At 36.3% G+C, this 67,470-nt stretch overlaps 2 protein-coding genes and 1 long non-coding RNA gene across 14 annotated transcripts; 1 reads left to right on the top strand and 2 right to left on the bottom strand.

Moving 5' to 3' along the window:
• Window positions 1-30,703: 30,703 nt before the first annotated feature.
• Window positions 30,704-34,680, bottom strand: LOC112289736 (zinc finger protein CONSTANS-LIKE 16). The gene is made up of 3 exons (XM_024535235.3): window positions 32,270-34,680; window positions 31,574-31,765; window positions 30,704-31,342 (listed from the first exon to the last, which is right to left on the bottom strand). The coding sequence occupies exons 1-3, from the start codon at window positions 33,527-33,529 to the stop codon at window positions 31,307-31,309; spliced, it is 1,488 nt and encodes a 495-aa protein (XP_024391003.1). The 5' UTR covers window positions 33,530-34,680; the 3' UTR covers window positions 30,704-31,306.
• A 4,848-nt stretch (window positions 34,681-39,528) lies between these two features.
• LOC112289670 (uncharacterized) lies at window positions 39,529-50,172 on the bottom strand. 12 transcript variants are annotated; one of them, XM_024535083.3, is made up of 11 exons: window positions 49,443-50,172; window positions 48,697-49,178; window positions 47,458-48,534; window positions 45,869-47,239; window positions 44,655-45,586; window positions 42,424-44,409; window positions 42,084-42,191; window positions 41,770-41,997; window positions 41,557-41,649; window positions 41,217-41,403; window positions 39,529-41,053 (listed from the first exon to the last, which is right to left on the bottom strand). In XM_024535083.3, exons 2-11 carry the CDS (start codon window positions 48,971-48,973, stop codon window positions 39,720-39,722), a joined length of 7,593 nt encoding a protein of 2,530 aa, XP_024390851.1. In that variant the 5' UTR covers window positions 48,974-49,178; window positions 49,443-50,172; the 3' UTR covers window positions 39,529-39,719. The 12 variants fall into 12 exon arrangements, with proteins under 12 accessions (XP_024390851.1, XP_024390852.1, XP_090111084.1 ...); XM_024535084.3 differs by having other exon boundaries at window positions 41,557-41,646; XM_090254958.1 differs by having other exon boundaries at window positions 41,557-41,646; window positions 41,770-41,964.
• A 73-nt stretch (window positions 50,173-50,245) lies between these two features.
• LOC141045987 (uncharacterized) lies at window positions 50,246-52,084 on the top strand. The gene is made up of 2 exons (XR_012218629.2): window positions 50,246-51,484; window positions 51,659-52,084. It is a non-coding gene; the product is annotated as an uncharacterized LOC141045987 (long non-coding RNA).
• The last annotated feature ends 15,386 nt before the right edge of the window (window positions 52,085-67,470 follow it).

The raw sequence follows: 67,470 nt of genomic DNA, 5'->3' as shown, positions 1-67,470 counted from the left end.
GCGGTCATCATATGTTGATGAAATCTATGATGCAACAAATTATATTTATCACATACTTTGATCTTTGTTCTGTTTGAAGATGATTGATTGGACCTCTTAACTATTGATAGTGCCCCATACCAAGGTAGGAACACCATCCAATTATTTGACCATTGTTGAGGCCTTCATAACTTCTTTCAAATAAAATATTTGGAACACCGTCAATAGTTGTTCCTACTTCTAGTAAAATCACCAAACATCGAAAGTCCCTTCCAAGGTCGTGATATCAAACGCGTTATATCTTGCCATCTATTGAAGAAAGAACATGTCGTTCTTGAAGATCTTCATCTTGATTGTATCATCTTAAAGGTTGCGACAATCATAATGTTTCATCCGACAAGTCAGCAAATGAAGGCTCTTGAGTCGAATTCACTGGTTGTTGATTCTTCATCTCTTCAACATCATAACTACAAAGAAGCTACAAACAAAAATTGAAAGTAGAATGTTATCTTGCTTAGATCTTATTTCTTTTATAAGAAAAGTTTTGATTTTGATTTTGATGGATGTCATCGATGAAAAGCCTCCACCGCCTTTACTGCATTTGTAAGATTCTTTACTGGCTCCCATGTGCATTCACTAATATCATATCTGTGCCAATGGATAAGATATTCTAATTTATTTTGGCGCGGCCTTGAATCTAAGACTTCTTCTACTTTAAATTCTTCATTATTGTCCACTTCTATAAGAGGAGGTGGAACTTGTCTTCTTCTTGGTATGTCCACTGTCTTCTATGATTTAAGAAGAGATATGTGGAATAATAGATGGATTTTTATTGACTCTAGTAGATATAAACGATGTGCAATTGGATTGATTTATATAAAAATAGAAAATGGTCTAAGCCTTTAATAGTCCAACTTATCACAAGGACGAGTGGTCTTGATATTGCGATGAAGTAAACATACCTTATCACCCATGTAGAATGGTGGTTGTTCCTTTCAATAGACATCCGCATTGATCCTTTATTATTCTTGAGCTTCTTTTAACTGCACCTTCATCGTTGCATGTAGCTTTGATAAATGAATTACCAAATCTTTTGCAATAAGATTATCAACTTTTTAAAAGTCAAAAGTATCAAGTCATGGATGATAACTATAATTGATAAAAAAAGGTATTTGTTTTATAGAAGAATGTACCTTGTTATTGTAAGCAAACTCTGCTAATGGCAAAAGAGTTGTCCAATCATCTTGTTGGTAGTTATTGGTACATCTTAAATACTGCTTCAAAACTTGATTAACACGCTCTGTTTGTCCATCAGTTTGTGGATGGAATGCCAAAGATAATTTTATATCCACTTTTAGAATCTTGAAAAGAGTTCGCCAAAATCTTGATATAAATTGAGTTCTCCTATTTGATATAATATCCTTGGATAATCCATGATAGTGATAGATATTGTCAAGAAAGAGCTTAGCTATTTCTTCACCTGTGATAGATTTTGTACATGGTACAAAAAGTACCATCTTGGTAAAACGATCTACTATCATAAATATAGAGTCATAAGAACCTGAGATTGGAAGATCCGAGATGAAATCTATAGAAACAGAAGACCATGGTTGTTTTGGAATAGGTAATGGCTGAAGAAGTCCATAAGATCAATGATGAAGAGTTTTTGATCTCGAGCAAACATCATGAGATTGTACAAAATCTTTGATTGCTTTCCAAATTTGAGGCCACCAAAAGTCCTTAGATATTAGTTCCAAAATTTTATTGTACCCAAAATGTGATGCTGCTGGAAAGTCATGAGGAGCTTGAAGGACACTTAATCAAGCTTCACCTTCTGGAACATATAGGCGTCCCTCAAAATATAGTAGATTCCTCTTGAATTCAAACTTCGAAGTATTATGAGACTTTGAAAGATTTTTCTTAATATCACGAATAAGAAGATCAGAAGACATACTTGACTGAACTTGCTTAATGAAAGTTGAATCAATAGTTAGTATTGATTTCATTATTTAAAGATGAAGATACTTTGGCTTCAAGAGAATTATCCGTTATTGATCAAAAGTAGCATCTCCTTCCTTTGTTACAAGATAAGTTTGTTTAGAAAGTGCATCTGACAAACCTTATTTTTTTGGTTGATAAATGATCTTAAATTTGAATCTTGATAAAGACATATTCCAACAGGCTTGGCGATGATTCAAAACACATACTGACATAAAATATTCAAGATCCTTGTGATCTGTATATATGATGACTGGACTAGAAGCATCTTTTAGATAATCACACCATTCTTGAAACGAATCCACAATTGTAAGAAGTTCTTTATCGTGGATCTCGTAGTTGATCTCGACTACTAAAAATTTTCTAAAATGAAAATTTATTGAATGAAGTTTATCATCTATTCCCATTTGTGACTATACATCATCCAAAGAAAATTTTGATGCGTCTGTTTCTATAAAAAATGGCTTAGAAAAATCAATGCAATACAAGATTGGTACAAAAATAGAGGCTATCTTCAAAGCTTCAAATGCAACTTCTGCTTCTTGATTCCATTGAAGTTTGTCTTTATAAGTCAAACATATAAGTGGAGTTGCAACTTGAGAGAAGTCTTTGATGAAGATTTGATAGTAGTTGGTAAATTCAAAAAAACATTGGATATCTCTTACGGTTTTTGGGATCTTCCAATCCATAATAGTTTGAATTTTCTTAAAATCCATCATAAGTCCATCATTTGAAATGATGTATCCTAAAAAGTCGACTTGAGTAGTGTGAAATATATACTTTTCTATCCTGGCATAGAGTCCTACATCTCTTAATTTTTGTAATACATGACAAACATGAAGTTCATATTCTTCTATGTTCTTAGAATAGATTAAGATGTCGTCTAGGTAACAAACAACCAAATCATCTAAAAACTCTAGAGAGACATCATTCATTAGATGTTGGAATGTTGTTGGTGCATTTGTAAGTCCAAAAGACATGACGTTGTATTTGAAATGTCCATACTTTGTTCGAAACGCAGTCTTTCATTGATCTCTTTTTTTGATGCGTACTAGATTGTATGCTCCTCGTAGATCTATTTTTGTATAGATCTTAGCTTGATTCAACTGATTAAGGAGTCTAGATATCAAAGATAGTGGATACCTATTTTTGATAGTGATTTTATTAAGTCCTCGATAATTGATACACATCTACAATGATCCATCTTTTTTCTTCACAAATAGCATTAGAACTCATGCTAGAGATTTGGAATGGCGTATGAAGTTCTTGGCAAAATTTTCTTCAATATATTCCTTGAGTTCAGTCAATTCATTTTGAGATAAATTATAGATTGGTCCAAATGGCAGTTGTGCTCTTTCTTGAAGGTTAATTGAGTAGTCATAGAAACGATATTCTGGAAGAGTATCTGCATTCTTTTTCTCAAATACATCTTGAAAAACTTGATATTGGCTTGGAATGCTACTTAAAGTCTTTTCACTAGTAGAAACATGTATGGCATAAATGACACAAGGTGATTCTTCTTTTGCACCATGCAAGAAAGCTCTTGTACCTACAAATATAGGTTTAATTATACTAGACTTATGACTTTCTATTTGATTAACTAAGCTCTTAGTTATACTTTGAGAAAAGTCCAATTTATTTTAAGATAATATTTTTTTAGCCATAATAAACCTAAAATAACTAGATTAAAAAGAGATCTAATGATATTAAATATTACAAAGCTACTATGACCATTAGTTGCTATTTCTATAGGAAAGGTTTCATGAGTAACATCTCCTTAAGACAACAGAGGACCATTTATGACTTCTACATGAACAAGTTTAGTTTTTTTCACTAAAAATATGCTATATCTTTTAGCAAATTCTTCATCTAAGAAACATGCTAAGGCTCCCAAATCTAGTAAGGTAGAGGCTTTATGATGTTTAGGTCGTAGAATAATTTTATCGTAAAATATGGAGACGATTTTGAGGAGAAGATAGGACCTTCACTAGGTATTGTACAAGGTTCCAATGACACGGTCCCTATTATAGCTAGACAAATACGTTTTCCGACATACTATCTTCTTTGATCGCCATATTCCTCATTTTATGGTTACGTCACTTCTTTGAATAATGTTGAGTAGTGTGCTTAGATTCTCCACAATATAAGCACTATCCTTCCTAACGACGATGAATCTTTTCTTGCTCACTAAGAGGTTTCAAACGTACCGTATCAATTTACATATCTTCTACTTTTGAATGTATGTATTGAAGAGATATTGGTGTTGCCATTGAATTATAATAATGTTGAGGACCACTTGTACGGTGTCGTGTTGTAGCACGAGTATACCGTGAAAATAAAAAAAAGGGGAATTTTATTAATGTTCAGTTACCTCGAATATTGGGAGCAACGACCAACTCCAGTGCAAATACTGAGTGGCCAGGTTTAGTCACCCCGTTACAGTTAGTCGGGGCATACTGAAATGCTCCATTCGATTCCAATAACGGAAGTCAGCAGGAAGGGAAAGGACCAATTCACGCGACGAGTGAGCCTGGTTTGAAGAGCCAATTGGATCTAATTTCGAGAATCCAATCCGGGTCCTCTTACCCAATATGAGACCTGTATTGGTCGGGCGACCCAATGCAGTCTAATTACGAGAAAATCCAGGTCTTACTCCGGGTCCTCTTATCCAATATGAGACCTGTATTGGTCGGGCAACCCAATGCAGTCTGATTACAGGAAAATCTGGGTCTTACTACTAGACTCTTATCTAATATGAGACCTGAATTGGTCGAGCGACTCAATGTGGTCCCGATTACGGGGTTCGATTCTGTTTCAGGCTGTCATATTCTCTGTTTCAGGGAACGTTGTTTTCGGTAAATGGATCTCTTAAAGGTAAAAATGGAGGAGAAAGCTTTGATGGCGAGAGCCAATTTCGGATCTAAGCTCTGACGGCAGGAGCCAATTCTGGATCCAAGATGAAAGATTAAAGAAATTCAGAGGATAAGGTTAGGGGGGGAATAAGTTTTTTGGGGGATTTTTTTTTGGATCAAGGAGCTAGCTTCAAGCTTTTTTCAAGGTTACTAGTTCAGTTTTCATTGGAAGTTTTTGGAGATTAAGAAAATTGGAGAGGAGCTTCATGCTTCGGGTCGGGGAAGAAAAGACGGAGAATTGGATTTTTCTTCTTCATAGAGTTTTGGGAAGACTGAGGTAATCGTTGCTGAAGTCAGTGTTGTAATGGTGAATCGGGATTTTTAATGAAGTGGGTGTGATCACTCCTGACTGTTTTGTGAAATCGAGTTACGTCTGTGATTGAAGGATTAAAAGGGTGTTTATAGGATTGAGTATGTGGAGTGAATGAAATTTATTGGGTTAATCTAATAAGACAATCAGTGGATACAAGATTGTAAGTACAAAGCGGTATCGGAGATTAGCAGATTGGGTTGTTCGGGGTTCTCTGTAACGTCTAGAGACCTATCGGCTATGGCAAAAGGGACTTCGACAAGCAGTCGAAGGGCATCCGTATAGATTTACGATATATTCTTGCAGTCGTTTATATTCCAGCAGTCAAAAACTGATAGACTGCTTGATTATTGGCGAATCTCCATACTACCTTCTACAGCCAGACGCCCGGCGCGTTCTCGAGCAGGAAAGCACGTAATACGACAAAAGTGGTGAACCCGACGTGAAAGCTTGAGGTAGAAGGTATTAGATTTCGTTTGATTTTATTTTTAATTTTATGGAGAACAAAAATAAAAATTTTGAAGGATCTTTGGGAGGAGTTTCTGGTGGGGAGTCTTCTAAAGGACAAGGTATGCACATGGATCCGTCTGTTGTTAGTATGTTTCAAGCCTTCTCATTATCAATGCAGCAACAGCAAAGCAATGATCGAAAGGAAGCCTTGGCAACCAAAGCATTGCAAGCAGTGGTCAATAAAATTGATCAATTTGATGGGAGGAATATTTCAAGGTATTTAAGATGTTATGTTCGTTAAATGGAATTAAATCGGGTTTCTGAGAAGAAAATGGTTGCACTATTTGGACTTGCCACGATACCGGAGATAAGAGACCACATTACATCGATTACGGATCATTTTGGGAATTCATGGGAGGATTTTTCACATGCATTGAAAGACGAATATTTCTTGGAAGATGCTGATCGTGTTACTAAGAAGCTGTTTTTGGGATGGATTGAACGGCCCAATAAGAATTTGCAAGCAACAAAGCTACTAAAGGAATTTGAGAGGTAGTACTCTCAATTATCGAAGGTAGAAAAATTGACATTGGAGCCGAACAAAGTTGATCTATTTCTTCAAGCTGCTGATGGAGAATTGCAAGAGAAATTAAAACCTCTTCTTGAAAACAAAGAAGAAGATGAAGGATTGACAACGAAGTAGAAGAACGTTGAAGATGCGGTGGAGTTACTTACAAAAAAAGAAAGGAGGAAGGATAGGAGCAATATTTCGAAAACAGTACAAGCACCGAAAGCTCCAATACGTACAACACCACCAACAATGCCTACAGTTCAACCTTCGACATCCTTGCCAAAGAAAGCAGATATGGGGATGGAAGAAATTATACGAGGAATGCGAGATCTTCAAATCAAATTAGCAAGACTTGAAGAGAATACTTCTGTAAACAATTCGAAGAATGTTTCAAAACAAGGATATGTACAAAGATGCATTTGGTGTGATGATGCTTCACACACTAGAAAAGATTGCAGTGAATTTAATAATATGATACGGCAGGGAATTATTTGCTGGAAAGATGGGAAGATAACATTGAAAAATAGAGAGGATCTTCTTCAAACCAATTTTGGCAAGGGAGGAATGAGAGCATTGGTTCAAGATTATCTAAAAGAGCATGAAACAGCAGCACGAGAAAGTGCAAGTTATGGTACTAGAGTAGATGATGAAATTGGTGGAAGTACGGAAACTAGTGAGTTTTGGGCTTCTGCCGTTTTTACAATGTAAGAAGGGAAATTACCTCGAGAAGCATTATTGAGAACTGCAGCTACAATACGAGGTAGAACAAGTTGGAAGGATCCTGTTGAGTTTCTTTCAGTTCATGCATATATTGCTAAGAGCCAACATGAAGCTTTGATGGAAGAAAAGAGACGAGGAAATTTTGATGATACTAGAGAAGGAAATTCTTCTAAGAGGCAAACTCGAGGAGACAAGGCTCGGGAGGCAGCTTCACAAGAATTGCATGTAAAAGATACCTCAGCATCATTGGGAGAAAAAACAAAGGAGACAAAAGATAAAGGCGAATCAATTGCTTATAAGCTACTTTCTGACATTGAAGCGGCAACAGATTTGAAAGGGGTGCTGGAAGAACATATATTAAATGCTAAGGTGGAATTCACTTTGAAAGAAGTCTTGGGAATTGCAAAGAGGGAGTTTCATGATGTCATCATTGACAGCATTAAGCGAAAGAGGCAATTAATGGGCGAAACTGGAATGAGTCATGCTATTGATGCAAGAATATATAAAGATGAAGAAGAGGTCGATATGGGTTACAAGCAACCAATAAATGAAAAGAATGGGTATAATCAACGAGTACGTTTTGAAGATTCTAGTGACAAGAAAATGGAAACTTTGAGCCATTATACTCGAAAGCATTGGGCAAGGGCAACTACTGAGGTATTGGTGAAAGTAGGAGATATAGAAGAACCAATAGTTGCTTTGGTCGACCATGGTTCTGAAATAAATCTCATCTCTAAAGATCTTTATAAGAAGCAAAAATGGCCAATTGATATGGAACATGGATGGGCAATTTGAGTAACTAATTAGACACGGGGCGAATTATATGGAGCTTGTCCAGATGTCAAAATTTGGATTGGAGATGTTGCGACGGAGCAACATTTCTTCATTCAAGATACAACGTCTTATCCGTTGATTTTAGGACAACCTTATATTACGGCAACACGGATGGAAATAAAAGTATTGGATGATGGTTCTGCTTATGCAAAGATACGTAGCGAGGATGGGAGGAAAGCTGTACAATTTCTAACAGTACCTTTTAACCATGAACAAAATCGAGATAGGTTGAGGGAGAAACCATTGCCAAAGATTGTTGAAGGATTTAAGGATTTTGGGGAGGTACCATTGTAAAGCGAGATTATGGAGGTACAAAAGAGGAGGTACTCTCACGAGATGAAGGTGCCTTTGATGCGAGTTTTATTGGTATATTGGAGAATGGAAATATTATGTATAAGAAAGTTGATGATTTTAAAAGAAAGGAAAGAAAAAGATTATATGATATTGAAGGACAATTATGCAAGTTAGGTACATTGCAAGATGATGAGAGGATTTTAGGTGTTTATGAAGAAAATGGACTGGAAGATTCATTGGAATTGATTACATCTATTGGGTTAGAGGATAATGATAAGGTTGTTGAGATTCATTCAAGAGAGGTTTATACCATGCTTGAATCTTTTCAAGGACCACAAGTCACTGTAGAGACGAGATATAAAACGGCAGATAAGAAGGTAAAGCCTGTTGCCGGACCATTACTAGAAGATTCTAAAGAACAAATGGGAGAAGCATCAAAAGAAGCAAGTTTAAGAGATCCAGTGAGTATTCGACATCCGTTTACTAAAGAGACTTTTGAAGAATTGAAGATTGGTTCTGATGGTTCTTTATTGCTGGAGGAAATTACTTACTTCAAAAAGATGTTGGCTAAACAAGGTAGATCGTTTGCCTTCGAATTTCATGAAATTAGGTGTGTGGATCCAAATATTATAACACCTATGGTTATCTTCACTGTACCGCATGTTCCTTGGAATCTAAGACCGATTCTAGTATCGAGGGCACATTTACCTAAATTGGTTGAACTATTAAAGGAAATGATAAAGATGAAAATATTGGAACCTTCATTTGCACCGTATTCTAGTCGATGGTTTACGGTACCTAAGAAGAATCGGTCACTACGGTTTATTCAAGATATGCAACCGGTGAATGCAGTAACTGTCAGGAATGCAGGAATTGGAGCTATTGTGGATGAATTTGCTGAGGCGTTTGCTGGAAGGGCGATCTATTCAATGGGTGATTTGTATTCAGGTTATGATCAATTTTAACTTGCCGAAGGAAGTAGAGATATGACAACGATGAGGACACCGCTTGGATTGGTTAGAATGTGCACTTTTCTTCAAGGCGCGACCAACTCAGTTGCGCATATGATGAATGGGATGAATAAGGTATTGAGAGATTTTATTCCGGAAAAGACTATGCCTTTTCTGGATGATGTTCCTATAAAAGGGTGCAGAGAAGGAGACAAGGATGAAACTTTAGATACAAAGGGGTGTTGCAAATATGTTGTTGATCATATACAAGATTGTGAAAAGATTTTAACTCGGCTTGGAGAAGTTCATCTTACATTATCGGGTATGAAGTCCGTATTTGAAGTACGAGAGATTGTGATTGTTGGACATTTATGTGGATTTTACGGAAGAAAACCAGATCCGACTAAAGTTGATGCAATTGGAAGGATGAAAGAGGAGTGTGATTCTTTAATAGAGGTTCGCAGGTTTTTGGGTGCATGTGTATTTTATCGAATCTGGATCCCTCATTTTGCTCACATAGCGGATCCATTATATGAACTGTTACGCAAGGATTACCGATTTAAATCGGAAGAAAGGCATATTCAGGCAATGCAAAGATTGAAGAAATTATTGATGTCACCTCCAATATTGAAGAAGGTTGATTATAAGTGCAATAGACCAGTGATTCTTACTGTGGACGCTAGTCCAATTGCCATTGGATGGGCTGTGGGTCAAGATGATTCAAATGGGAGTAGATTTGCAGTTCGATTTGGGGCTAAAGTTTTAAGTATTCGTCAGCGTGCATATTCGCAAGTCAAAAGAGAACTTTGGGGAGTCGTTTTGGTTATGAAAGCTGAAAAGGACTATTTGATTGGGGCAGTAGTAGTAATTGAAACAGATTGCTTGCCATTGCTTAGAATGATTATTAACTGCTCGACGCCAGATATTGCGATGTTGAGATGGATTGCTTATATTAAGTCACTAAATCCAAAATTTAAGCATATTACTGGGAAGGAAAATTTAGTAGCAGACATGCTATCTCGAGCAAGATACGAGAGGGAGGACGAAATGGTTGAAGACATTGATCACGTCGGATTGAAATTCTATTCAATATCAAATCTCAACAGAGAAGACAAGCTATTTCTTGAAGAGTCTTATGAAGGAGAATTATTGGATATTGGTCATTACTTGAATACCTTAACTAAGCAGGGGAATTGGTCTGCAGAAAATTTCAAACAAATAAGAAAAAAAGCATATGGATTTTTACTTCGAGATGGATTCTTATGGAAGAGACCGAAGAAAGGAATTGGGATGCCACAACGAGTGATAGGCAAAAAGGAAGAAAGGCTAAAATTATTAAAGGAGTTTCATGATAGTTTATGGGCAGGGCATAGAGGAATCTGGGCTACTTTTGCTAAACTCAAGGAACGATATTGGTGGAAAAATAGGTATCGAGATGTGCTCTCATTTGTAGAGTCATGTGAAATCTATCAATCGTATTCTAATATCCGACATCGAGATGGTCTTCATCCTACGTATCCTCTGGCTATTCATTTTAAATGGGTTGTTGATTTGGTTATTGTGCCGGTTGGGTTATGGCAGATGAGATATTTCGTTTTAGCTCGAGAAGATTTATCAAATCAAGTAGAAGGAAGAGCATTGAGGACAAAATCTACAGAGGGAATATGTAGGTTTTTGCTTGAAGATGTCATTTGCCACTATGGATGCGTGGAAAAAATCACTGCAGATCGTGGAGAATTAAATGCGCAAGAAGCTCGTAAGTTTTTTGAAAGATGTGGAGTTAAACTATCACTGACTACTGCTTATAATCCAGAAAGGAATGCAAAAAGCAAATGCGGTCACCCACCGATTGTGAAAGCATTGGTTAAAGCTTGTAATGGGAAAGTTAAAGAGTGGCCACGGCTTTTGTCATTTGCATTATAGGCTGATCGAACAACACATAGTTTGATGACAGGATATATGCCAGTAGAACTTATGACAGGTCAAAAACCAATTATGTCGATTGAAGAAAAGGTACTTACTTGGAGTATGCTACCATGGGAAGATGGATTGACAAGAGAAGAACTTCTGGCTATTAGGATTCGACAATTGGAGCAAAGAACGGAAGATGTCCAGATAGCATTGGAAAGGTTAAAAAGAGCTAGGTTATAAAACAAGGCGCGATTTGATAAGCAACATCGATTGAGACCAAAAGCAATCGAGGAAGGTGACTGGGTACTTGTTTATGACAATAGTCTGGATAATCAACATAGTACTTTACAAAAATTTTCAAAACGTTGGTTTGGACCATATGTGGTAACAACAGTTCATGATAATGCGACTTACTCGTTACAGGAGTTAGATGGTACAAAATTGAAAATACCAATTGCAGGGAAGCGAGTAAAAATATTTAAACGAAGACACGCAAAGATGAATATGGAAGACCATAATGAAGGTATAGAAATTCAGCAGCAAGAAGATGAATGTGATTTGGATAATGAAGGTGACGAAGACAAACAGGACAAAGACATAGAGGATATATTTTGAATCAAACCGCAATTGGGTAAATTGGTGCATACCGGAGGATGCACAGGTTGAGAGGGGGTGGATGTCGTATTGTAGCACGAGTATACCTTGAAAATAAAAAAAAAGGGAATTTTATTAATGTTCACTTACCTCAAATATTAGGAGCAACGACCAACTCCAGTGCAAATACTGAGTGGCCAGGTTCAGTCACCCCGTTACAGTCAGCCGGGGCATACTGAAATGCTCCGTTCGATTCTAATAACGGAAGTCAGCAGGAAGGGAAAGGACCAATTCACGCGACGAGTGAGCCTGGTTCGAAGAGCCAATTGGATCTAATTTCGAGAATCCAATCCGGGTCCTCTTACCCAATATGAGACCTGTATTGGTCGGGCGACCCAATGCAGTCTAATTACGAAAAAATCCAGGTCTTACTCCAGGTCCTCTTATCCAATATGAGACCTGTATTGGTTGGGCAACCCAATGCAGTCTGATTACAGGAAAATCCGGGTCTTACTACTAGACTCTTATCTAATATGAGACCTGAATTGGTCGAGCGACTCAATGTGGTCTCGATTACGGGGTTCGATTCTGTTTCAGGCTGTCATATTCTCTGTTTCAGGGAACGTTGTTTTCGGTAAATGGATCTCTTAAAGGTAAAAATGGAGGAGAAAGCTTTGATGGCGAGAGCCAATTTCGGATCTAAGCTCTGACGGCAGGAGCCAATTCTGGATCCAAGATGAAAGATTAAAGAAATTCAGAGGATAAGGTTAGGGGGGGAATAAGTTTTTGGGGGGGTTTTTTTTTGGATCAAGGAGCTAGCTTCAAGCTTTTTTCAAGGTTACTAGTTTGGTTTTCATTGGAGGTTTTTGGAGATTAAGGGGATTGAAGAGGAGCTTCATGCTTCGGGTCGGGGAAGAAAAGACAAAGAATTGGATTTTTCTTCTTCATAGAGTTTTGGGAAGACTGAGGCAATCGTTGCTGAAGTCAGTGTTGTAATGGTGAATTGGGATTTTTAATGAAGTGGGTGTGATCACTCCTGACTGTTTTGTGAAATCGAGTTACGTCTGTGATTGAAGGATTAAAAGGGTGTCTATAGGATTGAGTATGTGGAGTGAATGAAATTTATTGGGTTAATCTAATAAGACAATCAGTGGATACAAGATTGTAAGTACAAAGCGGTATCGGAGATTAACAGATTGGATTATTCGGGGTTCTTTGTAACGTCTGGAGACCTATCGGCTGAGGCAAAAGGGACTTCGACAAGCAGTCGAAGGGCATCTGTATAGATTTACGGTGTATTCTTGCAGTCGTTTATATTCTAGCAGTCAAAAACTGATAGACTGCTTGATTATTGGCGAATCTCCATATTACCTTCTACAGCTAGACGCCCAGCGTGTTCTCGAGCAGGAAAGCATGTAATACAACAATGGTTCTCATATTGAAATTCAAAAAGATGATTGTCGTACTTCATAGTAAAGTCAATTGCTTGACTCAATGTTTGAAGATCAGGTAAGTTGAGCATTAATTTTTTTCTTCATATTGTAATCCGTAGAGAAATTGGCTAATAAGTGCAGCATCATCCCACTTGATATCAGTTACAAGTTGTCAAAATTGTGAAGCATACAACGTTACTGATCGATTGTCTTATTGTAAAATATAAATCTTAATGGTTTCAATATGAATTGTATCATGTTTTTTATATGTGGATCAAAACTCTATCAAAAAAGTCTTTAGATTATCCAATATTGGATCTCGTCGTTCAAGAAAAGATGAAAACCATGATAATGTTGAACCTGAAAAAAGCATATCAATGAATCGAACTTATGATCTTGGAGTTGGATAGCTTTGGAATTGAAGTTCAATCACAAGTTGTACTTGATTATTAAATCCTCAAAGCTTTGATCTAGTGCCATCAAACTTCTCGGATAGGGTAATTCTTGGTTCTCTAACACTGAAAGAGTGTTCTACTATACGAGAAGGGACATGATTTGGTTCAGATGTTGAAGTAGCTCCAATCATTTCTATATCTTCACTTCCTGCCAATCTTGTTGCTTCTTATGGTGGTAAATTGAGTTGATGCATCGCAAGCATTAATTCCCTCAATTGCTCTTACATTTGTGCCATTGCACTCTTTATTTCAGCAAGTTTTGCCATGATAATACTTAAAAAAGAGAAGATGTCTAATATCGCTCAAGACAAATAAAAGAAAAGATATGAGAACAAAGAAAATACTAAGGACAATATCAGTTTAGAAGAAGGTAATCCGTAACTTCTAATTTGCTTATGTCTTATTAAGAAAAAAGGATAATTCACTCTTAATTAAGATTAGATAAAGCCCTTATATTGTAAGTATACTTTTGTTAATCTATCAAGGACAAGAACATGATAAAAATAAATAAATAAGTAAGACTTCTCTCAAAGAAAGATGGAAAAAATAGAAATAACTTGATATGTATATTTAAAAAGAAATTGGACTGGCTATTGCCAAAAGCCAAGAAAACTAGAGACCCTTAAAACTAGACTGGAAGCAAGAAAGAAGTTGACAAGAGTGAAGAAGGCTTCACTCTTGTCTCTATATATACTATCTAACTAGGGGCTATGTAGCAATATTCTATAGGACCTCTAATATGTGTTGACTTTGTAGGACACATGTCTTAACTTACAAGACAAGTTTTTCTACGTGTGGGCCACATAGTTAGCTTGGTCTTCAAGCTAACAACATGTGTGGCACATGGCCAATTTTTTGACCACGTTTCTAATCCAAAAAGTCAATTAAAGACACCTATAAAGTCAAAGGAGTATCTATGAAGCTTCTAAGAAGCTTCTATAATAAATATTATAGAATTAACTTACTTTTATTTACTTTTACTTACTTCTACCTATTTATATATGTAATTACTGGCTTATATACATATGTCCATGACAGATAAACGTAAAATGATTAGATTAGAAGAAGATCTAATAATATTAAAAATTATGCAACTATTATGACCATTTATTATTACATCTATAAGAAATGTTTGATGAGTAACATCTCTAAAAAATAATGGATAATTATCTTTGACTTCTACATGTACAGATTTAGTTTTTTGAACTAACTATATATTGTGACTTTTAACAAATTCTTCATCTAAAAAACAAGTTGAGGCTCTTGAATCTATTAAGGCAGAGGCTTTGTGATTATTAGATCATAAACGTACATCTATTGTAAAACAAAGAGATGGTTTTGAGAAGAGAATAAGACCTTCATTAGGAATTGTACAAGATTCCAGCCGCACGGTTCTTATTGTAGCTGATCAAATTCATTTTCTGACATGTTTCCATCTTTGACAAGAGTACTCCTTATTTTATAGTTACATCATTTCTTTGGATAATATTAAGCAGTGTACTTAGCTTCTCCACAATATAAACATAGTTCTTCTTGACGATGGTAATTTTTTCTTGTTTGATAAGATGTTTAAAACATATTGCATCAATTTGCATGTCTTCTACTTCTAAATATTTAGATTGAGAAGTTGGTGTCATCATTGAATTGTAATAATATTGAGGTTTCCTTGTGTAATTCTTAGATTAAAACTCAAAAAGTTGATTATTGTATTTCATAGCAAAGTCAATTGCTTGACTGAATATCTGAGGATCAGGCAAATTGAGCATCAATTTCTTTACTTCATATTGTAATCCATAGAAAAATTGATTGATAAATGTTGCATCATCCCACTTGATATCTATTACTAATTTTCAAAATTGTAAAGCATATAATATCACTGATCGATTATCTTATTGTAAGATATGAATCTTGTTGATTGCAACATGAATTGTATCATGTTTTAGCATATATAGATTAAAACTCTACTAAGAATGCTTCCAAATTATCCAATATTGGATCACATAATTCAAAAAATGATGAAAACCATGATAAAGCAAAATCTAAAAGTAGTGTTTCAATAAACCTGACTTGTGATCCTTGAATTGCATAACTTTGAGGTTGTAGTTCAATCACCAGTTGCACTTGATTGATGAATCCTTAAAACTTAGATCTTGTGCCATCAAACTTCTCAAGAAATCTAATTTTTGGTTCTTTGAAACTTGAACAATGTTCCATTATAGGAGCAATAGTATGATTTGGGATAGATATTGAAGCAACTCCAATCATCTCTATATCTTCATTGCTTGATAATCTTGTTACTTCTTGTAGTAGTAGATTGAGTTGATGCATTGCAAGCATTACCTCTTTTATTTGTTCTTATATTTGAGCCATTGCACTCGTCATTTCAGCAAGTTCTGCCATGCTAGTACAATAAAAAGAAAGGTGTCTATTTTCACAAAATATAATACTCAAGAATCAAGAAAAAAAAAATCTAGAAATAATATGAATATAGAAGAAGATAATCCGTAACTTCTAATATGCTTATGTCTTATAAAAAAAAATGGATAATCTACTCTTAATTAAGAAAGGACAAAGCTCTGATATTGTATGTGTATTCTTATTAATATGTCAAGTACACAAACTGGAAGAAGATACATAAACTCATGGAATTTGTATCAAAAGAAAAGTAACAAAATAGAAGAAAGTATGTATATTCAAGGAAGAATTGGAATAACTATTGCCAAAGACTAGAAAACATAAGACTCTTGAAACTATACTAAAAGCAAGAAAAGAGTTGACAAGAATGAGAAAGGCCTCACTTTTACTTCTATATATACTACTTAACTAAGAACTATATAGTGACATGCTATAAGACCTTTAATACACGTCTAACTTATAGGACACATGTCTAATTTGCAAGGCAAGTTTCCTAGGTGTGCACCATATGTTCAACTTGTACTACAAGTGGTCAACATGCCAATACATGGCTTCCTTATTAGCCAAGTTTTTAACCTACCAATCACCTATAGACATGTATAAAGACAAAGCAGCATCTATGAAGCTTCTAGGAAGCTTTCTACAAGATATTATCATATTTATCTACTTTGACTTACTTCTACGTATTCTTATTATCTAGATAATTATCAAGGTAAATATGTATGTCTGTAACAATTATCCATAGTATAATATCCTTCATAAGTAGTAATAGCCTACTAACAAGTTTAAATTGATATAATATATATTACATAAAAATAGAGTGCTTTTAAGAAAAAGAAATAATAAAGGATCTATACTCCTACTTCAAGTATTTTCAAGATTATTTACTTACCTCAAGTGTCATCTTAAATTCAAGGAATCTAAAGTACCTCCATAGGTTGAAGATATTAAAGCAAGCAACCATGTTGTACTTGATGAGAGGAATAGAAAGATATAAATCTTCTATCTCCATATTCTTCTTATTAATAGATATTTCTAAAAATAATATAATATTCTTTTTTAGGTGCCAACTAGACAAACTAGGGAAGATTGATTAATAAACCTACTCATCCTTCTTCTCTAAATATTCAATGTGATAATACAATGCCATATTAATTAGAAGAGACTTGCTTCCTTATGCATGCATTCTTTATCTTATATATTAATTCATTTTAATACATAGTTGGAAGATAAAATACCTTTCTATTTTTTATTTTATTTTATCATGGCATTCAAAATAACAAGTTATTTTTTCATTAGTAAAAAATCCAATTGTATTGTATATTGCATGAATGAGACATAAGGCTATTGAAATTTGTTAGGATTCCATATCAATCAATTGATTTTTCATAGTATAATAAGGTGACATGCTTCTATAATCATTGTCTAATAATTTCAATTCTCATACATTTGAATAGCTTAAAGGTGTGGAATACCATATTGTCTCTTCTCTCTTTCTATTGTTATATTATAACATAGCCATTAGATTAAAAAAAAATGATTATATTATAGAAGAGCTTAAATAAAAATATTATAGGATATTATTTTAAAAATATACATGATAGATAAGGAAGTAATAAAAATTAATAAATATTAATACCACCTTTTTACAAAAAATACTTCTTTTCACTTTTTAGGACCATAAAGAATAAAAATTAAAGTAGATAAGAAAAATAATTAATATAGTCAACTTTAAAAAAAATTAAGGATAATTTTTAGTAAAAATTATTCTAAAAAAGTAAGAATTAATATCCAAAGAGGTCAAATTTTGAACCAAGATTAAAATTGACCTTGAGACACAAACTTCCACATCTACAAAAATTCTAAGGTTCTTTGGTTAATTGAAGAATAATATTTAAGAATAAAAGGGAGATTGGTTCTTTAGGCATTATTTTTGAGTGATTGGAATTTTTAATGATTTTGTAAAGGCTTTAAAAAATTAGGATTGTTTTGGAGTTACTTTGAATTTTAATAAATATAAAGAGTTTATACTTTAAAAAAATTTGTAAGATGGATAGGTGATTTATAGGTAAAAAATTATGATTGTATGATCCATATTGTGTTAAATTTACATTGTAAGTTTGAGCATGATTTAAAAATTTAGTCAAAGGTTATTAAAATTTAAATATATTAGAATCTTAGAAATTGGGATTTAAAAAACCAATGAAAATTACTAAAATTTATAATAATTTATTAATTATATTTCATTGAAATTTTATATAATAGTAATTTATTTGATTTTGAATAATTATAAAACAATTAAAAGTTATTTAATGGTATAATTAAGACATATTGGTGATTGAAGATTAGTATCATAGTTGAAAAAGGAGGCTGGCCAACATCTAAGTAAATTTTAGGATTTATCTTCTATTTGGTGAATTCAATCTTCTTTAAATTTTTTATCTTTCCTATCAACTTAAAAATTGAGATATATAAAAATTTTGAATTGAAATCTACAGCTTGATTATTAATATTAAGATTTCAATTTGATGTAGGATTGATTATGAGTATATTTAAGGTTCAAGATTTAATCTTTAATTGGAATTTATTTAGGATTCTATTAAAATTATTAAGACCTTGTTGTTACAATTTCTATTTTACCTTCTACAACTAAGTATTCAATGCATGCACAAGCAAGACTTCATATAATAGAATACTATCAATTCCAATACTATCACTAGACTTGAGTAAGTTCTATTAGACTATAAGTAGTACCATACTTAGTGTAAGTTTTAACCTATGTTAGTATTTAAATTTTGGTTAGGCTAGTATTGGATTAGAAAGTTTTTATTACTTGCCGCACTACTTCAAACTTCTTAACATCATCTCTAAAAAATAATTCCATCCACTCTTTATTATATATTTAAGAAATTAGAGTCAATAGGATTGATTTTCATTATTGCATAAGTATAGTATTTAATACTTCTCAAATGCTATTTTTACCAAAGTTAGTTCAAAATATTATTAGACTTTTAAAAAGTCCATAAATTCTTGATTTATCCATATATTATTATATAATTGTAATCTTTTCTTATATAAGATAGTTGCCCTAACATTCAAGAATCTAAGACTGATAGTTGATATAGTAGAGTAGTGCTATATACTATAATTGAATCACTTACTATAGCATACTAGAGAAATATATACAATATTTGAGAGAAGCATCTTTTACATGGTTGCAATCTTGTTCTATACAATGGACCATTTTTGGCTTTGGTATTATAAGAGAGTGAAAAATTCTATACTTGGTTGTTATTATTTCTTATAATATTTAAATTATACTAAGTTAATGTTGTAATATCAAGAAGAGATTGGAATTATTTGGTTTAAAGCCTTTTATTATCTATCACTATTAATGCTACCACATTGGCTAATTTAATTAAATTAATACCTCTTTTGTTGATAAATTAGAAACATTGAAGCCAATAAATCTTATTGAAGGTACATTTTTTGGTCCCACTTGTAAGGTAATTCTTAAGTGAGGCTTTAATCTTTATTATATCTTTATTTTTTCTTCCTTATATTAACATGAAGAAAAATATTACTAAAAAGAAGATAATATTTACCACTATTTTACAACATGTAGAATTAAATTTGGTTGTATATCAATGAGATAATTTTTTATTGATTTTTTGTTGAAAGAAGTTATTTATATCAAAATAGGTGAAGAAAAGTTCAAATAATGCTTTTTGTAGTTTACTCACTTTAATTTCATCTACCAAGGATATATCAAATCTATTTATCTATTGGAGACAAATTAAATCTTGGTGGTTCTTCCAATGGCCATTGGATTTATTCAAATTCAAACAAGCTTTGATCTTAAGCAAAATATCTAAAGTATGAACATAGTTTTTAAATTTTTTTCTTCTTCATCTTGTAAGGTGAAGGAAGTATTATCTGTATATTATGCCATGACTTATTGTCAATTAGCTATTTGTAATTGAATGCTACTAATTGCACCAAATTCTATCTCCTTTATAATCATAGCATTAAAAGCCTTGGCAATACTCAGAAATGAGTAAGGCACAAGAAAGAAATCTTGCAATATTCCTCTTTCAATTTTAAAGGATTCTAATAATAAGCCATTTATCTTTACACACTTACCTATATCAATAAAAAATAGATAATTCATGTACATAAAGACTCCAAAGAAGTCCATATTTATCATTGTCTAGAACAAAACTTTGAGTCTATTATATTTTAGGTCTTTAAGAAGTCAAGTTTGTTTGAAGAAGAAGAAAGGCTAAATTGACTTGTCTACCTATGTCATGGTTTTGTGAGTGAATAGAGATTATTTAGAATGAATTGCACAAGTAAGAAGATAAATTGATTTATGCTAATAAACTTCATGAATACAGATTGAAGGTATCTTTGTATTACTTTTTTATAAATCTTATATCATATATTTAGAAGAATAATTAATCACTAGTTGGTGAAATTGTAGTGGATTCTATTCTTATGTAATAATTCTATCACCTCTTTTGTTACTTTGAAAGCTAGACAATTATAATTAATACTTTTGTGAATCATGATTAAATAATCTAGCTCGATTATTTTTTAGAATATATGATAAAACTCTAAAATAATGCCATTCAAGCCTAGTGATTTGTCCATCTATATATCTTTCATGGTAGTTGTTAATTTTGTAATGATAGTGGGAATTTAAAGGCTCTTCTTTATAGATATATCCAAATGTTGAGAGATTTAATTTATCACTTGATTACTTTTTTCCTATATTATATTAGTGGTTAGATAGATTGCATATAGTTGGTTGTAAAATTCTTAGAAAATAAAGTCAAAAGTTACTTAATTGATGTAAACTAATTATTGATGTCAACCAGTTTTATAATATATAATGTATTAGATTTTTTTCTATTCAATTAAAAAAACACCCTTGTACATTGGTTTTTTATTTTTTGTTATTTTAGATATTAACATAGATTTTTTCCATCTACTTTCTTACATTTATATTATTGTAGTCTATTGACACATTTTGTTATTATTATTTGGTACATCAAATCATTTAAATTATATTGTAGGATAGTCATGATTGTGGCAAGTTGTACTTGTAACTAGGCTTCTTCTTATCTTTATTTGATTATTTTATTTCTATAGTACCTTCGATAGAATTTTATATTAATATAACTTATTATAAAAAGATAAGAATAGATATAATATTCATATATTCTAAATCATATTTTATACTTTTTTTGTAATTTAGTGTTTACTTATAATATATGATGATTTTAGCTTTGCTTTAGGTTGGAGCCATACCTATTACCATATATCAAAGTGGTCTGAGTAATTACTATCTCTTAATAATAAGTAATTAGCTTTAGTGGTTATTACTTTTAATAAAGTGAAGGTGTAGATACAATCCAACTTCACCATTATACAAGTATCATCTCTTTTTTTGATACTCCAACTAAATCTAATTATATTTGATATTCAAATTTGATAAGAAAAAAATATCTTCAATCTACAATAATTATCTAATAAAAATATTGAGCCAACATTAATTTATTGAAATAAAAAAGCTATAGATATTCAAATTTTTACTTTTTTTTTCCACAAAGTTCTAGTCTTATATTAGTATCCATCAACACACTACTTGCAAGATGTCTAACAACTCATTCCGTAGTGCATATTACTCCATTGTCAAGTATGATGATTAAATATTTAGAATAGCTATATTTGATATTGATACTCCATATAAATATATTTGTAGAACTCAACCAAACCTTGAATACTTTGATAATCCTATAAATTATAAGATGTGGAAGAAAATCTACAATTACATTCTGTTGTTGCTTGTTCTTTTTTCATGTACCTTGTTGTTATAAGCAACATCTATTTCTTGTATAAAAAAACGGCTTTAGACCATATTTTATTTTTAATTTCTTTCAACTTTATATCCCAAAACTTATGTTCTTGCATATAAGTAAATTCTACATTAGATATGTATGTATAAAGATAGTTATATATTACATATATTTTATCAAATTTATTAAGACCCTATACATTTTGTAATAGTATAGAGATTTTTATTTATTGAGTAAGAAGGGAAGAAGATACAATTTTTACTTGTATGGATTTTGAAATATTAGAGCTATTTTTTATTATATTTTTTTATATAATAAGAATTATAAAGTTTTATCATTAAGAAGATTAAATTTAGGAAAAGAATTTTTCTTCTTGTCTATTGTAAGCCTATTGCTTTAAAGATTAGAAAGCATAAAGCCAAATTAAAATATTTTTTTGAATATAATTTATTATATTTTATGAACAAAATAATTTTTAAAAAGATTTTTGTACATAACAAAAAAATGATTTTCTATTTATGAGTTTTCAAATTATAATTTTTTTGATATCAAAATATTCATGATTAATTTTTGTTCATTTTTACGTTCAAAAAATAAAATATTATTTTAATAATAATAATATAAATACTCTTTCTTTATTTAAATGAATCTTATCACCTTTATCATCTTTCACTACTATCATCATCTTTGAAGTACCAAGATAAATAAATGATAGATTTTTTAAAATTGGCGTTCAATCTTTGCAAAGAAGATAGGATCATTCTGATGTTTTGCTTGCATGTAAAGATTAGAATTGATTTTGGAAGTGTTGGAAGCATAGAAGATGGATCAAGGCTAGAATGGCCTCATTATGTAATAGATAGCCTATACTATAAGCTTTCATCAATTCCAAAGAGTAAGGCTATTCAATGCAATATGTCTTAAAAATATGTGCTTGTCATATTTAGTTGAAGAGAATTGTTTGGCAAACAAGGTATTGAAGGTGAGTTGAGGCTTTGAATTAATGTAGGAACAAAATTTATATCATTTTTCTTCAAATTTTTGACATCAAAATTAGACAAAAGAAAATAGGTTATTTAAGATAGAAAATAATAGAAGAGAGAAAAAATTTCTAAGGCATATAATAGATTTTGGGTTATTTGAATTACATTTGACTGATATTTGATTATAAAGATAAAAACAAGTTATATAAGTCTACATTTTCTTTGGATCTGGATATAAGACTTGTAAATGAATTTTGAAGGTTTTAAAATGACAGATGAAGCATAAAAGAAAATGTGAGGATATAAGTTATGGTCTTACAACACAAATTTTTATATGCTAGAAACTTGGTTTAGATGTAGTACAAAAATAGCTTCCATTTATCACTATTTAATTCTCTTTACTTACAACCATACCAATGAAAAAATAATTATGACCATCAAAAAACTATGAAGCATTCGATCTTAAAAAAAACAAGTAATAAAAGAAAGTTTATTTATCTCATAGTATGTGTATATACAATTCAGATTTAATACTAATAATAAGTCTAAAGTTTATTGAAAAATATTGATTACATCCTTATCACTCATGGATAAATAGAAGGTGATTAGATGTAGGATTTTATCTAATTTATACAAGCTCTTTGAATCCTAATGTAGTCAACATATTTTATTCTTCTTTTATTACTAGTCTTATAATTTAGTAGTAAAGAATGTCAATTGTTTCATATTTATATTCATAAATATGTCAAATATATGAAATTTTGTAGTGCAATTGACTACTAAAAATCTTTTGCTTTTAAGAGTTCTTATTTTGTTGATATATATTTTTTATTTTGGCTTGAAATTTCTTCTAATTTGGTAATAGTAGAATGAGTTTATTATAGATATTTGGATCATAGTGATATTAATTAGTAGAGGCTATAATTGTGTCTTTTTATATTCTCAAATTTATCATTGTATTGCTGGAAGTAATTAAGTTAGTCTTGAAGATTTGGACAAATTCTCAATACCTATTACTTTCTCCAATTCTCAATCTGCAAGTTTAGGATATTTTTTGTAATTGTAACTACATCAATTTTCTTATCCAATGACTTAATTATTCTTTTGCTTCTTCAAACCAGGGTCATGGTATTCATGCCTTAATTTCTGTAGAGATGGATTTCTAAAAGCTAAATTTCTTTATTTTTATTCCTAGGAAGTTTTATGTTATTAGTTGAGAAAGGAGCCTAGGCATTTATAGTACTTAGGTTGATTGTGAGTACATGGTAATTAGTTTCAAAGATGATGTTTATAAAAAAAATTAATGCAAGTGGAAGCTAAGTTATTTTTAAAGTACTAATTTAGTCTTATAATAGTAAAATTTGTATATTTTAGATTTTGATTTCTAATTCTTAGAACTAGATTGCTTTTAGTTATTTTTTTTGCTTTAAGATTTAGCAATTTGTGGAAGTTCTCATAATTTGATTATGCCAAAAGCTTTTATAAGTATATCATCAAGTTGTTAATCTACTAGTATATATAAAGTTTTATTTTATTTTTTATTCTATTATATATTAGACATAATTTAGATAGATCTCAAAGTACTTTATCTTAAAATAATATATAGAAAGTGTTTGGATATTTTGATTGTACTTTGATTCTCATGATGCAATTGTATGACTTTGTTTTCTATTAATCCTAGTTCTATGTATAGATTTTGAATCTATATAGCTTCTTTGAATATATTAACTACTTTCTAATATTCTATGCATATTTTATTTGATGAAGTCAAAGTTTACTAAGTAATTAATTGAATTCAATATTGAGATATCTTTAACAAAGTTCTAAACTACTCATGTCAAATTTGTTCTAAAGTTGGCTTTAAGCTAATTGATTTTTTTGTGATGATTTCTTATAATAAAAAAATTATTGGCATAAAGTATTAGGACTATAATTTTTCTTTGACATATGAGGTAATATAATTTTTTTTTAAAGGGGGACTTGGCCATTGAATTCTTGCTTAAGAACCAATCAATTTTACAGAACTACACTTGCTTTAATGTATATAGTTCGTGATCTAGTTTATAGACTAGATGTACATTGTTGAATGAGGTATATTCAAGGAGCTCATGCATGTATACTTTATCATTAAGCTTTTAATTCAAGAAGATTGTTTTGACATCAAGATGGTATATTAACTAGCCTTTAGATCTACCAAGGATATTAATAGCTTTGATTATATTCTTTTTTGCTACATACTCAAATGTTTTGTCAAAATCAACTCCTTCTTATTACTAAAAGATATTAATCTGGCCTTATATGTGTCTTCTTGACTATTTATTCCTGATTTGATTTTGTAGAGTGACTTGATTATAATTACTTGTTTGTTGAGAGGATAAAATAACAAGGATTCATATTTGCACTTAATGTTGTCTATTTTTTAGTCCATTATGGCTAACTATCACACGTCTTGATTGACTTATAAAAAAATTATGTCATCTTTCAAAGTAAAAATATAGTCATCAAAAAGGACTAATGGCTTCTTTGAGCAATTAGATTTGTAGGTAGAAACTTAAGTTGTAGGAATGTTTTTTCTAAAGTAAACTTCAATAGTTTTGATATACTTAGAAGTGACAAAGTTGAGTGTTCTAATATGTAATAGAAGGGAGTTAGAATTGATATTAAGTTGGGAGTAGCTAAGAGAAGATGGTTCTTTAAGTGAGAGTGGCCTAATTAGCATGGATGAAAATATAGGTAGAATAAATAAGCTAACAAAATCTATTGAATGAAAGTAATGAATTTTAAGAATAGATTTATTAAATTGAGGAGATAATGACAAAGTACTTAATAAAATTTTAATGAGAAATTAGTCTTGAAAGGTAGTAAATATTTTATAACTTATAGATTTGTCTTATAGAGTGATTGACTTGTTTATAATGATGTCTTTAAAAACAAAAAATTCTTATAATTAAGGCACTAATAGCAATATATTTTGGTATATTTATCACACCTAAGAAAGATATATTGAATAGATTTGAAATCAAATTTGTCACATTTATAACAAAAGTTATGAATATATATTTTTGTACCAAAAGTATTCATGAAGGATAGATCAAGTTTTTTGTAGATAAAAGCTTTCTTTTGAATCTTTGTTACAAGTATCTTTGTTGGTTCCTAGTTTTAAAAAGAAGTTGATGCTCATATGGTCTTGGACCACAATTGCTTTGGAAGACTACTTTGATAGAAAAGACATTAAGATGTCTCAAAGATAGAGAAATTCTTATATTTAACAAGGCCATTATTTTAAAGAATGAATAGTTGATTTGTCTAATGTATGATTTTTGGATGAAAAAAAATAAAAAATGCTCCAAAGATATATTCATCTCCATTTTCAATGTAAAGGATTAATAATTTGATCTTAATAATTGTTACATCTTAAACTTTGAATTTTTGAAACTTGTGAAGAATTCTATCATTTGTTTTGATGAAAGAAATAATAATGTGCTTATTATAGTCATCAATAAAAGTGACAAAATATTGAACACTATTCTAGGGTGATCTATAGAAGGATCTACAAACATCACTATATATTAGTTCTAAAAGTGTAGAAGTAATAATTTAGCTTCTACAAAAAAAAAAAAAAAAAAAAAAAAAAACTTATTTTTAAATGCCATAAATATTATATATATATATATATATATATATATATATAATTTATTCATGATAATCATTAAAAATTAATGACTAAATTTTTACATAAGATTTTGTATAGTAAATCAAAATTCAAATGATTTAATATATAGTGCCAAAAAACACTCTCTCTAATTTTTGTCTATTTTCTAGACTATAAAGCTTATGGCTCTTATTACTTTGAAAAAAGAGGTGATAGAAACCTTTGTTGTATATTTGAGTAGCTTTATTTAAAATATTTCTTATATATATATATATATATATATATATATACATACTTGATGATGTAAATATTACATAAAAACTTTAAAGAATATCCTTGATTTGATATACATCCAATTGAGAGGAGGTTGTATTTAATACCAAAAATGTATAATATATTCTCTATATATTTAATTTGACCATTGAAAAATTTGACATAATTTAAGCCTTTGTTAACCACAATGTGTGATTTATAGCCAATAGCAATTATGGGTACAACAAAGATTATAATAAGATTTGCTATAATACCAAAGTTGTCAGTAATGTAGAAGGTTGTACCCAAATCAAGTATCCATTCAACATCCAATATTTTAACAGAGTTCTAATCTGAAATATTGTAGGAATTATCCAATAAGGCTTTGTAGAAAGAATCACTTGTCTGCTTTAGTAAATTGACTTTAAAAGATTCAATAAAATAGCTCTCAATGATGTCTTTAATATCAATCTATGAGCTACTTGATGCAAGCATTGCATTGGAGTACTTTGATCTACAAAGTGAAGATATAACACCACTATGTTTGTTGAATTTCTTTAATTTGTTGTCAAAGGTCATTATTTTTTAAATAGACTTCTCTAGCTCAAAGTTATCTTTGTTATAACCATGTTCTTTGCAGTGATGTAATAAGTCTAAAGTCTATGATGCTCTAATATGCACTTCATGCAAAGGAACCAAACTCTACAGTTCTTGGAACCTTCTAGTCAGCTAGATTCAAGGATAGAAACATATATGGTTCTACTGCTATGTATAAGTATTATGAATTTATATATCTACTAACCTAATGTGGGTAGTGAAGGTACATGTCAAAGTGTTGCCTTCAACACCACCATGCAAGACCTCATCACGTATATGTATCATGTTCTCTTGTTGTCTATGTTTAAAAGAAACTACACATGATTCTTTTGGCTAAGACAATTTATTGACCTAATGTTGGTCTAAGGACTAGATTATGTGCTATGAAATCATATTGAATCTTGGAGAGCACAGTGAAGGAAGAAAGTTTATTCATCTCCTTATTAGTGTATATACAGTCTAAACTTAGTACTAATAATAAGTCTCAAGTTTATTGGCTAGTATTGATTACATCCTTATCACTCACGAATGAATAGAGGATGACTAGGTGCACGGTTTCACCCAGTTCCTACACGAAGGTAGCCTATGAATGAAGCCAATGCTTAAGGCGCTTGTGGATGGGATATTCTGGGTGGTTTCGACATCGTTAGTGTACCAGGAGCAGCATCACCTTCGCATGACATGAAACGCTTAGTGACACGTTCTTGGTGATTTGTAATATAATATAACCTACGTTTTACGCATTTTTCTTGTGGGTACAATTACCAACCCAAAAGATTTCTTCATCGTTTTGGTCACTCGCTAAAACCTAATAAGGCTAGAACTTAACGCTACAAGTTTGCATACCACCGTCAAACTGAAAGCGAATTGAGGCAGATGATCAATGTCGGTGAGGTATTGTGCAGGAGATGGTGCACGATCTGCACTGTGATTATGCATCTGACACGTGATTGCATTTCACGTACGACTGATACCTACTCTGAACATGCAATCTTAGACTTCGCTTACGTGGTTGAGGGATCTTTCAGACAACGTGATTGGAGGCTGACCATGTCGAAATTACTTCGATGGCACGAAGAGCATTCCATTTGTCGATTTCTTTTGTTTGAAATCCGCAAATAAAGCTCTTCGTCCTCTCCCTCACCATGATTGAGCGTGAGTAAGTTTACCGTGATAGCTGGCCTGAGTTCTTTACACTGATAGATTAGGTACTATTGATGTGAGAGTTTACTCGTTTTCATTAAGAAGCCTTAGCTGCACTGTGCAGGTGCAACAGGATAAGAAACAGCTTTAAGGTGTCCCTTCTGCCTGCAATCGGTTGTCGTGCATGTAACGGAGGCTTAATTATTAGTGATTTCATGTGACTGGTGAGTATCTGTGTGAACCAATGTTTGGATGTTTTCCCGTCTTTCCTCCATGATGGTAAGCATTTTCTAATTCCTGCCGTATTGCTATAGTGCCTGAGTTAATCCTGGTGGAATGAAATGAAGAAATTCACGCCTATGAGGGTATGTCTGGGCAAGCCCAGCAGGGGACTTGACATGGCGTCTCGGCACAAACTATGGGGTGCGGTGAATGCCTCTCAGTAAGACCATGCCATCTTTTCCATCAGCACTCTTCCACTTTGGACGATACGGTTTGATCCACAGGATTCCGCACTAGATCGCATGCCTTGACAGGTTTCAGATAAGCTATGTTGTAGACGACCCACCCTGTTCTTACGTTTAGAAGCCGAGAGCCAAACCAGCTCATCCGACGGTAGCAAAAACGTGGTGCCAACAAATGAGGATGAATATGATGTGGGTGGTCCAACGCAGCGATGAAGCAAGTGAAGCGAACCATCTTGAACCCTCTGAGGATATTCTTGGAAAATCTCATACGAATCTAGACTGACATATATATTCAGATCCACGACATTTTCTCGATTTGCGACAAAATTTAAACTTGTCACTACTCATACAATTTTTAATGCATACGAGGCAACAAATGTTACTGCTGTTCCATGTCATGAATGTTCTTCCTAATATGTGGGTCTCACAAAGCCTCTCAAGGTATCCTCACCACATCAATCCCACATGGTATTCTGAAGAAACCAAAGTCATTTTCAAATGCAAGCTCTGCACTAGTGTACTACAATACGACACTTAATTGGTTCATATTGATCTGCATCTGTACCGTCGTTGTCCACATGAAACCTCATACAACCCATGAAGCTTTAATTTCAAACCCACGTACTGAGTGGGACTCAGGATTCGATCATATAGCAGACATGTGTATTTATGCCCACAGTGGATCATATAGCAGACAGGTGTATTTATGCCCACAGTGGACCATCACAATACCATACCGCTTCATGCACAAGGCGTGATCGAGAGCTCCTCACCAGGTAAACATGTAAGCTAGTCTCCTTAACCCCATTCCTTCACTCACACATTACTATTCTCATGTTCAAAGCTCCTTTACACGATGCTGGCTCTCTCTCTCTCTCGCTTTCTCGATCATTCCTAGCCAACTCACTCAGCAGCATGCTATCCATGATTCCTCCAATCTTCCTAAAAGTGTAGTAGAGATGGAACCCTAAAATGGTCTCTGCGTGTGGCTTTGAGTGTCGGTATTTTTTTATCCTGGTTGTGTACACACGGATCTGTCCTTGCAACACCAGAACTATGTCAATTTCTTTCGATCGCGCAACAACCCTCTCGCCAGTACATTTCTTTGCCAGAGCGTTTCAGAAAGGCTATCTCTTTACTGCCTTTGATCTTATCCATCACGTTCCAATCAGACTCGGTGAGAGGATATTTTCCCCGTCTCGAAATTGCTTTTTGCTAGTCCTACTTGAAGTGGGTGTCTGTCCCATGATGTGGGCAGGCTTCAAAAGTAGGTCGCACCATTTTGGTCAGGACTGGTGAGATGTTGATCCCACATGCGGCCATTCTGCCAATTTTCCTGTCAAGCCCTTGGCTTCAATAACTCCTCCGTTTCACACCCCGCCTTTTGGTGGTCACGCATTTACACTGAAGTGTGCTGTACCTGGTTGGTTAATTAGTAGTGCCTGCAGCGGGCAGGTATTTCTCGGAGGACTCGGTGACACTTTACTCTGCTGGGCACTCCATTCTGCGTAGCTGCACAACCTGCCCAATCACCCTTCGACATATATTTGTTGGGATGGGGGGACCAATCATTCAAGCTCTACACTGTGGAACTGCAGAGACCTCACCTTTTTCCTCCTCGAAGTAAACCAATTCTACTTCAACGAATATTTCGTCACTTCACCTCTACCATTGGCATAAAGCGTCTCGGAGGTTTGTCTGTTCTAAATGCACAGTGAGAGTTTTACATAGTATGGACTCCAAAAGTCACTAGAATCTTGAAAGTTGAAAAGTGACTCATCAACTTTACAGTTGGGGCTGCACAGAAGTTACTACACATCGCATTGTTCTATATTTCTCCCGAGTAGTGAGTTGTCCAGATTCAAATTTTGTCAATTAAGCAGATATCCAACACATGCAAGGCCGTGAGTGTATAGAACTGGTAAAAAAAAAATTGAGTTCTCTTGGTAACAAAATTACAAATTTCCCTTTATCTTAAACATTGTCTCAGAGAGGCCAACCCGCGGTTGGGGCCAGCGCCTGAGAATTAATAGTAGACAAACACGTAATCCACCACTTATGTCAAGCGTGGCAAAAAAGAGCTGTAATTCTGTTGCGCATACCACCTTTTTGTACACGGTTGTATCTACACCAATTGAGCTGGACTGGTAGGAAGCTGCATTTTGTAAACTATACCAGAACCTTACCTACCTTGTCTATATTTCCGCATTAACACACATCACCAGGAAAATCACTAGTCTAGCGTATGTTTCGGTGCTCACTGAATCGAAATTTCCTAATATGAGGTCGATAAACTGAAACATGAAATATCGAAGACGAGGATACTCTTCAGAACGAGGACATGGAGGGTACCAAGGACATACCCCTTATGAACGTGACCCACTTATGAAAGTTGCCTGTCTTCTTGCGAAGATGGATTACTCGAGATCTCCTAATTCATATCAAACCTAAGCGATTAGCTCGATCTAATTGACGCTGTATGTAGTCATCACATAGTCCAGCAAACTCTGTGGGAACGACGTTGCTCACGAGCAACCCGTTGTTCGCTTCACAAATCGGCCCTGCCATAAACAAAACATCAAAGCTCCAATTACTGACATGATCTCGATGTGCAAAATCATGGTTCCTTCAGCAAGAAGTCCATGCTATAACTGATGACTTCGTGTGCATGAGGGAGAACTACAGTACAATTAATCCAGCAGTTTCGGAGAAAAGAATTAGGGGAAGAAAAATGCACAGGAGATGAGGTAGAATTAATGTTACCAAAACTAGACGCATCAATTTCTACTGACCTTCATGCGAGGGCGACGCTCTGCATTCAGTTTGCGCACTTCGTAACGAATCTTTTTGGAGAAGAGGCGAGTGCGCCGTTTCTCTCTGTAACGCAACACGCGGGCCTCTCTTCCTCGGTCGCCACCTGTTCCTGGTTGTCCTTGAGCACATCCTTTACTAAGATCTGGCACTAGACCTAAGTCCAATCCTCCCTGTAAAACAATCCAACAATTTAACGAGCTTGAATATTACAGTACTGCATTGCATTTTTAACATGCGCTTGGTATCCATCCTCCGAGATCTTCATTAAACGTGAAGATTCGATGACTAATCCTTGCTAAGAGTGACCTTCTCCAAGAGCGGACTGAGATAGAACCCACAGGCCGGATTAACTAACTTCTCCTTGTAGTGTACCCTGTAGTTTAATTGGGGTTTGTTTGTGCAGCAACTGTTGGCCTGTATATTGGACCATCTAGGCGAAATGGCCTCTGATTAAATAACATGACTAACTCATGCTGCAAAACACTGGGAATGTTATCCTAAGAGTAGATTGGAGGACAATTTAAGGACATGACATCGGGCTGAGCGTGAAACGTGAACAATGTTAACACCCTGCGGAACACCTTTCCACTCTTGAGTGGGATTCAACAAGTCCATGATTCTATTAATATCCCCACATTACTCCCTGCGTTGGCTGATACTGAAGTCTAACTTACCACAGCTTCCGATGAGTCATCCGGCACAGTTTGGGGCCGCTTTCCGTCTGTCCACAGACTGCGATCCGACCAGGCCGACAGTACATCGTCGAAGTTCAGTCTCAGTAAAGATGGCGCAGCAGGTTTCGCTTCTTCTCCCTCCAGAGAGCACCGCAAGACGGCAGCCACCTCTTTTTTGATCAAAGCAAAGCCGTCCCGCACGGAATTCTCGCTCTTCACCTTGTAAAGATATTCCTTCGTGAACGGAACGACACAGTTCGGCTGCTCCTCGGGGAAGCCATCAACACAGCTCTGCTCATTCGATGCTGCAGCCTCGACCTCACCATCTCCCTCAGTATCCCCACACTCACCCTCAAAGGCATCTCCCTCAGTTTCCCCATAATCTCCCTCAAAGGCATCCTCATCTCCCTCGCGCAGAGCCACGATGTCCGAAAAATCCAAGCGATATGCGTCGTCGCTTCCGCCCTCCAGCTCCAAACCATCTCTCAAATCAACAGCATCGGTGATGTCGTGATGGTTTTCCTCATAGCCAGGGGCATCCTCAGCGTCCTCCGAAGGACTGGATCCGTCTTCGACAGGCGCAACAGCGGCGCTTTCGAAATCGTCCAGGTAGCCAGTGGGCACCAAAAACTGGTCAGAATCGCCGCTGCTGAGTTCCTCGTACGTATCTACGTCTACGGACATGGACATGGCAGCCGCAGCAGCAGCAGCAGCTCGGCCCTTGCAATACTCTGCCATGGACATGACCGTGGCGCTATCATGAGTGAAGGAAAACGAGGACTCCTGGATGTTCACAGTCACGAAGTTAGGTACCTCGTGAGAGCTCTCGGATTTCACCTTGCTGCCGCGATGGCTTGCCTTGTGAGGCTTGAAGAGGGTGTCCACTGGAGACGAGACGTGAGGATTAGGCCGTCGGCTAAGACGAGACCGCTTGCGCGAAGGGGGAGATTGAGCCGCGTGCGCCGTGTGGTTACGAGAATGTTTTCGGGCAGAAGTGTCGACGACGAGGGCCTTTCTTGGGGACTGCGAAGAGATATTGCCTTGCGAGTTCAGCCGCACACGCTCGTGTCGAAGCGCGAGAGCGTTGGCTGAATGCACGTTCTGGTCGCAGCGATAACACAGATACGCGTTGTCTGCATTGCAATACCAGCGCGCGCGCTGCGAGCCACAGACGTCGCATGCTCTTGACGCCCGTCCCGCGATCGCCATCGCTGTGGCGACGCTGTTAGTGGCAGCGTCCTTCACTCCTCCTCCTGGCATACTACCCAAACGACTACTCCACTCCTCTACAAATCCTACTCTCAAACACACTTAATGCAATTGGCTTCCTCCAAGAATCGAGTCGTCACGGGCACTACAATCATGGCCACAATCCCGTTTCGCCCTCAGCTTAAGGCTTCTTCACCATCGTGACGAGGACACGAGAGAATAATCTAGACATGCTCCCCGCTCGAAATTTCTTCATGATCTAATACAGGAGGGCACAAGCAAGCTCGTGCTGCAACGCCACGGCCCCCAAATTTATGCGAAACAGTGTAAGTTAAGTCGAAGTGGTTCTAGTGCATGAATATACCGTCCACTCCTCCACTCCCTCCACTCTTTGGCACAAGCAGAGACACTTCTACAACCACAACATCCCGCACCTTTACACCATTATCCTCATAGAAATAGTAACCCACGCACACCAATTTCAGCACCTAAAACCACCGACTCAGACTCAAACCGGTTAACTCATCACTGCTCCGAGGTTCAGTATCGATGCAAACCACAGGCAACAACTTTGGGGGAGCTGAGACGGGGTGGGATTATAGCGAGAAGATGTGGGTGAATCAGAAACGCTGCTCAACTCCCAGAGAGAGAAGCATCGACAAGGCAAAAGGGGCCTCAAAAAGTATGTAGCCAGTCGGCTGACGACTGCTGAGGATCGTACTTATTCCGCATACGTAGCGTGCAGGTCGTTGCTCTCCTGTGCCTGGACTTGGAATAAATCGACGATCAGCTGTCGCAAAACAATCTACGAACCCACCTCTCCCTTCCCCACCCAGCCCTCTCTTCACTTCCTAGTCCTGCATCTTCCACGCTTCATTCTCCTCTTTTCTATCACTCTCTCCCTATCGATCTCTCTAACTATATATCTATCTCTCTGTCTGTCTGTCTGTCTGTGTATCCTCCAGCGGCGTTGTTATTCATGCTCCGTGTCTACTTTACTGCTCGTTACCAGTGATTGAGGCGTAATGATCCTGCACTCCTGCCCTAATTGAGAATGTTGCTGTGATGTCGGAGTTGTGGAGCGTTTTTTTTAAGTTGATGAGCTCGGTGAAAAGTTGTTCCAGACTTTGTCTTGCTGTTGGACCAACCTTTGGGCGTTTGTCCAACACACTCGACGTTGGCGATGATGGTAATGGAAATAGCGGTGCATGTGGAAATGAGTTGTGTGTTGGGGTTTGTGTGAGAGTTGAGTCTCCGCTTTGCATTAGTTTAAGATGTGTGCCGAGAGTTTCTTTTTTTAAAAAATAAAACTGTTCGATTAACAGCTGTATGTTTGTATTTCACAACAGACTGTTCATATATTTTACAACTCTTCACGTTACGTTGATCATTGATCGGTTTTATCACCCAGACTTAGTTATTTTGTTTGCCCATGTGGAAATCAAATTATGACTAATATTTGGTAATGGTTTGGTGTTGTTGCTGGATGAAGTTGTGTGAGCATTGTGAGTGTTAAGTTGAGTATCACTGTAACCAAAGATTGATCTCACAACATGTATTTTCCTATATGTTTTCTTCAATTATTCTCACGATAAAAAAATAAAATATGGATACATATTTAATTGAAACGTATTGAAGGTTTCCAACAAAATACAATCAATACCAATGTATTGATGAACATGAAAGACACACAACAAACACCTATTACAAAACAAAACAGAAGTTGGAAGTAACCCAGATTGCCAAAACTTGTAACAATTCTATATCTCTTCTACTTATTCTATTCGTTATTCATTCTTTCATAACATTATTTTATGATAAAAAAAACCCGAGCATATTCAGTGAATATGGGAAATGAGACCCATCAAGTGGGCACCCCATCTACTCAATAGAAAGCCCCTTTTCCCAAAAAAGTCCTTTTTTATTCTCGCACCCCATCTTTGGAAAAGTGCGTTTGCCTCCTTTCCATTGGGTGTGGAGCAAGTGCTAGGATATCCCATCACTCACCGCGTGCCACGTCACCATCTCAGCCACCTATTGAACAGAGTTATGAAGCAAGGCTCACGAGAAACAAGAGAAGGAGAGGAGGAAAGCACCCTCCGAGACTTGAGTGAGGCAAGACCCCCCCCCCCCCCCTCCCTTTCACTAGGGGAGACTTTGGTTCGGAAGAGCCGCTCTTGGTAAGGAGACTTGGGCTATAACAGTCTCCACATTCAAGGCCACTTGGGAATAGTATTAAACTCTTTCTCTTGCTTTTGCTTTTATTTTGGGTTCCAAAAAGTTTTGAGCTGCATTGGCTGCACTGGAAAAGCTATCGTGTCGTGGCTTATTGCCATCTTGCCACGCAATCTTGTGGGTCTTCATGCCGATAATGCAATTGTGGGAAAAACAACTTTGAAGGACTTGGAAAAACTTGGAAAAGGCATTTCTTAGTCCAATCTTAAATTCAATGAACTCTCCATTGTGTGAGAGAAAATTGATTGGACTAAGAATTCTATCAGATATTTGGCATGGTATGCCTTGTAATTAAAATTATAATGGTATGGGTTACTTTCTAAGATTACATATTGTTGACTATGCTTTTCTACAATACAATCCTCTATTTTACACTTTAGTTTATATTAAAATCCAACTCTGCACGTATATTCAATGTAGCAATTAGATCTTAAGTGACATATGAAAATCGTATTTCATTTTAAAGTATATTGCGCATTTGAATTCATGCAAGATATATGTTAATTTAAATTGTTGAATTTTTTTTAAAAAAACATGAATATTTGAATACTAATTAAAATAAAAATAGTTGAATAATTAAAACATTGATATTTAAACTTGAAATTTGATTTTACTCACCTATGATTCTACAATACATAAAATTTTGCCACATCCACGTATTCAAAATAAATTAGAATACACAATTCAGAGTTGGTGCTTGATGAATAAAATCTTAAAGTAAGTTGATACTTGAAAGAAATTGCAGGTGAAGTGGAAGGAGAATAAGACCTAAAAATAGTCAGGATGAGAAAGGGGAATCAAAATCAAATATATATTAAAGATAATGGTTTCCTAAAAGTTAATACTACTAGTTTTTTTTTGTTTTTAATACTAAATTGAATTAAAAATAATATTAATTGAAGAGAATACTTATTAAATTACTTGAAAGTTAACAACGTCAAAATGCTATAGATAGATAGAGGTAAGTATTTTAATTTATGCACATTTATATATTCTATTATGATTATATATATTCATGTTCTTAACCAATTTATGTTTTGTGGTATAAGAAAATAAATTGGTTTCTGTATAAGCTTCGAATTATTACCAATTACAAATTTTAAAAGGTGTGGGATTTTGTACTTGCTTGAATGAAAAATCAAATGGCCAACTAAATAACACAATCTTTGTAGTAACTATGATTGTTTTGATTTTAATTAAGATTTTTTAAGGTCCTTCGGGTCTTCCAGATGCATATAATGGTAAGGTTTTTTGTAGCAAAAATATATTTTTTATTGCCAACATGAAGGGGCTAAAAAAAATAAACATAATTTGCCTCTTTATATGATTGTTCTATTGCAATCTAGTAACAACTACCTCTTTGTTAATCTGTGAGCATCCATGTGCCAAGATACATTTTAAATAAAAAATCAATGATATCACATCAGCAAAAAATACCGTTTCAAAGGGCATAGAGTATGTGTCAATAATTTTTCTTTTGTGATATGTTTTATTTTGTAAAAGTGGCAGGTAGAGGTAATTTTTAATTTTTGCTTAGAATATTTATGTATTTATTATCAGAATTTTTAATGAACTTACAGTCATATTCAGTAAGGTTACAAATTTGGAAGATGATTTAATAATTTACTTTAAATTATCTATTTATACTGCAATGTACTGGTCTTGAAACTAAAAAGATATTTGTTTATATATTTTTAACAAAAAGCATTAATCTCTCTCTCTATATATATATATATATATATAAGTAGGAAAAACTGAAATAGTAGTACACAATATTAAACATTGAACTACCACTTGACACTTAAGTTATCAAAATATTTAAAACATTGTCAACCACACAACTTCATAGATTGTTTCATATATTACTATTACTTTTCTGTAAACCATTATTGTAGATAAGTTGGAAGAAATCATGCTCAAGCAAAGAATAACACTTACAGATTGATATAAATGGATTTATATTAATAAAAATTTAACAAAATAATCTTACTCTTAGTGAAATAGCTATGCAAGAGGGAATTATCAAAGATTATGAACATCAAGCTAAAAAATATGTGTTTATTATGGAGGTAATAGAATTGCTAGTATGGTAAAAATTTCTACAACCTCATGTTCTTTTTAGAAATACAAAAAATAGTATTCTAATTTTACAGACTAATGTCATAGGAAAGCCTTTCTAATGTAGGACATTAGAATATTTGTCTTATATTAAGTGATACAGAACAAAAACTTCTTATCATACAACACTAATAAAGAACATGAAAGTAGGTTTCTATTCTTGTGTATGCTAAGACAAATGAAGGTGCAAAGGAAGGGCAACTTTGCATTTAAAGCATAATCATTACTTCTTACTATCTTAAATTAACTTCATTTCTCGTATTGAAAAGCAATTAGGCATAACAATGTCCTACATTTTGATAAAATGTCCTATGTTAAAAGAGCTTGATCATAAGCACCTGGAATATTGAATATATTTCTAAAATAATAATATTATTTTTTGATAGAATTCATACAACTTTTTTGGGATATATATATATGTGTATATATATATATATATATATAAATATAAAATAAATTAAATAAATAAAAATACAATCTTCTAAACAATGATATGCATAAAATGCTAAAACTATGCATATGTATATTAATTATTTAAAAGCATGTACATATTTTGTTATATATGTATATATTTGTGTAAGCTTTTTCAACAATATAACTATACCTTAATACAGACACCCTATTCTATTATATTGTGTGTTTTTTAGAACAGAATTCTGAAAAATTTGAAGAATGGGATTTTTTTGAATAAAAACATGATGCTAAATAGGATGTGATAAATATAACTTGTTATAAAACTCAAGGACTCAAAATTAAAATTTGCTGAAGAATTTGTGATAATAAAATGTATCTGCAATTTCAAACCAATTATACTACGCATTTACAGAATTTTAATATTACCATACTTATATCAAATTATTTTATATAGTAAAATTTATATGTAACATAAAAATTATGTAGCAGAAGAGCACATAAAAATTCTATCTTAATTCCTCAAAGGTGCTAAATTAGTATATGTTGATAAAAGATATAATTTTAGGACTTTTCTAAGAATACACATGTATGTTGATATATACACACATATATATATCTATATATATTCTGTTTCTGATAAAATTAGAAGAAGCTTAATATAAAAAAGATATATATATTTATTTATTTATTGCTTCCCATCTCTGGGAAGCAATACTTTACTGAAATACAGAAATAGGGGGTGGAATGATTGCCCTTGCAGAGGAGCTGTGTGAAGATTGATAACTATGTTGTCCTTGCCTCCAATGAGGGCAGTATGGATGTCCAAAATGGCTACAGTGCTTATTTTAGTGCGATCCTTTGATGTTGATATTTTTCACGCACAATGTTGGCTTCTATCAGAAAATGTATTTCCATGGCCACAAAAATGTCTAGTAATAATCCATCTACAGTTCTGACTGTACATACATACAAAGGCTTGGACTTAACCTAGTGCACCATCAGAGACAGTTGTATGCTGTGTTAAGAATGAAGCAGGAAGGATCCGAACCAACACACACCAGGGCTCACCTATTCACACGGACATGTCCTAGCCAATAGGCAGACAGGAAATTCCATAGACATTAACAGTCCTTGCTCATTGAAGCAAAGTATGAGTGAGCTTTCAATTTTGGCAAAAGAGTACAGCAAAAAGAAAAGTAGATACGTGCTCTGCTCACATGATATTCAAAGGACATGACGTAGCACTACTAGTATTAAACATCAAAAATACAATTGCACAAACGTAAGCCAAAGTGTCAACTCTTTACTGCACATGTACTGCAACGAAGGGAAAAATGTGATCAACGAATTGTGAGATAATGTTACAAAGGGCATATGCCCAGTGCCCTGTCCAGCATAAACAAAGGTTCTGATAGAGGAAAATAAATGGCGACTGCCTCTATTTTCTCTGCGATTCTAAAGCTCGACCTTAAAACTAACATGTCCCATCTCTGCCGCCGTCAGAATCCCTTACTTCGGAGGATCCCAAGTACTTCTCAGTTGCTGTTGAGGCTCTGGACAATGCACTTGGAAGGAAGGAACTAAGAGCAGGATTTACAAGCATGCGTTGCACATCACAAGGATGAACAAGCCCAGTTCCACCATTCCATGCGCTGGAAACGACGCCAGACTGCCCAGGAAGATTTGGATAGTGTTGAGTAAAATACAAGCCACTGTCCCGCACACAGTGCTGTGACACACCGTTCCCCCTCAAGTGGGTTTGCGGAGTAGCAATGGGGCGGTTTAGGCTCAAACTGGGATTGGCTTTCACAGCATCGACAGCCATACCCTTAGTAGTATGCTGTACAAGGCTTTCCCATTGATGGTCCTCTAGCCTCGGCTGGCCAACGCTCGAATTAAATTGTGAACTGCGAATTCGATGCAATTCCGCGATGGCCATCAGCGCATCAATCACGGTCCGAGGCACTTGTTGCCCATTGGCGAATGGCCCGGTTGCCTGCATTGCAAACGACTCCGCCTGACCCCTACTACTTCTACTGGCCATCATGGAGCTTCGCTCACTACAGCCGGAATCGAGTCCAATGCTCTCGCCTCTTCTCTCAGGATCAGTCCTAGATACCTCCCCAGACGAAACACCATGCTCATTCACACAAGCTCGGGACTTCCCCACACCATAGGCCAATGAGGAAAACCCCCCGCTTCCTGACTTATCCTGGGCGCCTCGCGCCTGTTCAAGATGCTGCGGCTTGTGTGTCGATTTGGGAGTGCTCTGATCTGATTCTGCATCTTGGGCTTCACGAGACATGCGACATTCCTGCATATTGTGAAGCTCCAACTCTTCGACCTTCGATTTCAATACCTGACCCACCTGAGAATGCGCATTGTTCATAATGTTCCACATTTCCATGCTCCCGCGATTACCAAGTGGAGGCCATCCACCTTGCCGTCCTTCGGACGAAAAAGGAACACCCCTGAAAGCAGACTCTTTTCCATACGGTTTCACACGTGATGCAGCAGGAACAGGCATGCTCGTCGCAAGAGACGAAACCGCCGTACTAACAGGTGACTGCTGCAAAGACACTTTTTCAGCCGCAGAAAATGACCCACGCGCTACATTCTGGGATACTGCACATGAAGTCGGCTGAGACAAAAGAGACTGCCCAAACAACTTCACATCACCAATTCGGGCTTGCGGGGACTCCGTTGCTGGCCGTGAGGGCTCTGCATTGGAGGGCTTCACCATTTGTCCAGCACCACTCAGTTGATGAAGATCAGCTCTAGAAAAATTTCGTTCCTTCGATCCTCCTCCTGAGAACATCCACACCACATTTCAATGCTGCAATTTCATGACTATCACACGGAAATTGACTGAACAACCATCTCGCATGCATATCTCACAATATCAATAGCTCATAGTATGTGCTCTCGAAAGCACACCAATCATCCCACCAGCTACTGACAAAGAACGTACCGTGGCTAATGCTTCCCCACTGTTCTCCAATTTCTCCCTGCTGAGTCGAAGCTTCTCCAGGGTTGCTTGACACAGCACTAGCCACATTTCCTCTCAGAAATGTATGCGATGGTCCATGCTGGTGCTGATCATGCCGATGAGGCAAACCTCCCTGCTGCAACACTGGAGGTGACGGGGTTCTTGTCACCTGTGGGGGAAGTGGCACAACTACCTTAGGCTTCTGGACCACCAGAGGCTGAAGTAGAGAAGCAAGAGAGTATTGAGGTTGATGAATATGAGACTGAGAATGAGAATGGGAATGCTCTAAGGCTTGAATTTGGGCTTGGGCTTGAACTTGAACCTGCGCCTGAGTCTGATCTTGATGATGCTGATGTTGCTGAAGCTGCTGCTGCTGCTGTTGCTGTTGCAAATGTTGCAATGCCAGCTGAAACTGCTATGGACATAACAGGTACACAAAAGAAATATCAGCCACTGATATCAAAGGCCCAATGCCAGAACCATATGATTAAACACAAAGAACTCTTATATCCAAAGCATCCGACCATTCATTTACCTGTTGCTGTTGGAGCAAGGCTTGGTGTTGCAGTAACTGCTTCATTTGATTCGGAACTTGAGCAGAACTGCAAGCCCCCAAGCTTGGATTTCCTACCAGGTGACCTGGACTACCTTGCTCCTGCTGACTCCCACCTTGTTGAGCTTGCGGGTGATGAATCACCTGTTGATTTAGAACCAGTGGCTGCTGCTGCAGCTGACCAGCATGCCCAGGTTGGAGTACCACAACCTATCAAAACAAACTTTTCAACTACTGTATTTCCTCTTCCAAAACAAACAATCCCTCAACCATTGAAGCTGGAAAACTAGCTGTACCTGCGGCTGAAGAGGGTGAGGAACGCTCTTGCTCGTCTGATTTTGCTGATGATGTGCTGCCGCTTGATGCTGCATCATACTTGCCAGAAGCTGCTGATTTCGGACCATCTGCAAATCACGGCTAATCCATCAACACCAATCTACAGCCTCGCTATCCCACACAAAATCACGACTATTTGCTGCATCGCCACATTGCTCATTCCACTCTCACGTACCAATCGTCACAATCATGCACACCACAAACTCTCCGTCCACAACTACCCGGTTTATAAAACCGTACACTGTCACTAAGCACCAAGACCATCACTACTCAGCTTCTCAACCAACCACCTCTCCCCACCTGTGCGCTCTGCAATTGATGTGCAGCTTTCTGCTGAACACTTGCCTGACCGCTTTGTTGAACGCTTCCAGAACCTTGCAACTCCTGCTGCTGCAGCCCCTTCGCTTGACCCGACTTCTGAGCCAGAGATGCTGCAAGCTGTTGCTGCAAACTCAGCTGACTTGCCCTTTGATGCCCTGCGTTCGGAAACATTGGAAACCCATATTGCTGCACAAACGGGTTTACCCCACCCGCAATATTCTGTGCTAACCCGTTCGCACTATACATCCGCATAAATTTCTCCAATGCTATTTGATCTTCCACTCGCTGACCGAAAATTGGGTACAGCATGCTCTCCAACCCCGATGGACCACTACCCATCCCCATGCTTGGAACCCCGCCCACCGCTGCTTTCACATTCTGACAAACGCCATCCATGTCGCGAGCAGAAACACCGCCTCCCTTCAACTCATTCCCTGAGCTCAAACAAGCCACGTTGTTGCTGCCGTCTTCTGCTTCATCAACTTTCCTCTTCCGACTTCCGGCTACCCTGCCTCCCAGAATATTCACACCCTCTGCATTCAGAAGACCCAGTTTTGCCTTCGAGTTCTGAAAGTATGTTTTGATCTGCGTTAAAGACTTCGAGGGCAAACATTCGTGCAGCCTAGTCCAATCCTTCCCATGGTTCCGTATGATGTCCGCGAACTTCTCTTTCTCCTCTTGAGTCCAAGAAGTCGGCTCTCTCCTCGACTTGGTTTCACCGCCTCCAACCCTTCCCACCCTCTCACGACCTTGTTGACTACCTTGCGTCGACGAATTTGAGAACACAGACCCACCAGAATGACTCACAGCGGCTGGCAGTGAAGGAAAAGATGCTGAATCTGTGCTTAAAGATGTTGCCACTTGAGGTGACTCTGGATCAGCCTTCACGTCAACCGTAGGAACTGCCTTCGCTTCCTGCTCATCCGCTGCCAGAGTACTGATTTTGGCTAACATACCGACAGCCTTGACAAGGCCAGTATCTGGCTCACACTTGCAAGACTCCATATCACTTTCAGCATCCTTACGAATCACCGCTGCATCCTCCTCAACTACATAACCAATTGCCAAGTCTGTTGAATTATTACCGGTATTCCCATCCTTAGCCACAACGACTTCCACAGCCTCCGCAAATGTTTCCTTCTCAACAGCAACGAACTCAACTCTATCGTCCTCGGACACCTCTGCACCACACTCCCCCATTGAATGAGCTACAGTTGCAGGCACCTCGCATACTGCCTTCATCACACTGTCCAAAATAACTGAGCTCTGTGTCAAACAAACACCACTTTCCATCATCGCGTGCTTCGAGATGGAAACAATACAAGAAGCCCCTACTGCTTCAGAAACTGATTCGGAAACGACTGACGGGGTCTCAACTAATTCATCCTCCAAAACCCCGTTATCCACAGGTGCTTCCTTCAAAACTCCGTTATGCACAGGTACATCCTCCAAAACTCCGTTATACACAGGTACAACCTCCACAACTTCAGACTCCACCGCTACTTCCTCAACAACTATCTCCTCCACCCTCACACCCTCACCTGCCTCAGCTTCCACCGCTTCCATCTCCTGTACATCTACAGGAAGTACAACCTCTACCGACTTCTCACTCTCATCTCCCTTGTCCTGGTCACTTTCCACTTCCATACCAGGACCCGCGCTCACCGCAAGACCTGACACCCGCACATCTTCCGCCAGAACGCCCGCCGCTTCTCCACGCCCAACATCTGCACATTCGGGACTCTCCGCCATAACAGCTCCAACCCTCACCTTCAATGAATCCTCATACTTCTCCACCAGCTTGTCCAGCCCCAAACGCTTCCGGGTCTTGCAGAAAAATGCCTTGCACTGACCCACACTCTTTGTTGTTCCAACATGCACAGCAATCCTCTCGAAGTCCTTCCCAAATAGCCTAACACCCTCCGTAAACAGCTCCCTTTCTCTGTCTGTCCACTGCGCATCACCCTGCACACATCCAACCAAACCACAACTACCCTTCAGCTTCTACCACCAATACACGTGTGTTCCCACTGGTACGATGCACAACAAGCAATTAGACAAGATAACGTGCAACTTCGAAGAGCTAACCAACTCCCCCGATGATCCCAACAACCGTGCATTCCTCAATCCCAGCTCCAAACAATAATCGGCAATATCGGGATTCTCCTCTCCCAGTCAAATGCAATCCAATGCATATCCCTTAGTCCAACCTCTTTCCCAGCAGACTTCTCTAAATAGATTTGCAAATATCCGTTGCCGGTAACCATTGGTGCAGATACGTGCTGTTCGATTTGACCGCAGCTGGCGACTACTAATCCTGCGTCAACCATCGTCTTCACCGAGCTTCTTTCCCGACCGATCTTTACAGCACCTGCCACGGCGGAGCTCAAACCACAAGACACCGTCGCCCCCGATAATACCATCCCAAAAATCCCACCACGCCCCGCTGCACTGCCTGAAACTCCACCTGTCCCACACCACTTGTTTTCCTTTCCGCTCACACCCTTCCCTATCTCAACAGCTCCAGGTAGGCTCCCGGGTTCCAACGCTGAGCTCACCCGCTGACGCTCCACCGGCTTCTGCTGCATGCTGCTCCTCGCGGCCTTCGTACCTACGCTGATGTGAGAAACTCCCACCACCGCTCCCACTGTCTGCACGTTCGCACCTTCGGTCCGCCCATGCCCATTTGCCTCTCTTCGCTGGCTGCTCGTCTGCAGCCCCGTCGAAAGAAACGATCCACCCACTCGAGAATAATCCCGTCTCTTCTTCAGCTGCTGCCTCCGCCTTATCCTCTCGAAATCCTCCGACTTCTGGTTCCGATAGTAGAACTCCACACAATCCGCCGTCGTTTTCAACTCCAAATGCGACGCGATCTTGCTGAAGTTCTTGTTGTACACCGCGAACTTCTCCAGAAATACCCTCTTCTCTTCCCAAGACCATGGATTCATGCTCTTTCGCTCCCTCTCCATCCCAACAGGATCCTCCACCAGCGCGTTCTTGCTCTCAAACCTCCGCGCCAGTCTGTTCTCCTGCCCCACAATCATGCTCGGCATTTTCAACACGCCCCTCACCGGCCCCACCACTGCCTTCGCCATCACCTTCTTCATGCATTCCTCCGACACAGCTTCCACTTTCTCCATACCTGACACCACAACCACCGCACCGTCAATTCTCACCATCTCCCACTTCCCTCCCCACAACACACCCACCCTCTCATTCCTTTCCCTCCCTCCCATGTTACCGTCACCTCTTCACCCTTCCATCATCCATACCGCCTCTGCAACACATTCCAACACTCACTCACACCTCCATGCCACCCACGCTCCACACTGCCCGTCACATCATCCCATCACACCCCTCGTTTCAACTATTGCTCAACCACAAGCCTCGACCATTCCTCTTGCTTCCAACATCACCAAACTACCTGCTTGTACGGGCCTCAACCGCAGAGATGACCGATGGCAATGAAGTGCAGTCCCGTTCCGTTTCTCCACCTCCCATCTGCGCACGGGCTTTGTTCCTCTCTGCTGTTGCCTCATCCCCACCTGCTCCTGCTTCCACGCCTCTTTCAGTGCTCGAAACCTCATCGCTAATACCTGCTCCGCAAACCTCAACGACTGCCGTCTCTCTCCCATCTTCTCCAACATCCTCTCCTGGTTCCGATAGTGCCTCTCCACGTTCTCCTTCCATACGCCTGCTTCCGCAGGACACCTGTACAACGTTCCTTCCACGCCAACACCCTCCCTGAGAAGGTGCACAAACGTCTCCCTTGCCTGCTCGGCTCGCTTCTTATTCTCCTCCATCAAACTTCTCGCAACCACCTCCACATCCCACGATATCACCTTTCTCTCTGCCTCCTCCTTCTCTGCAACCCCACATTTTGACACACCCGCTGTCACATCCATCTCCTCTCTCTGTGCCGGCTCTGTTTCTGCCCTAGGGCTGTATGCCGGATTCCCCTCACTCTCCAATCCCACACTCATCTGCTTCGACGTCCACTCTTCTTGCTTCTCTTCACCCAACTCACCTTCCTCCAGAACTCCTCCATCGTCCACCGATCCTCCGTGTCCACCCTCACTCACGCCGCCCCCGACTCGCTCCCCAACATTCCCGGCTGCTCCAGCTCCGTCGCTTCCCCATCTCCCATTTCCGCATTCCTCTCCTCCTGACCAATTCCGACCAGAACACGCAACCTGCATCGCCTCGCCACTTTCTCGACTGTCAACCCTTCCCGGATGGACCTCTGCTGCATCCACGTCCATAGCTTCACCGTCATCAATTCCATCCTCCACTTTCACAACACCGTCCACGCCAGCACTCCCCTCATCACCAACCACTCCCGCAACCCATTCACCCGCTGCCCTCCTGTCACTCCCAACCTTCTCCGCCTTCGCTAGTTCCCTTTCGACCTCCTCGATCTCATACTCAACTTTCTCCACTCTCAGCAGTATATCCTCCTTCGCCCATCTCGAACCAGCGTCACTCACACCGACCTCACCACCCACCTCCACACCGCCGCAGTGCTCAACTGACCCACGCACTTTCGGTGACGCTTGGCACTCCATCGACTCCTTCAAACCCAACGCCTCACAGCATTCACCTTGTCTCACGCTCTCTTCCAACCCGCATTCTGTCACCGCACGCATGTTACCTCTTTTCTCAACATCATCCGCCACCACACCCTCAGGCTTCGAAATCCAACCGCCCGCCTCCGCTTCTGCTGCCACTCTCTCGCATACCTTGCCTACTACCTCTTGCTCCACTCCGTCACACTCCACCATCGCCTTCGACACAACTGCACGCACCCACTCGCCACGACTCACAAGTCAACACCTCTGCACCCTCTCACACCTCGCTTCTCACTCTCACCGCTCGACTCCCCTTCCCCAAAACTCACATCCGCAAAAGCTGCCATCCCATCCACACATCCATCACCCATTCACGCACCCACTCCTGCACCATAAACACCAGCTGCTCAACACAATCCATCATATCCCATCCATTCCGACGTACCTTCCGCTGCCTGCTGCGAAGGTGATGCTGACGGCGTCAGCGGAGGCAATGTGCTCAGATTCGACACAACAGACACGGGGCTTTCCTCTGCTGCCTGCGACTCCTGCGTCTGCACCACTTCCGTCGTTGCGCCACTTACACTCGATCTTTCCCTTCCCGACACGCTGCCTCCCGATGCGGACACCCCAACCTCATCCGTCTCCACAACCTTCTTCTTCTCGTACTTTGCAAGTCCTTGACCCCACCCCAGCCGAGGCCGTTTCGGCGGAGACGGTTGGCTCCCATCATCGCGACTCGCTTCCTGCACCCCTGGCGAAGCTGTCGAATGGGGTGAAACCTGTGGCGACGACGCGCTCCCGGACACGTCCAGCGCCTGGGGTCTCCCCACGGGCCCCTTCGCGGTCCCGCTACTTGCAACATAACTACCGCTTCGGGATGCACTCACGGAACTCGACCTCTCCTTCCGCCTCCACTCACACCCACCCACTGCCTCCTTGATTCCACCCACGCCGTCACCCGTCAAACCGTCCCGACTGCTACTCCCGTACCCGTCCACTCTACGCCCCTCCAACTCCTTGTCCGCCTGCGACCACTCCCTTCCTCCGTCGTGCTGGGACAACTTCCCCTCCCTTCTGCTGTAACCCTCCGCCTTTCCGCCCACCCTCTCACGAAGATCTCGCTGCAATTTCTGCGACGACTCCCAACCATTACCCACCGCTCCTTTCGATCTCTCCCTCTCCCAACAACTCTTCTCTGCCTCACACACCGCTTGAGAAGGAAACGAACGCACGCCATGCTCGATTCCGCCACAGCTCCCGCCGTCCCTGCCGTCTCTCAACAGCAGAAAAGGTTCCTTCTTGTGCCTCTCCTCCAATTCCTTCGCACGCTGGTCCACGCCCACACCGTTGCCGAACCCCGAACCCCCGACAGGACATCCTGATCCTGGATAGAACGACTCTCTGTCAAACTTCCGTCCTAACCCGTTCTCCACAGGGCCCACGGACCCGAACGGCGGCTCCCCTCGATGTCCTGGTGACACATACCGCCCGCCCTCGTTGTGAAACCCGGTGTGTCGCCCTGCAACAAAGGACAACCCAACCATCCGAATACAAATCAACACCCCTTTCTTCGCACACCCGATCTAGTCCAACACTGCTACCTGCGCGAGCCAACAGGTCAAAGGGACACACCCATTCCCGTACGACCAAAGTTTTCATGTGCCTAATCGCTTCCACTCACCGTTCAGCCGACGCTTGTTCGGAGGTCCAAGGCTCCCGTTCACAGGGTGCAGCCCACCGAAGGCTCTGGGATAAGGCGCTCCAAACGAAGCTCTGTCCGAATTCCACTCCCTCTTCCCTCCGATAATCCTCTCCCTGTCACCTCTATCTAACCTCGCATCCCGGTTGTAAGGCTCTCTGTGCCACGCTGATGCGTGATCGATAGGCATGGAAGTCGATGAGTCGCGAGCATTGGGCAGCGCAGTTGCACGGGCATCACCCCTACCAGGACTATACATCTGCCCTCTCCAACCACGTTAATCCTCCGCAACAAAGCGCCCCCGCACAGACATTGGACCCGCTTTCTACATGCTGCACAAGGCGCGGCCAATCTGGAATGTTTTCTTCTTCACACGTACACTGGGGTTTCCAAACTACCCAACCAAACATCGACCAACAGTCACCTTCCCGAGTTATTCTATTGCAGGGGCGTACCCTCCTTCCCTGCATGCATATCAATAGGTTACTCACCGAGGGCCATGCCGGAAAATAACGGCTGAGCAATTTCAACATTTTTGTCTTTCACCCCAGGCACAAGATCCACTTCCGTCCGAAAACCAGGGCTCACTGCCAGTGCCAACACATCACAGAGAGAAATTGCCCAAAAAATATGTCATCCAAAAGCGGTCATTCATAGAGATTTTTCTAATAGTCCTTACTGGCGCCGACATGAAAAGTGACAAGATCAAAATGCATACAACGCCTTACCTACAAGCACGAGGAAAACCTTCTGCTTCTCCCTACGTAAACCGCCAAGTTAGAACATCCACCAGGCCACAACCCTGTCCAAACAACGCTGCTTTCTAGCGCCCCCACTCACCACAGACCTGTACAACCTGGTAACTCTCGCTGGTGTGCATATCCCTGTATCTTCCCTGCATCATGACACACTCTGAACACTTATGATCTCACACACTCGCACAATCTCCGCGCCACCAAGTTTATCCTGCATCGCTCACACCACCAACTGCGCCAACTAGCCACCACATCTCCCACCCGCCTACCTACTCTCGTTTTCTGCACGGCCAAGAGCACCCTAGCCACAATGTCGGCTTTTCCGGCACTCAAAATGTAGTCATATCTCCGGGGCAACTTCGACCCATCTTGCAGACATTCTCACAGTCCGCACGCTTCACCTTGTACACAATCGTGCCCTCTTCCGAAACGCCTGCGAACGAGGCCCCAGAAAAATAGAAAAACAGCAACGCCAGCGTTCCTCTGCAATTCCCTCTCGAACAATAACAACGTGTCCCTCGCTCTCGCCTCTTTCCCAATCTCAACTTTCCTCACTCTTGGTTTCCTACAATACACTATTCTGTGCTCAGGAAGCACGCAGTGCAATTGCCCAATTGCCAGGATTTGTTGATTGAGCTACCCCTAACTCAAAGAATGGTACCAACTTGATGACGAGGAAATCTCTCGCTCTCTCTCTCGCCCGCCCTCTCGGTGCTGAGTAGGAGTAAGACAAAGCATGTCAAGCGAATCTGAAGGAGAAACTGTGGGACCGCGATGCGAACCCTGCGCGCGACCACGAGGTGCTCTCTTTCACCTCGCTCCAGCCGGGGCGCGCAGTCTGCACCGCCCCATTTCCACACCCAACCACGCGGTCCAGGATGATTGCGGGAGAAGGATAATGATCTGGGACCGTCTGGTTGGCCACTTTGTTTCCCAACAATCACGGCGCGTAAAGATGGAACTCTTGTTCGGGGAATAGTGAACAGTATTCAACTTTCCATCCATCTGTGCACCCAAATTGCACCTTCCTTGATAGGTCTTTCTTCGGTTTTGTGGGGATTTGACAGACGAAGCAGCGTTTTCTGGTCGTTCCTCTTCGGCTTCTGGTCATCTCGCCCCTTTGTTTCTCCTCCACTAAGCCCTCACTTGCAGTTTTGAATGCCCATCTTCATTCTGGATGGGGACAGCAGAGCTTGTGGGTCTCACCCGAGTGTATGTAACCTTCCAGTTCTAACTTCACGCCACTTTTGTTAAATTTGTTCAAAACTTCCAGTGCAGAGCACAATTCGCCAATCCGTATTCATCGTCTCGCTTGTGGGTCACCGCGGATTGCGTTCGGTGGGCCCGTATCTCCATCTCTCTCCTTCCTAATTCCCATTCACCGTTGCGACCCTTCTTCACTCCTAATTTCCTTTTTCTCGTGTACCTACGATTCCCGTTCGATTGTGTCAGCTTTCTAAATTACTCTCATTCCCTTCTTCCACTTTACAGTTCGTCACGTACCATTCTCGTTTCTCAGCCATTAGATATCGAGAGCTTCTTCAGTACCTTGATGTCGTTTTCGACGTAAGAGTTTCGTAAAAGTTATGGGCTGGTCGAGAAGCGACGGTGATTTTTCTGCATACATTAATGAAGTGGAGATGACACTCCGAATAATCTTCTTTTAAGGCTGCAAATTTGCACTTCGATGAATCCAATCCTCCTATTTATAACTCTTTCGTGTTTTTAACATTCCTGTGCAGGACCGTTGGGGACAGGGAGACATTTGTTCTCACTCTTCATTTTTCAGTCAATTGGTTCATGTTATCCTTTAAAAATTCAACTCGTGTTTCTATTATTGGGTACTTAAACCGTGGACGAGGTGAATAGTAAATGCGCTTAACTCTTGTGTCGATTTTAATTGCATTTCAGTAAAAACATCATGGATGCGCATAATTGTTGAAGTATCTATTGAAGTATATCAGTATTCTGTGGGTACACAATGACGCGACATCCTTGTGCCAGACGGTATCCTGGTAAAAGATAATGAACCAATTTGTTGTTTTATGGTTTCTAAATGTTTTTATCCTGCAGCACTGTGATTGTTTTTACCGGGAACGAATACCACGGCCTTGGTCCGATCCTTTACTGATGCAGCTTTCGCCGAATGAAATGTTATTCATCCAAAGTCCTAACCGATCTAAATTCAGCTAAGCAGCCGAGCGTCTCGTCGACAGATAACCCAAGCTTGACTCTCGCGCCAAGCATTCAAGTCATAGCCAACTAGTAAAGGTCAAGGAGGAACGAATCCCGGCTTTCAAGATGGACCCTCGGGTGAAACATCGGTCTCGGAGGAGGATGGGACCCCGCATACCGACGACGATCAGGGTCTGATTCAAAAACTTCGGTTTGAATCTACTCCGGCGAAAGAACGTGGATTGTGGAGCATATAAGGAAACAATTTTCAAACGCGAAAGTGTAGTGCTGCTTTGTCTCGCACGTTAGAGCGAGCGTGCTTGCGATGGAGAGGCTAAAATTAAACCTCAATTCGTGTCTCATTCCCGAATTCTCGCCTAATCTTCAACATGTGTATGCAACTCAAAGTGTGCCCCTTTTCTAGTGTAAGTTGTTTGAAACTCTGAGTGCGGGTCCCACCCGCCATCAATGCTGCTCATGGGTCCTATTCCTGGCATCCGTTGCTTTGTCTCGAAGTCTTCTCCTTTAGGATGTGTTGGGCCCTCCAGTACGGGGATGATTTCTCATCAGCAATTTGAAGGATTATAACAGCTGGCATTGCAAACTGTGCATTGCCAATGGTAATTGCTCTCGCAAGTTGATTTGATTATTGGTTTACAATCCTAGCAATATATTTCGATACCGAATCGAGAATCGAATATTGTGAAAGAGCACTGTTTACAGATTTATTTTTGCCTTGATTCTGCGACAGGATTCTTTCGTAACCATTCCCCGCAGTGCACGTTTCATGTTCCTCACTACAAGTAATGCCACCCACCATACTGATTGTTGTACATTCCTTTCAACCACCATATGACTGGTAAATCAAAGAGTATGGTGTTGATCTTGCATTCACAACACCGACATCACCTTTGAAGCTGAAAGACTCAAACAAGTCAATGAAATTCGTTTATTGCACGGACATTTCTCATTTGAAATAGGCAGAGAGGCCACCTCTAACCTCTTTCCAGATATCGTGACTGATTTCCAACAGTAGTTGATGAATACATATTTCTATTTATTTTCTTAATGTGATTAGAAGATGCTGCATCAGCAGTACGATTAACTTACATTGCACATGTCCAAGTTCTAGAAGTATATATAAATATATACATATTAAAAAGATTGTTACAAAGAAAATTACAATGAGTTACATATCATTGATGATTGAACACATTGGGAAAATAAATTTGATTAAGTTTTAAAACTCAATAGCTTCTTAATATATGACTTTTTAAAAATTTGACAATCAAGCCTAAGTCATAGCTCTGCAACTCACATTATAATTGATTGACATAGGTCTTTTTTTGACGTTTTGTCCAAACAATAACATAACACCTTTGTTTTACTTATAGTTTGTATTCAAATAGATATAATATCATATCAAGAAGAACCTTAAATCAAATATGTCTTCAAATCACCAAGATCCAAGTTATTGCATTACATAGTTAACTAAGACTTAGACAACTACATTACCTAAACAATCAAGTACAACAACTTGGTCAGTAAATTCACCAATTTGTCATCTTTTTTATTATTTGGCCAAGTATTTATAGCTTGAGTTGTTTGTATAAGCTTTGTATATACTTCAAAGAAATATGTTAGGATTCTTGAATGATTAAATAAATCTATAAAATGCTTTTATAACCATACTAAAAAATTTAAAATGATATAATAAAAATTCTAGTTAAACTATTGCAAATTACAACTCAAAACCAATATGCTAGGTTTGTATCATTTAATAGTTTCTCTAAGAACTACAATGATATATTCTCAATCCTTTGAAGTGAATCCATTGAGTTCCCTCTCAATTCTTCATAAGATCAATGGACTATCTTTCATATCTTCCAACTAGTTTTAAAGAATCCTTATACTAATAAAGTTTAGAGTAAGGAATTGAAAGAATAAATAGAGAAAAAATAATCAAGTCAATGAAACATGATGAGATCCACAATGACAAACTAAAAGGCACTAAGTACTACCAATAAATTAGATAGAGTTAGATATGCATTAATTACACACTTCTAGTTAGATTCACACATCTTTGGATTAGAAAAGGTTCTACCTTGCAAATTTTGGCCTAATTGCAAAACATTAAATATAATAGCCACATAAGCAACTTGTTTAGAAACCATCAAAATCTTAAAGTTTTTTTTTTTTTTTTTTTTTTTTTTCTTCCACCAATATTTAGAACAATGATATAAATACCATTGATAGAGTAAAAAACTTAAGTCTACTTTGATACATGATTTGACAAGATCTATCTTCTTTATTTTAAAACAAATATTGACAATCATATTTATAAGATCAAAACTAACTTTGTTGAATATGAGAACTTAGGTGTAATTTGATTAAATAGAAAGAACCATCATTTTCTCAAATAAGGCTATATATATAATTATAATTTGGATCTTTGATTAGGTTTAAAAATAATTCAATTAATTCACTGATCTACATGGTTTATCTAAACTATTTGGAGAAAAAATTAATTTTTTATTAGCTTTAATTTAATTTAATTATCAAACACCTAAATCTAATTTAGTTTAATTAATTAAATTTATAAAATATATTCTAAACCATAAAACATTCTAGAACTAAATTTTAATTTTTTAATTTGGAAAGGATAATTAAATTATTTTCTTATATCTATTAAGTATTAAGATATTATCTTGGGTGATTATTTGGCCATTATTTAATACCTACAACTACACATATGTTATATATTTAGTTGTCTAAATACAACAAATCTTGACTAAAAGTTGATAAGTATTCATAAAAAATATTTTAAAAAAATCTTAAGGCTAATTAATATAATATGTATTTATTAGTTAATATACTATGTATTTATTAGTTAATATGACTTTGTTATCTTAGTATTATAGATATATTTATAATTATTTAAAAAATATGAATAAGTAGAAATAAATAAAATAATTTAATTTGATAATATCTTATAGAAAAGCTTCCTAGAAGCTCGATTGATGTGGTTTCACCTTTATACATGTCTATAGATGATTGGTAGATTAAAAACTTGATCAAAAAATTAACCATGTGTCATGTGTGTTGATAGCTTATGGTATAAGCTAACAATGTGGTACACTTATAGAAAACTTGTCTTATAAGTCAAGACACGTGTCTTATAAATTAAACACATGTTGGAGGTCCTATAAAATGTTATTATATAGCTCTTAGATAGATAGTATATATAGAGGTAAGAGTAAAATCTTCTCTATTCTTGTCAACTCTTTTCTTGCTTTTAATCTAATTTCAAGAGTCTTTAGTTTTTTAGCCTTTGGCAATAGTCATTTTAGTTTTTTATTAAATATATTTACTTTCTTATTTTTAATTTGTTATCTATTTTTAATTTATTTTTTATTTTTTATATGTCTTCTTTGAATTCTTATCCATGATATATTAACAAAATCTCCAATTCATTATTTTTGTCTTATTTTTAAAAATAATTATATTATCCTACTTCTATTGTTGTATTTCAAAGATTGCAAACTATTTACCTTGAACAACATTCATTTTTTTAACATTGATTTTTTTCTTAAAAAGAGTGGATTATTCTTCTTTTGGAGATTTTCATTTAATATCAAAGGTTGCAAATTACCCTCATCTAATTTGACTTATGGATTTATTAAGTTGTTTGAAATGAAATAAAAAATTATAGATGCTATACTTGTCAGAAATTAGAATAGTTTTACAACTATTCTTGATCTTCATGAGCTTGTTAACATTCTTAGGATAGAAATTTCACACATCACCAACATCAACTATAGAATCTCTATTTTTACATCTATAGAAGAAGTTTAGAATCTACATTAAGAAGTTGCACAATTGAAGGAAGCAAGTAGATTGATCCCACAACCAAATCTAAGAAGATTTGCTTCTACAAGTATAAAAAATGCAAAGATTAGTATGCCTAAAAGATTTGATGGAACAAGATCAAAATTTTGAGGATTTCTCTAACATATCAAGTTCTATTTAAGGTTACATCTTTTATAATATTTTGATGGATTTATTTAAATTGGACTTATAGATGCTTTACTATCTAGAAGTATTCTTTCTAAGATTATATCTTTAATAGAAAAGATTCATGACTTTTTTATAATTTGAATTCATTTCTAAAAATATTTACGACTACATTTGAAAAAAGTCATTAAGGAAGAGTGTAGTGATCAAGCTCTTATCTTTATAAAAAAGATCACAATCAACCATTATATATGCTGTTGAATTCTAAAATCTTGCTTATGACATGGACTATAATAATAAAGCCCTTATCAATCACTTTTAATATAGATTAAAGGATATTATCATAGATTTGTTATTGACTATGCCAAAAATAAATTCTTTAGAATAATTTATTCTTCAAGCCATTACACATAACAATCAACTATTTGAAAGGCATCTAGAATAAAGATTTGGATGGAGAAGAATAAATCAAGCAATAACAGTAACTTGTTAGTTTTCAAAAACTTATTTGTTAAGACCAAAATTAATGTGAATTGATATAGTATGTTTTAAACCTCTTACTAAGTAAGAAAAAATTGAATCAAGGAATTTGTACCTATATTATGGAGAATCCAAGCACACTACTTAATATTATTTAAAAAATAATGTAATCACAAAATAAGGAGCATGGTTGCTAGAAAAGACAATGTATTATAAAACAAGTTTCTTTAGCTATAATAGGAACTATATGGCTAAAATCATATGCAACATCTAGTGAAGGTCCTATCTTCTTTTCAAATCCTCCATCTTATTTTATAATAGAAGTATATTTAGGATCTAAGTATCACAAAGTCTTTGCTTAATTAGATTGAAGAGCCTCAATATGTTTTATAAACAAAGATTTTGTATAAAAAAAAAAAAAAAAAAAAAAAAAAAATTATTAATCAAGAAAATTAAACCTATACATGTAGAAGTCATAGATGGTCATTTGTTATCTTTTGAAGATGTTACATATGATAGTGTTTCTTTAAATGTAGCAATTGAAGATTATATTAATATAGTAATATTTATTATGATAAGATCTATCCATAATTTAGTTATTTTAGAATTACCATGGTTAAAAAAGTATAATCCTCAAATAGATTAGATTTCTTATAACCTTAAATTTCTTTATAGTTTAATTCAAAATTTTTTTGTCAAACAAAAATACATAAGTTTAATATATCCAAACCTTAATTAGTAGGTACAAAAGCTTTCATATATGTGACAAAAGAAAGATCATCTTCTGTTATATATGTCACATTTATTTTTGATTATGGAAAATAAGTGCATTTACAAGAACTTGGCCAAGAACTTCATATGCCATTCAAAATCTCTAGTAGGAGCTCTTATCTTATTTCTAAGAAAAAAGATGGATCTTTACAAATATGTATAGACTATTAAAGACTTAATAAGGATACCATTAATAATAGGTATTCTTTATCTTTGATTTCAAGACTTCTTAGTCAACTCAATGAAGCAAAGATCTATATAAAAATAGATCTACAAAGAACATATAACTTGAAAAGCATTAAAAAAAGAGATAAATATTTTTTTTTTATTATAAATCAAGTATGGATAATTCAAATATAATGTTTTGTTGTTTGAATTCATAAATGTATAAGCTATTTTTTAACATCTAATAAATGATGTCTTTTGTGAATTTCTTGATAAGTTTATCATCTATTATTTGGATGACATCTTAATTTATTCTAAAACCATTGAAGATTATAAACTTCATGTTTTTAATCTGTTATGAAAACTAAAAGATTCAAAATTCTATATTAAGATAAAAAAAGTATATATTTCATATCATTCAAAATGACTTCTTAAAATACATCATTTCAAATAATAGCCTTATGATGGATCCTAAGAAGGTCTAGACTATCATAAATTAGAAGATTTAAAAAATAATAAAAAATGTGCAATATTTTTTGAGATTTTTTAATTATTACCAAATCTTCATTAAGAAATTTTTTCAAGTTGTGGCTCTTCTTGCACACCTATCATATAAAGACAAACTTCAATAGAATAAAGAAGTTAAAACAAATTTTGAAGCTTTGAAAATAAAATTTATTTTTGCATCAATCTTGTATTGTGTGAACTTTTTTAAGGCATTTTTAATGAAAAAAGATGCTTTAAACTCTATTATGGGTCTTATTTTGTCACAAATGGGAGCAAATAATAAGCTCTATCCGATAGCTTTTCATTCCAAGAAATTTTTAATAGTCAAGATTAACTATGAGATCTACAAGAAAGAACTTTTTGTAATTGTAGATTCATTTTAAGAATGACATCATTATTTAGAAGGTACTTGAAGTCTAATCATCTTGAATATCAATAAGAAGAACCTTACGTACTTCATGTCAATATGTATTTTGAATCGTCATCAAGTCCATTGAAGTATGTCTTTATCAAGATTTGATTTCAAGATCACTTATCAATTTAAAAAACAACAAGGTTTGTTAAATAATCTTTTTAGATATTCTTATCTTGTATCGAAAGAAAGAAATATAGCTTTTGATTGATAAAGAATAATTCTCTTGAAGTCAAAGCATTTTCATCTCCAAACAATAAAATCAAAATTGATTATTGATTCAATCTTTATCATACAAGTTCAATCAAGTATGTCATTTGATCTTCTTATATATGATATTAAGAATAATTCTTTTAAGTCTTATGATATTATCTCATGATATTTTATCATGGTTATTTTGGAATAGATAATGACTAAAGAAGTCTATAAGATTGATGACAAGGAGTTTATGATCTTCACCAAATATTACATGATTGCACAAAGTCTTTGACTGCCTTCCATATTTGAATCTACCAAAAATCTCTAGATATTAGCTCCAAATTCTTATCATATCTAAAATATTTGGTTGTTGAAAAGTTTTGATGAAATTGAAGAATATATAATCATACTTTGCCTTTTGGAATGTATAATCGTCTCTTGAAATAGAATAGATTGTTTTTAAATTCAAACTTAATACAAATAAAGTATGTAAATTAAGTTTTAAGAATAATATTTAAGATGTACCATCAACTACCAACAAGGTAATTAGACAATTTTTTTGCCATTAGCAAATTTTGCTTATAATAATATGATATATTCTTCTATGTAACAAACATTTTTTTTTTTTTTTTTTTTTTTTTTTTTTATTAATTATGATTATCATCTATATCTTGATACTTTTGACTTCTCAAAAGTTGATAATTCTAGAGCAAAAGATTTTGCAAATTCTTTATATAAACTTCATATAATAATAAAGGTATAATTAAAAGAAGCTCAAGAATAACAAAAGATCAATACAGATGCATATTATAAGGAGCAATCTCAATTCTATATAGGCAACAAGATATGGTTATTTTGTTACAATATTAATATTAGCCATTCTTGTAATAAGTTGAATTATTATAGACTTAGATCATTTTTTATTTATAAATAAATCAAGCATGTTGCCTATTAATTACATATATCAAAGTCTATGAAGATCCATCTTTCATTTCATACGTCTCTTCTTGAACCATATAAAACAATGAATATATTTAAAAAAAGATAAATATCACTTCTTCATATAGAAGTGAATAATAATAAAGAGTTTGACATGGATGAAATCTAAGACTTAAAGCACTGCTAAAATAGGTTGGAATATCTTGTTCATTGACACGGATATGATATTAGTGAATACATATGAAAGCCAACAAAGAATCTTGTAAATATAGATAAGGTGTCAAGGACAAGAACTCAATGAAAAAATAATTCAGACAAATAAGCCTTCACTTAAAGAAAGGTAACAAAATATAAATAAATAAGTATGTATATTGAAAGAGAAATAGAATGGCTATTGCCAAAAGACAAGAAAACTAGAGACCCTTGAAACTAGACTGGAAGCAAGAAAGGAGTTGACAAGAGTGAAGATGGCTTCACTCTTGTCTCTATATATACTATCTAACTAGGGGCTACGTGGCGACGTTCTATAGGACCTCCGATATGTGTTGACTTTGTAGGATACATGCCTTGACTTACAAGGCAAGTTTTTTTACATGTGGGCCACATAGTTAGCTTGATTTTCAAGCTAACAACATGTGTGGCACATGGCCAACTTGTTGACCACGTTTCTAATCCAAAAAGTCAATTAAAGACACCTATGAAGTCAAAGCAGCATCTATGAAGCTTCTAAGAAGCTTCCATATTAAATACTATAGAATTAACTTACTTTTACCTACTTTTACTTACTTCCACCTATTTGTATATGTAAATACTAGCTTACATGAGTATGTCCGTGACATTACCCGCCCTTCTAGGGACGAGTTCCACAAGGAGCGATCATCATATGTTGAAGAAATCTATGATGCGACGAATTGTATTCGCCACATACTCTGATCTTTATTCTCTTCGAAGATAATTGATAGGGCCTCTCAACCATCAGTAGTGTCCCATACCAGGGCGGGAAGATCACCCAATTTTTTGATCATTGTTGAAGCCCTTATAACTTCTTTCGAATAGAACATTTGGAATACCATAAGGAGTTGTTCCTACCTCAAGTAAAATCACCAAACATCGGGAGTCTCTTCCCAAATCATGATACCAAACGCGTTGTATCTCGCCATCTATTTGAAGAAGAACATGTCGTTCTTGAAGATCTTCATCTCGATTGCATCGTCTTGAAGGTTGAAACAATTGTAATGTCTCATCCGACAGGTGAGCAAATGAAGGCTCTTGAGATGAATCCGTTGGTTGTTGGTTTTCCATCTCCTGAGTGTTACAACTACAAAGAAGCTACGAAGAAGGATTGGAAGTAGAATGTTATCTTGCTTAGATGTTGTTTCTTTTATAAAAAAGATTTTCATCTTGATTTTGATGGATGTCATCGATAAAAAGTCTCCACCGCCTTTGCTGCATTTGTAAGATTCTTTATTGGCTCCCATGTGCATTCACTAATATCATATCCATGCCAATGGATAAGATATTTCAATTTATTTTGGTGCCGCCTTGAATCTAAGACTTCTTCTACTTCAAACTCTTCATTATTGTCTACTTCTATAGGAGGAGGTGGAGCTTGTTATCTTTTTGGTATGTCCACTATCTTGTATGGTTCAAGAAAAAATACGTGGAATACAGGATGGATTTTCATTGACTCCGGTAGATGTAAACGATATGCAACTGGATTGATTTGTGCAGAAATAGAAAATGGTCCAAGCCTTCGATAGTCCAACTTGTTACAAGGATGAGTGGTCTTGATATTATGACAAAGTAGCCATACCTTATCACCCAAGAAGAATGATGGTTGTTCCTTTCGATAGACATCCGCATTGCTCTTTTGTTGTTCCTGAGCCTCTTTTAACTGCGTCTTCATCGTTGCATGTAGCTCTGATAAATGAATCGCCAAATCTTTCACAACAGGATTATCAACTTTTAAAAAGTCAAAAATATCAAGTCATGGATGATAACCATAATTAGTAAAGAAAGGTGTTTGTTTTGTAGAAGAATGTACCATGTTATTGTAAGTAAACTTTGCCAATGGCAAAAGAGTTGTCCAATCATCTTGTTGGTAATTAATGGTACATCTTAAATATTGCTCCAAAACTTGATTAACATGCTCCGTTTGTCGATCAGTTTGAGGATGGAATGTTGAAGATAGTTTTACATCCACTTTAAGAATCTTGAAAAGAGTCTGCCAAAATCTTGATACAAATTAAGTTCTCCTATCTAATATAATATCCTTGGATAATCCATGATAGCGATAGATATTGTCAAGAAAGAGCTTAGCTATTTCTTCACCTGTGATAGATTTTGTACATGGTACAAAATTTACCATCTTGGTAAAACGATCTACTATCATGAATATAGAGTCGTAAGAACCTGAGATTGGAAGATCCGTGATGAAGTCCATAGAAACAAAAGACCATGATTGTTCTGGAATGGATAATGGCTGAAGAAGTCCAAAAAGTCGATGACGAGGAGTTTTTGATCTTGAACAAACATCACATGATTATACAAAATCTTTGACTGCCTTTCTCATTTGAGGCCACCAAAAATCCCTAGATATCAGCTCCAAAGTCTTATTATATCTAAAATATCCTACTGCTGGGAAGTCGCAACGAGCTTGAAGAATACATAAACGTGCTTCTCTTTCTAGAACATATAGGCGTCCTTCGAAATAGAGTAGATTATTCTTGAATTCAAATTTAGAGGGATGATGAGATTTAGAAGAATTATTCTTGATATCATGAATAAGAGGGTCTCAAGACATACTTAACTGGACTTATTTAAGAAAAGTTAAATCAATAGTCAATGTTGATTTTATTGCTCGAAGATGAAATTGCTCGAGCTTCAAGAGTACCGTTCTTTGTTGCTCAAAAGTTGCATCTCCTTCTTTTGGTGCAAGATAAGAACGTCTAGACAAGGCATCGGACAAACCTTGTTGTTTTTTTGGTCGATAAGTGATGATGAACTCGAATCTTGATAAAGACATGTTCCAACAAGCTTGATGTTGATTTAATATGCGTGCTGACATAAAATACTCGAGGTTCTTGTGATCTGTATATACGATGATTGGATTGGAAGTGCCTTCTAGATAATGATGCCATTCTTGAAAAGAATCCATGATTGCAAGAAGTTCTTTATCGTGGATCTCATAATTGATTTCTGTTGTTGGGGATTTTTTTCAATGAAAGGCTATTAGATGAAGTTTGTCATCTGTTCCCATTTGTGATAAAACCACACCTAGAGCAAAGTCTGATGTATATGTTTCCATAAAGAATGCTTTGAAAAAATCAACACGATACAAGATTGGTGCAGAAACAAATGCTGTCTTCAAAGATTCAAAAGCAACTTCGATTTCTTGATTCCATTGGAGTTTGTCTTTACAAGTCAAATGTGTAAGTGGAGCTACAACTCGAGAGAAGTCTTTGACAAAGATTCGATAGTAGTTGGCAAATCCCAAAAAACATTGGATATCTCTTATCATTTTTAGAATCTTCCAATCTATAATAGTTTGAACTTTCTTAGGATCCATCATAAGTCCATCATTTGAAATGATGTAACTTAAGAAATCGACTTGAGTAGTGTGGAATATACACTTTTCTATCCTGGCATAGAGTCCTGTATCTCTTAATTTTTGTAACAGACAACGAACATAAAGTTCATATTCTTCTGGATTCTTAGAATAGATCAAGATGTCGTGTAGATAACATACCACAAAATCATCCAAAAATTCTCGAAAAACATCATTCATTAGATGTTGAAAAGCTGCTGGTGCATTTGTAAGTCCAAAAGGCATGACGTTGTATTCAAAATATCTATACCTAGTTCAAAACGCAGTCTTCCATTCATCTCCTTCTTTGATGCATACTAGATTGTATGCTCCCCGGAGATCTATTTTTGTATAGATCTTAGCTTGATTCAGCTGATCAAGAAGTCCAGATATTAAAGGTAGTAGATACCTATTCTTGATGGTAATCTTGTTGAGTCCTCGATAATCAACACACATCCGCAATGATCCATCTTTTTTCTTCACAAAGAAAATTGGAGCTCCTGTCGGAGATTTAGAATGGCATATGAAATTCTTAGCTAGATTTTTTTCAATATACTCCTTTAGTTCAGTTAATTCATTTTGTGATAAACTATAAATTGGTCCAAATAGCGATTGTGCTCCTTCTTGAAGGTCAATTGAGCAATCATAGGGATGCGGTTCCAGGAGTGTATCTGCATTCTTTTTCTTCGAATACATCTTGAAATTCTTGATATTGGCTTGGAAAACCACTTGAAGTCTTTTCACCAGTAGAAACAGGTGTGGCATAAATAATATATGGTGATTCTTTCATAGCAGCATGCAAGAAAGTTTTTGCATCTATAAATATGGGTTTAATTGAACTGGACTTATGACTCTCTACTTGATTAACTACATTGTTAGTTATACTTTTAAAAAAAGTAAGAGTTTGAAAAATCCAATCTATTTGAGGGTTGTATTTTTTTAACCATGATAAACCTAAAATGACTGGATTAGAGGGAGATCTAATGATATTAAATACTACAAAACTATTATGATCATTGATTATTACTTTTATAGGAAGGATTTCGTAAGTAATATCTCTAGAAGACAATGGACGACCATCTATGACTTCTATATGAACAGGTTTAGTTTTCTTTACTAAAGATATGCTATGTCTTTTAATAAATTCTTCATCTAAAAAACACGCTGAGGCTCCTGAATCTAATAAGGCAGAGACTTTGTAATGTTTAGGTCCTAAAATAACATTTAATGTAAAACAAGAAAAGGGCTCTGAGGAGAGAATAGGACCTTTACTAGATGTTGTGCAAGGTTCCAGCTGCACGGTCCCTATTGTAGCTGGACAAACTCATTTTCTGACATATTGTCTTCTTTGATAGCCATACTCCTCATTTTGTAATTGCATCATTTCTTTGGATAATGTTGAGCAGTGTGCTTTGGTTCTCCACAATATAAACATAATCCTTCTTGACGACGACAAGGCTTTTCTTGCTCAGTAAGAGAATTGAAACATACTACATTAATTTGCATATCCTCTACTTCCAAATGTATGTGTTGAAGAGGTGTTGGTGTTGCCATTGAATTATGATTACGTTAAGGTCCACTTGTACGATTCTCAAATCGAAATTCAAAAAGGCGATTGTCGCACTTCACAGCAAAGTCAATTGCTTGACTCAATGTTTGAGGATCAGGTAAGTTGAGCATTAATTTTTTTACCTCATATTGTAATCTGTAGAGAAATTGGCTAATAATTGCAGCTCACTTGATATCAGTTACAAGTTGTCAAAATTGTGAAGCATACAACGTTACTGATTGATTGCCTTGTTGAAAAATATAGATCTTATTGGTTGCAACACGAATTGCATCATGTTCTCCATACATGGATCAAAATTCTGCCAGAAAAGCCTCTTGATTGTCCAATATTGGATCTCATCGTTTAAGAAAAGATGAAAACCACGATAGTGCTGAATCTGAAAGAAGCGTACTAATGAATCTGACTTGCGATCATGGAATTGGATAGCTTTGAGGTTGAAGTTCAATCAAAAGTTACATTTGATTGAAAAATCCTTGAAACTTGGATCTGGTGCCATCAAACTTCTTGGGTAGGGTAATTCTTAGTTCTCTAACATTTGAAGGGCATTCCACCATAGGAAAAAGGACATGGTTTGGTGCAGATGGTGAAGCAGCTCCAACCATTTCTATATCTTCACTTCCTACCAATTTTGTTGCTCCTTGTGGTGGTAAATTGAGTTGATGCATCGCAAGCATTAATTCCCTCAATTGCTCTTGCATTTGTGCCATTGCACTCTTTATTTCAACAAATTCTGCCATGATAACACTTAAAAGAGAAAAGATGTCTAATATCACTCAAGACAAATAGAAGAGAGGGTTTGGGAATAAAGAAAATACTAAGGACAATATTACTTTAGAAGAGGATAATCTGCAACTTCTAATATGCTTATATCTTATCAAGAAAAAGGGATAATCCATTCTTAATCAAGATTAGATAAAGCTCTGATATTGTAGGTGTACTCTTGTCAATCTGTCTAAGACAAGAACTTGGTGTAAAAGCAATTCAGATAAGTGAGCCTTCACTCAAAGAAAGGTAACAAAATATAAATAAATAAGTATGTATATTGAAAGAGAAACTAGAATGGCTATTGCCAAAAGATAAGAAAACTAGAGACCCTTGAAACTAGACTGGAAGCAAGAAAAGAGTTGTCAAGAGTGAAGAGGGCTTCACTCTTGTCTCTATATATACTATCTAACTAGGGGCTATGTGGCGACGTTCTATAGGACCTCCAATATGTGTTGACTTTGTAGGACACATGCCTTGACTTACAAGGCAAGTTTTTCTACGTGTGGGCTACATAGTTAGCTTGATCTTCATGCTAATAATATGTGTGGCACATGGCTAACTTGTTGACTACGTTTTTAATCCAAAAAGTCAATTAAAGATACCTATGAAGTCAAAGCAGCATCTATGAAGCTTCTAGGAAGCTTCCATATTAAATACTATAGAATTAACTTACTTTTATCTACTTTTACTTACTTCCACCTATTTGTATAGTTATTACTAGCTTACATGAGTATGTCCATGACATAAAGAGGTTTATGCATTTCATCAACAACATCCATTAAAATCAAGATAAAAGATAGTAAATCTTTATTATAATAGAATTGGAGTTTAGAAAAGATTACATCTAATCTTATATCCTTGTTTATAGCTTCTATATGTTTGTAGTACTTAAAAGATGGAGAATCAACAACTACTAGATTCAACTCAAAAATCATTATTTATTAGCTTATCGGAGGAGACATTGTAATTTTTATAGCCTTTGAGGTAGCATAATTAAGATAAAGACCTTCAAGAATGACATATTCTTCTTCAAATAGATGGCGAGATACAATTTATTTGGTATCATGACCTTGGAAGAGACTCCTAATGTTTGGTAATTTCATTAGAGGTAGAAATGACTCTTCATAAAGTTTTATTTAAAGGAAGTTACAAAGGCCTCAAGGCCTTAATGGAAATTACAAATGCCTTGTATGTAATTATTTGTATAATATAAATAAGTAAAAATTGATAAAAATAATTTTATTTAATAATATCTTTTAGAAAATCTTTTTAGAAGCTTAATCAATGTATTTCACCTTTATACATATCTATAGATGGTTGATAGGTTAGAAACTTGGCCAAAATATTAGCCATGTATTAATTATTTTATTAAATATATTTACTTTCTTATTTTTAATTTGTCATCTATTTTCGATTCATTTTCTACTTTTTAACATATCTTCTTTGAGTTCTTGTCCTTGACACTCTATTGATTTATCAAATTATATGGAGCTTTTGTTATACATGCAAGGCCTTCTTCTTCTCTCCCATATATAATCATGGTTTGATTTTATCTTATTCAATTTATTATCATTATTTATATGTCAATTTTTATTTATTTATTTAAATTTTTAAGTATTTTTTTATAGACTTTATAAAAATTAATCTTTCTTTCTAAACATTACCTTTGTTTGACAGTTCAATGAGTATAAAAATTATTCTTATAAGTTCTTTGGATTTGAAGGTAATCTTATATACCAAACAATCTTGGAAGTCTTGATACCTTTAACGATAGAAACTCCTTCAAAGTCTGAACCTCCTTAAGAATTGCAATCTTTTTGTTTTTTTAATAGATGCAAAATTATAGGTAGATAAAGTGGCTTAAGATAATAGCATGAAAATAGAGTAAATTATGTCCATTGCATTTATATATTTTATTAAGGCAAAATATAGTTCTTTGTTAGTTAAAAATATATCACAACTTAATTTATAGATTACATGTTCTTCTTTCTTCTTCGTATATTGGATAAACAAGCAGTGGTTTTTTTAAAAAAAATATATATTTATTCTTTGTGTTCAATTGATCATTGATTTCTATTTATAAGACTAATATTATAGGATCATCTATGATATTCTTATGTAGAATACCCATGATATTTTATCTTTTAATATTTATAATAAAAAATTAAGCATATGCATACATTATCCTAAAAATGATTGAAGTTTTTTGTATCTTTGTAAAATAATTGTACATGTATATTTTAGTTAAGAATCTTAAGTTGATTTTTTACAAAGTACTTAACTTATTTATATGGAAAACTTAAGCATTGGCCACCTCACTAATGTGTTAGATGAAGCAAGATCAAATATTCAATGGACTAAAACCATACCAAATCCATAACAACAAAGATATCAACACAATGTAAGACCAAGCACACTA

The sequence above is a fragment of the Physcomitrium patens genome, chromosome 12 (assembly GCF_059467195.1).
Source record: "Physcomitrium patens ecotype Gransden chromosome 12, ASM5946719v1, whole genome shotgun sequence".
NCBI lineage: Eukaryota > Viridiplantae > Streptophyta > Bryopsida > Funariales > Funariaceae > Physcomitrium > Physcomitrium patens.
This window is presented reverse-complemented; position numbering and strand designations above follow the sequence as displayed.

Bases quoted from the DNA above. Each gene is read 5' to 3' on its own strand.
- LOC112289736 (XM_024535235.3), bottom strand. From the start codon at position 33,529: ATGCCAGGAGGAGGAGTGAAGGACGCTGCCACTAACAGCGTCGCCACA. The intron at 31,766-32,269 runs GTAAGTTAGACT...ATTGTTTTACAG, and splicing joins ATGACTCATCGGAAGCTGTG to GGAGGATTGGACTTAGGTCT. The intron at 31,343-31,573 runs GTCAGTAGAAAT...TGTTTATGGCAG, and splicing joins AGCGTCGCCCTCGCATGAAG to GGCCGATTTGTGAAGCGAAC.
- LOC112289670 (XM_024535075.3), bottom strand. From the start codon at position 48,973: ATGTATAGTCCTGGTAGGGGTGATGCCCGTGCAACTGCGCTGCCCAAT. The intron at 41,650-41,769 runs GTAAATGAATGG...TTATGTCCATAG, and splicing joins CCTTGCTCCAACAGCAACAG to CAGTTTCAGCTGGCATTGCA. The intron at 41,054-41,216 runs GTACGTTCTTTG...GGATGTTCTCAG, and splicing joins GTGGGGAAGCATTAGCCACG to GAGGAGGATCGAAGGAACGA.